This window comes from Sus scrofa, chromosome 10, assembly GCF_054392235.1.
Source record: "Sus scrofa isolate SSC_HxYL_T2T_F1_AM1 chromosome 10, Sscrofa_HxYL_maternal_Yorkshire_Landrace_v2.0, whole genome shotgun sequence".
Taxonomy (NCBI): Eukaryota; Metazoa; Chordata; class Mammalia; order Artiodactyla; family Suidae; genus Sus; species Sus scrofa.
The window spans coordinates 51344196-51416284 of NC_139392.1; the positions used below are offsets into that span (position 1 = coordinate 51344196).

At 40.0% G+C, this 72089-nt stretch overlaps 1 non-coding gene and 5 pseudogenes across 1 annotated transcript; 2 read left to right on the forward strand and 4 right to left on the reverse strand.

Moving 5' to 3' along the window:
* Positions 1-1726: 1726 nt before the first annotated feature.
* Positions 1727-2571, forward strand: LOC146399419 (olfactory receptor 4D9-like; annotated as a pseudogene).
* A 17488-nt stretch (positions 2572-20059) lies between these two features.
* Positions 20060-31109, reverse strand: LOC146399420 (putative E3 ubiquitin-protein ligase MID2; annotated as a pseudogene).
* A 31725-nt stretch (positions 31110-62834) lies between these two features.
* LOC110258533 (olfactory receptor 4A47-like) lies at positions 62835-63749 on the forward strand (annotated as a pseudogene).
* A 353-nt stretch (positions 63750-64102) lies between these two features.
* LOC110258532 (dual specificity tyrosine-phosphorylation-regulated kinase 2 pseudogene) lies at positions 64103-66329 on the reverse strand (annotated as a pseudogene).
* A 3406-nt stretch (positions 66330-69735) lies between these two features.
* Positions 69736-69837, reverse strand: LOC146399421 (U6 spliceosomal RNA). The gene has a single exon (XR_014818481.1). It is a non-coding gene; the product is annotated as a U6 spliceosomal RNA (small nuclear RNA).
* Positions 69838-70888: 1051 nt separating this feature from the next.
* Positions 70889-71656, reverse strand: LOC110258527 (olfactory receptor 4A47-like; annotated as a pseudogene).
* Positions 71657-72089: the final 433 nt, after the last annotated feature.

Consider the following 72089-nt stretch of genomic DNA (forward strand, 5'->3'; position numbering starts at 1 on the left):
CTTATCCTTCCAATAGCAAAAGAAAAATTTTAGAGTAAGATGCTGTCATCCATTGAAATATTTTTATATTCTGAATCAACCAAAGACTCCTTTGGGCATGATTTCTCCACTGTCTAGATATGGTAAGTCGTTAGCCTGGGGAATTTTAATTCAGGGATTCTGAAATCTTTGATCACTATTCGGAACATTTATTCTTATCATTCCATGTTGTTGCATGAAATGTCAAAAATTAATGGAATGAAAAAGGAGGTTCTTATTCTTATTGAGTAGAAAGGAGAGTGCTGCTTGGGGAACTGTGAGCTTGAAAGGATTTTTTCCTAAGTCTAGAAGAGCAGGAGTTCCCGCTGTTGCCACTGGGGATCAGCAGTGTCTCCGCAGCCCTGGGATGCAAGTTCAATCCCCTACCCGCCACAGTGGATTAAGGATCTGGTGTTGCTACAGCTGTAGGCATAGGTCGAAAATGTGGTCAATTTGATCCCTGGTCTGGAAACTCCATGTGCCGCAGGGTATAATGGAGGAAAACATACAGTAATTAAAATCAGATCAGAGAAAGGACAATAGGTGGACAGCAGAGCCACTGTGTAAGACAAGAATAAGTGAGACAAGAATGAGAAGGTAACTCTCAAGTTGTAGCAGCTCTAACTTTTTTTATTATAAAACAACCATTATGAAAGCGAGTGGTCAATTAAATTTTACTTTGTGAAGTTTATTCTTTACAAGAGATTAAAATGTTTGAAGCCATGTTGATTTTGTTAACATTTTACTGAAGAACATATACAAAAACACACATAAGTCTCTACAGGTCAATGGATTTTCACACAAGCTGAATATATCTTTGCCATAAGCACCCAGATTTAAAAAACAAAACATTATCAGCACCTCAAAAGCTTCCCTCATATTCCCTTAGTTTTGTATATTTTGGTTTTTGTATGAACAAATAAAAGCATATGTACTCTTTTGTGCTTGGATTATTTCATCTAACATCATGTCTCAGATTCATATATATTTTTACACATAAAGTAGATCATCCCCATTGCTGTGTAGTAGTATGTGATTTTAACACAGTTTATCTTCTCCACTGTTAATTGACATCTGTGTCATTCTCCAGTTTGAGGCAATTACAAACTGCTACAAATATTCTAGGATACATATTTGGTGAACATAACATATGTACATACTTCCTAGAAATGGAATAGATTTTTTTTCATAGATAAGGTTGCATTTTCTTTTGAAGCATAGTTGATGTACAATATCATATAAGTTGCAGTTGTAGCTTAGAAGTCTGAGCTGCTGTTGTGGCTCAGTGTGGTAAGAATCAGACTAGTATCCATGAGGATGAGGGTCATTCCTGGCCTTACTCAGTGGGTTAAGGATCTGGCATTGCCATAACCTATGGCATAGGTCACAGATATGGCTCGGATCTGGCACCGTTGGGGCCATGCTATAGTCCTGCAGCTGCAACTCAGATTCAACCCCTGGCCCCAGGAACTTCCATATGCCACAGGTGCAGCCACAAAAAAGAAAAAGAAAAAAAAAAACTCATGACAGAAAAGACAATAGTAGATTTCATAATACATTCTTTAATATGCTGTTATTTCTTCCAGAGATATACTTGAAAAAAGAAATCTGTGATCCAATAGATCAGGGAAATTATACCCGAGTGAAAGAATTTATTTTCCTGGGAATTACTTAGTCTCAAGAGCTGAGCTGGGTCTTATTTGTCTTTTTGCTTTTGGTGTACATGACAACTCTGGTGGGAAACCTTCTCATCATGGTGACAGTTACCTGGGAATCTCATCTGCACACACCCATGTACTTTCTGCTCTTCAATCTCTTCATTCTTGACATCTGCTTCTCCTTCATCACAGCTCCTAAGGTCCTAGTTGATCTTCTGTCAGAGAGAAAGACCATCTCCTTCAATGGCTGTGTCACCCAAATGTTCTTCTTCCATCTTCTGGGGGGAGCAGATGTTTTCTCTCTATATATGACGGCCTTTGATTGCTATGTGGCCATCTCAAGACCCTTCCACTATCTGACTATCATGAGTAAGGAACAATGCACTAGCCTCATGGTGGCCTCTTGGGTGGGGGGCTTTGTCCATTCCACTGCACAGATCTCCCTGCTGCTCCCACTCCCCTTCTGTGGACCCAATGTTCCTGACACTTTCTACTGTGATGTCCCCCAGGTCCTCAAACTTGCCTGCACTGATACCTTCACCCAGAGCTCCTGATGATTTCCAACAATGGACTGGTCAGCTGGTTTATATTCTTCTTTCTCCTCATCTCTTATACAGTCATCCTCAGGATTCTGAGGTCTCACCAGGGGGAGGCCAGGAGGAAAGCCATCTCCATCTGCACCTCCCACATCACCATGGTGACCCTGCACTTCGTGCCCTGCATCTACGTCTATGCCCAGCCCTTCACCACCCTCCCCACAGATACTGCTATCTCCATGACCTTCACTGTCATCTCTCTGCTGCTCAATCCTATGATCTATACCTTGAGGAACCACGAAATGAAATCATCCATGAGGAGACTAAAGAAATGACTGGAGCATTCAGAAAGGATTTAAATTCTGTGAGGACAATGATAAGCAATGAGGTCCCACATGATGGAAGATAGTATGAGAAAGGGATTGTGTGTGCGTGTGTGTGTGTGTGTATGACTGGGTCACTTTGCTGTATAGCAAAAAATTGGCACAACATTGTAAATCAACTTTAATTTTTAAAAAAGAAATTTTTAAATATGAAAATAATTCTATGAATATGAGCCAATACCAACATGTAAAGACAAATACCAAATTTCATTTTCTCAAAAATGGGAAGAAGGCTCAGCTTTAAAGAACTCAACTAGTATCCATGAGGATGCACGTTCCATCTCTGGCCTCACTCAGTGTGTTCAGGATCCGGTGTTGCCATGAGCTGTGGTGTAGGTTGTAAATCAACTGTACCCCAATAAAAAATTTTTAATTTAAATGTTTAAAATATTTCTTTATAGGCGTTCCCACTGTGGCTCAGTGGAAACAAATCTTACTGGCGTCCATAAGGACCCAGGTTCAATCCCTGGCCTTGCTCAGTGGGTTAAGAATACAGCATTGCCATGAGATGTGGTGTAGGTTGCAGACATGGCACTGATCTGGTGTAGCTGTAGGCTGGCAGCTACACCTCGGATTCTACCCCTAGCCCGGGAACCTCATATGACAAGGGTGCACCCCTAAAAAGACAAAAAGACAAAAATTAAATTAAATTAAATTAAATTTTTAAAATTTTCTTTACAAAAGGCAGATAGTAAGCTCAGATCTGGCAGCTTGGATATGGCATTGCTGTGGCTATGGCTTAGCTGCAGCTCCAAATCAACCCCTAGCCTGGGAACTTCCATATGCCACAGGTGTGGCCCTAAAAGGCAAAATGAATAGAATAGAATAGAATAGAATAGAATAGAATAAGAACTTTTTTTAATATGAAAAACAATTCTATGAGAACAAGATAATACAAAATGTTAAGATAAATATCAAATTTCACTTTCTTAAAATGGGAAGAGATCACCATAATGCCAAAAGCAATTAGTATCTATGGATACCATAGGGTCTTAATGAGGTTGGTCCTATAGTATGTGCTGGGAACCTATATGTGATACCATTTTAAAGTGAGTCCCATTCACACCTTCCACTACCTGATTTCAATTATTCATCCCACAGGTATTTACAGAGCACTAATTATGTGCCTGACAGTGTTAGGAGTCAAACTGCTGCAGAAGGATTCAATAGAGTCACTGTCTTAGAAGCCTACCTCAAGTTGCTTTCAAGAAGACAAGAACAAAGTGTAGTGGAAATATTGCAGGCACTTTTCCTGAGAGTTTCAAAAGATGTTTGACAATACACCCCTTACTATTGCCAAGGGTAGCAAGACAGAGAAGGACAATCCAAGCAAATAAATCAGTATGTGCAGAGGGAGAGGCTGGTGCAGAGTAGGTCACACTTGTGCAATGGTGAGCTCACTGTAGCCACAAAGCCAGACACCCATGGAGTGAAGACCAGTATTTGACATTTAAAAGGAAATCAGGAAAAGAGAACTCTAGCTGTGGTCCCCCAAACAATGCAAATCCACGCTTTTGCCTGGGGAGAGAGGATCCCCAAATGGCTCCAAGATTTCTTCCTGGGCAGAAATAGGTAATATTCTATGTGGGAGTATTCATACAGAAATAACACTGACAGGCAGAGCCTGTAGACAGTGCACCTGAATTTCTGAAAGGCTTAAGCAAAGACAGGTGCTAAGCAGGGCGGGGGGAGAAAAAATTGGGAGTTTGAGGTTGACATATACACATTACCACCTACAGAATATAACTAGCAAGGACCTAGTGTATAGCACAGGGAACTCAGCTCCATATTCTTCACATAATCAAAGACATTTATGAAGAAACCCACAGCAAATATAATACTCGATGGAGGAAAAGCTGAAAGCCTTCCCATTAAAATCTGGAACAAGACAAGGATGCCCACTCTCACCACTGTTATTCATCAGAGGACTGGAAGTCCTAGCCCCAGCAATCAGACAAGCAAAAGAAATGAAAGTTACCCAAATTGGAAGAGAAGAGGTAAAATTGTCACTGTATGCAGGTGACATGATACTACACATAGAAAACCCCAAGGACTCCCCACAAAAACTACTTGAACTGATCAACAAATTCAGCAAAGTATCAGGGCACAAGATGAACATTCAGAAATCAGTTCCATTTCTGGATACTAACAATGACATATTAGAAAAGGCTATATGCTGAGAACTATTAAATATTAATCAAGGACACTAAAGAGGACTCATAGAAATGGAGAGATATTCCATGCTCCTTGGTTGGAAGAATTAATATCATAAAAATGTCCATACTACCCAAAGCACTCTACAGATTCAGTGTAATCTCTATCAAATGATCGATGACATTCTTCATATATCTGTAACAAACAATCCAAAAATGTATATGGAAACATAAGAGACCCCAAACTGCCTAGGCAATCCTGAGGAAAAACAAAAACCAAAAAACAAACAAACAAAAAACAAGCAGGAGGCATAACATTCCCAGACTTCAGGCAATACTACAAAGTGAAAGTAATGAAGACAGGGTGGTGCTGGTACCAAAACTGACACACAGACGAAAGGAACAGAAGAGAGAAACCAGAAAGAAACCCAGACGCCTTGGGTCAATTAAACGTCAATCAATGAGGCAGGAATATAAAATGGGAAAAAGATCGTCTTTTCATTAAGGGGTGCTGGGAAAACCAGACAGATGCGTGTAAAACAATGCAACTGGAACACACCCTCACACCATGGACAAAAAATAAGCTCAAAATGCAGTAGAGACTTGAAAGGCAAGACAAGACACCGTCAAACACCTAGAAGGGAACATATACTATATTAATTCTCTGTACCAATCTGGTGCTGGCCATAACCAAACTTGGCCCTAGAGGGAGGGCCAGACTGTTCCTCAGAGGAGCATCCCTAGATTAGCGAGGGGCACTTGCTGGTCTCCTACCTTGCGGTTGGCTGCTGAAACTGCAGGAAGATCTCTGACCCAAGGCAGGGGGACCTACCCCAACCGCGCAGCTGGCTGTGAATCCTGCTTCTAAGGAAAGTCAGGTCGAATTGCCACGCTGGAGAAAGAGAATGGGCATTTGTGGGCGTGGCAATGGGCGGAGCGATAGGCCCCCCCCTTTCTGTGCGTGCTGGGCTTCTGAAACGCGGGAGACTAGCAGGTGGCCTAGGAGCTGGGCAGATGGAGAACAAAGGCGGACCACTGGGCCCTACATGCCTGCACCGCGCCAGGCGGACCTGGCCAGCTGGAGAGCAAAGGGGGGTCGCGGAGGTCTGCGAGCCTGCGCAGGACCTGCCAAGACCATGAGGACCTGCCGGCCAGGCAACGCCCCTTGCCCCCGTGGCCCCCCTAGAGGGCGCGCTGAAAGGAAGAGGACAACCCTGGAGAGCTCCGCCTCAGCTTGAGGCCAACTTGAAGGTAAGTGCTTGCAAAACCAAATTGGGGCCAGCGTGTGGTGGGCGAGGGGGAGTAAGCGGCGCTCTCATTGGGAATGCATATCAAGATCAATTCACACAAAGATCAAGTCTCAGGACAATTTCTTAGACAGGTAGGGGAAAAGCCACACAACACCGTCCCCTGCACACATTAGGGCAAGCTGGGTAGTGATCATTTCTGCAGTTACCACAACCCTTCGGTTAGCCTGTCACTTAGGCTCTTTTCCCACTAGGTGGCAGTCAAGTCAAATAGCAGGCAAAGTCCAACTCCTTCATATTTCACCCAGAAATGGAGATTTGCTTGTCTTCAGAAAATTGACAACCCTCTGGCTGGACTCACCAAGAAGATTTGAGAAAAACAGCAACAACAACAACAACAACAAACTAATAAACAAAATTTCAACAGATAATGCAGAAATAAAAAAATAACCATAGAAGACGTCTATGAACAATTATATGCCAACGAATTTGACAACCTAGAAGAAATGCACAACTTTCTGGAGACTCACAGCCTGCAAAAACTAAATAAAGAAGAAATATATCAAGTGAACAGACCAATCACTAGAAATGCAAGTGAATATATAATAATAAAAAAAAAACATTCTCTACAAACCAAAGTCCAGGACCAGATGGCTTCAAAGGAGAATTCTCCCAAACATACAAAGAAAAACTTATACTCATCCTCCTTAAACTTTTCCAATAGGTTGAAGAAGGAACATTCCCAAAGACATTCTAGGAAGCCACGATCACCCTAATACCAAAACCAGACAGAGATACTACCAAGAAAGGAAAATTATAGGCTAATAACGTTGATGTATATAGATGCTAAAATGCTCAACGAATTCTAGCCAACTGAATCCAACAACATATAAAAAAGGTCACACACCACGACCAGGTGGGATTCATCCCAGGTTCACAAGGATGGGTTCAACATACACAAATCATCCAACATCATACACCACATGAACAGAAGTCAATCCACATGATCATTTCCACAGAGGCAGAAAAAGCATTTGACAAAGTCCAACATCCCTTCCTGCTAAAGCCTCTTACCAAAGCGGGAACATACCTTAACAAAATCAAAGCCATTTGTGAATAAGCCCACAGCAAATATACTACTCAATGGAGCAAAGCTGAAAGCCTTCCCATTAAAATCTGGAACAAGACAAGATGCCCACTCTCACCACTGCTATTCAACATAGTTCTGGAAGTCCTAGCCACAGCCATCAGACAAGCCAAAAAATAAAAGTTATCCAAATTGGAAGAGAAGAGGTAAAATTGTCACTGCATGCAGACAACATGATACTTCATATAGAAAACCTTAAGGACTCCACACAAAACCTATCTGAACTGATCAACAAATTCAGCCAAGTAGCAGGGCACAAGATGAACATTCAGAAATCAGGTACATTTCTGTACACTAACAATGACATATTAGAAAAGCGACACAAAATTGCAATACCTTTTAAAATTGCACCCAAAAAATCAGCTGCCTAGAAATAAACCTGACCTAGGAGATGAAAGACTGATATGCTGAGAACTATTAAATATTAATCAAGGAAATTAAAGAGGATTCAAAGCAATGGAGAGATATTCCATGCTCCTCAATTGGAGGAATTAATATCATAAAAATGTCCATACTACCCAAAGCACTCTACAGACTCAGTGTAATCTCTATCAAATGATCGATGACATTCTTCATAGAACTGTAATGAACAATCCAAAAATGTATGTGGACCCATAAAAGACCCAGAATTGCCTAGGAATCCCGAGGATCAAAACAAAACAAAAGAAGCAGGTGGCACAACTCTCCCAGACTTCAGGCAATATTACAAAGCTCAAGTAATGAAGACAGGGTGGTGCTGGTACCAAAACCGACACACAGACAAAAGGAACAGAACAGAGGAACCAGAATAAACCCAGTTGCCTTTGCCCGCTTAATCTTCAATCAATGAAGCAGGAATCTAAAATGGGAAACAGACCGTCTTTTCATTAAGTGGTGCTGGGAAAACCAGACAGATGCATGTAAATCAATGCAACTGGAACACACCCTCACACCAGGGACAAAAAGAAACTCAAAAGGCAGTAAAGACTTAAAAGGTAAGACAAGATACCGTCAAACAGAAGAGAACACATTCCCTATTAATTCTCTGCACCAATCTGGTGCTGGCCATAACCAAACTTGGCCCTAGAGGGAGGGTCAGACAGCGTCAGATCATAAACCCCCTGAGTGAGCCCAGAGATTGAACCTCATGGATACTAGTCAGATTCCTTTCCAGTGAGCCATGACAGGGACTTCAAGGGAAAGGATTCTAAAAGAGGTGAGATAACTTGCCCAAGATCACACCAAAAGTGGTAGAGCAGAGTGGGGTTGGGATCTGAACGTGGGTTGTCCAACATCAAGGCGTGTGCTCTGAACCAGTCAGTAACTCTGTCACTCAGAGGAAGTAAGGGAGAATGAAACAGGAGGGAAGCAGGCAAGTGTGAAGACTTGGAGACCCGGGCAGCAATACAGCTGGGAGCTAATGGTGAACTAAGCCCTGTCTCTCAGAACATCACTAAAAACTTAAACTAAAGGGCCACTTACTTCAGGCATGTGACTTCACAAGATGGACCTGGTGGGCTTTGGCTGAAGATGGCAAAACTAGGTGTGCCTAGAAGAGGCCAAAAAGAAATCAGCAGTTTAATACAGTCTTTCTTCATACAATTTGTACTTTATCAGGAAATAATATATATTGGTACATCCAGGCACGCTGCCATGTACTAAATGCTTCCACGTGCCAGGAACCTATTCGTCTCAGTCACACTTCCAACTATGCTGTGAGCTATTCTCCCATTTTATAAATGAGGAAAGTCAGGCACAGGAAGCTCAGGGAAATTGCTTCACATCCCAGTTAGTTAATGGCAAAGTGGGGATCAGAACCCCAATCCACTGATCTCATAGTCACCCAACCGGGGGTAAGGGTCACACGCCTCCCCTCCAGGCTGTGGAGCCCCTAGGACAGGGGGTGGGGGGGATTAGACCTGAGTGCACCTCTAAGCCCCATGCTTCGACTTTAGCCAGAGCAGCACTGACCAGCATGTCTGAGGCCAGTGCCCAGATCTGCGCTGACCAGCGGGAGGCTCATGGGGCCTGGTGGTGAGGCCCCTTCCCCATCACTGCAGGCTGGCTGGCTGAGGCCATGGGCCCCCGTACCGCCCTACCCTGGAGAACAACCCCTTGGTAGAATTCGCCCCCTCTCTGAAGGCGCCAAGTCCCAGAAGGCAGATGACCCGGCCTCCAAGCCACCCCAAGCCCAGAAGGGGCCCACAGAGAGAGGAGGCGAAAGTGCAGTCACCTGTTCTGTCCCCCTGTCGCAGAGTCCCCAAACCCAGGAGCGAATACTAAAGTCATCCATTTGGCTTTGCTCTGCTCTTTCAGCTCTTGCCGGGGGTCTACAGATGGCCATCCAGGGGCCCAGGAACCACCAGGTGTTTTGCTTTCTGTTGTGTTTTGTGTTTTTTTGTTTTGTTTTGTTTTGAGGAGGTCAATAGCTTCCCTTAGATTTTCCAACAGAGAAACCCTCTCCCCCATCTCAAATAATAAATTAACCTGAAGCTGTTAGCTGGAGCTCTGCTGACATCCTTACCTCAGTCCCACAGGCTTGCGGTGTCCCCCAGCATTCCCTTCGGCTCTCCCTGCGCCTCCAAGCACGCCTCCAAGCATGCAACCCCAATGCACGCGGGGCATGCAAGCTGATCCCTGCCTCCCTCGCCCCTCCCCGCCCCCGCGGGTCTCCCCCCCCCCCCCCCCCCCCCGCCCCAGTGCTGTGTGCCTGCAGCTCAGAAGCCCCTGCACACAGGATAATCCTCCAGAGCCCCGCCCCTCTCCCCTTTCCTGGGCTCAATCCCTGGCCTCTTCAGTGGCTTGGGGAGTCCAGCTATGGTGCTTACCTTACCTCAGTCCCCCACTCTCCCAGTGTCTGCCCCTAGCCTGGGCGTTCCTCAGCATTCCCTTCCGCTCTCTCCTCTCCACCACATAGGTCTACACGCACGCACTGCCTACACACGTCCCCTGCCTGGACCCTCTCTGCACGCACGCGGGTCTTCCCATACCCCCCACCCCCCGCGCCCCTGTGCTCAATCATGCGTTCCCCCCCATCCTGTGTGCACACTTGGGGCGTGGGCCGGGTTTGAGCACAACCTCGGGAGCCCCGCCCCTCTCCCCTTTCCTGGGCGTGCCCCGTCCCCCTCTGCTCTGCTGCCCTGCCGGGCTCCCTAGCTGCTTTTGCAGCGGGGTCCTCCCCCGGGGGCGCGCTGATCTCACCCCATCCAGACTGGGCCATCACTTCCCTCTTTACATCCCAGGAGACACCAGGCGGTGTGCATGCAGCACCTCCCAGGCTTGACCACCGGGGCCTTCCGACGACAGGGAAGTTGGAGGGAAACTCCCTGGATCTCCTGCCGCTCCTAATGGAGTGGGGTGCCGGGTGGGGGAAGTGCGGTGATTGGCGGTTCTTGTGCTCACTGGGGAAAGCGCTCACCTGGTACCCAAAGCCCATTTGCCCTTCCTCTCCTTTCTGCCAGAGGTAAGAGAGAGCCAATGTTTTGGGGGCTGAAAAGGGGAAATGACTCAAAGAGGAGGCAGCTCAGGGGAAGGGGCTGGCCTGGAAAGGGGGAGTATTGGGAGCTGGAGGGAAAGGGGAGGAAAAAAGATGATGGGTAAACTGGGGCGGGGGCGGTTTTGAAGGTGTCTAGCCAGGTCTTGGGTATCCTGCCGGGTCATCCCTGGATTCCAGGAGCCACTAGGCTGGGTATTTTTCCTGGATGCTGGCCCTGACAACTCCTTTAGCCCACGCCAAAGGCATCCAGAGCCCAAACCCTTGCTAGAGGCTTCCAGGCACCACCAGGGAACCTGCTGGTCTGGGCAAGGGCATAGGGATTAACTATTCATGTCCTTTGGAGCCAGTACTGGTCTTTACCTCCTAGCATTGCTGGGAAAATTAAATTAGTTACTACATCTGAAGTGTTTAGAATAGTATCAGGGACAACTGTAGGCAAACATTCGGTGATAGCTTCTGTTATTACGTAAGTGTCCATTTATTGGTGGTCTGTCTCGCCTCTAGGTTGTGCATCTTATGAGGGAGGGCAGAGACTGCATTTTATTCATCTCTGAATTCCAGCTCCTGATGCAAGGAAGTTATCAATAAATTATTTGGTGAATGAATGAATAAACGAGTGATTGAACGAATAAGTGAGTGATCGAATGAAAACTTGGACTAGTGGCAATCCCAAGACCCTCTCCTCTGCCGCATAAGGGGTGCATTAGTGGAAGTTTTAGGAAGAAGAGCTTTGATTGGGAAAGGTGGCACATTGAACCCTTATTGGTTGCTATATCAAGTGATCTGCTCTGCCCTTGGAAAATGGAATGTCTTTGTCAGTTTCCCACATGGCCATATGGAAGACATCAGACAGCTGACCTAAAATTTAAAACTGATCCATGTCTAGCTAGAGCAGTATTTGCATCTTAGTAAAGAAGGAAGGAGAGAGCTAAAGTGGAAAGCTAAAAAGTAAGTGGCAAATGTAAGTGGGGGAGATTGGCAGGGGAGCCCTGAATGAAACTAAGTGTGTATGGAGGAGTACAGTTGTCTCCAAATGGAATCTGATGGAAATTGCCAAGAGACATTTCTCTGTTTTAGTTATAAAGTTCCTGATGATCTGCCCTCATGTCACAACATTCTTGGAGTAGGTATGCAGATTAGGCTCCTACCACCACATTCACTAAACTTGTGCTTATGGAAATTAATACTTTTAGAGCTAGAAGGGGCCTCAGAAATTACTCATGCATTTCCTTTCATAGTTGAAAAACTAAGAACCAGAGATAGATAGCAAAGGATTTGGGCTTTTGGGATTCACTGGCATTGGTACTGAAGCTTGCAGGGCCTGAATTTGTAGTGTGTGCCATTATCCCTTTAATCCCTGGCCCATCCCTCCCCAGAACCTGGAGGGACTGAATGAAAGGACACCAATAGAAGGTCAGCAGAAAGGAGGGACAGGAAGTTCCTCAACAGACTCTAACTTCACTTCCTTTTGTTCCTCTCCATGGAAGGTACCTGGGCCATCGGCTGCTGTACAACAGCACCACTGTGGTACTGTGGAAACTTTATGCTATCCACATAAATTCCACAGACAAAGGCTTGAACCACAGCTCATCTGAGTCTTGGCAAAACACCTGTGATCCTCCCAGAGCACAAGAAGATGGGCGGTTTCCAAGAAGCTGTTTCAAGGCCATCTCCCGCTCACCTCTTTCTCTCTCTTCTCCCTTGGGAGACTGTAAAGAAGCAGTTTTTCATTGCCTCCCACCTGCTGAGATTTTTTTTTTTTTTGCTTTTTAGAGCCACACCTGCAGCATATGGAGGTTCCCAGGCTAGGGGTTGAATTGGAGCTGTGGCCACCAGCCTACACCGCAGCCACAGCAACACCAAATACTTAACCCACTGAGTGAGGCCAGAGATCAAACCTACATCCTCATGGATACAAGTCAGATTAATTTCCACCACCACTGGAGCACCCCACCTGCTGAGATCTGATGAGATAAGGGTCTTCCTGACTCATCCCCCCTTCAAAGAGAGCTACAGACTCTAAACTCACTTAGTTGCAGTCTAGAGCTGTCTTCATACCACCATTGCCATTCTCTGATCCCTTTTGCTGCAGTGTCATCCTTTTTGCTGCTTGAGACAAGGATCACAAGGACCAGGAAACTTTGACTACTTTTTTCTTTCACAGATGTAAATAATAAACTGAATCTAAAAGTAATTCATTGTCTCTTTACCTTCTAAATGAGTCAGGCCTTGGACTTGCCTTTCATTGTGTACTGGCTGCTTGCTGTTGAATTTCACATTGCTGGTGTTTCACAGCACCCTCCCTTATCACTGAGGGAGTTGAGCTGGATAAAAGATAGGCCCAGCATAATGACTTTTTCCTGTCACTGTACATTAGAGAAAATAAGCCCAAATTCCATTTTTTCTGGGACTTCCATTCTATCTGGAAGAGTAGCAGATCCTCTTTGCATTCTGTATGCATAAGGGTAGCCTAACAGAAAGTAGAGTGGGCATCTATTTTCTTTTACTTGAAAGACTCCTCTTGTCTCAAAGTATGTTTCCAACAGGCTTGCCAGAGCATCACTGGCTGATCTTTCCAAAGCTAAAAATCTGGGACGACTACCCACCTCAGTCATCCCCAGCTCAGACAACAAAAACATTGCCTCTAGAAGGTTCTTGTTACCATTTTCTTGTTTTTTGAGAAGGAAGGAAGAGGTAGAGTGAGAGGTTGGTAGGGATGTGAATTTTGCACACACCCTTCAGTTAGCACTTTATTGCTGGCTAATACAGGTAACTCTAATTGTTCCCTTTGAAGATGACTGGTTATAAAAAACAATAGCCTATTAACCAAGAGGCAGTTGTGGGAATGCTGGACCGGAGACAAATGCCTGGGAGAAATTATATGAATGATGGTGTGGAGTTCTCCTAAAACAAACCTCACAAAGTATGAGGTGGTCCATTTGTCATTTGTCATTTTGGTTATCAGGTTCTTTTTTTTTTTTTTTTTTTTTTTTTGGTCTTTTTAGGGCCACACCCAAGACATATGGAGGTTCCCAGGTTAGGGGTCAAATCAGAGCTACAGCGGCCGGCCTACAGCACAGCCACAGCAACACCAGATCCAGTTGTCACATCTGTGACCTACACCACAGCTCTTGGCAACACCAGATCATTAGCCCACTGAGCGAGGCCAGGGATTGAACCTGTGTCCTCATAGATATTAGTCAGATTCATTTCCACTGAGCCATGACGGGAACTCCATCAGGTTCTATTTCTATTCAACCAGCACTTACTAAGAATCTCCCATGTACAAATTTGGTAAGAAATTCCACTCTCACACCTGCGTCTCCAGTATAGGCCTCCTTTTTTCAGCTACCACTAGTAACTCTAGTTCATAGATCAAAGACTATTTAGCAAGAATTATCAGTTGAGTACCCCACCAGATTAAAAAAATGTTAGGAATACTTTTTCATTTTAATATGCTTCCATAGAAATAAGTAGAGTCCTTGGGACATAAATAAGCATGTCATGAATGACCAAGCCAGACCAGTCACAACTGCAATTTGTGTATTTATGCCCAACAAGACTCCCTAATCCTCCACTTCTAGAGATTCACAATGAGGGAGAGTCATTGTCATTTGCTGTCATGCTGTATACATTTCTAAAATTCATGCACCAGCCTACTTGGCCTCCATTACTCCTAATCTTTCTTGCCACATTTTTTTTTTTATTAAGGCAGAGTTGATTTACAATATGGTGCCAATTTCTGCTCAGCATAGTGACCTAATCTCTCTCTCTCTCTCTCTCTCTCTCTCTCTCTCTCTCTCTCTCTCTCTCTCTCTCACACACACACACACACACACACACACACACACATTCTTTTTCTCTTATTATCTTCCATCATGGTCTACCCTAGAGACTGGATATAGTTTCCTGTGCTGGACAGCAGGATTTCATTGCTTATCCATTCTAAATGTGATAGTTTGCATCTACTAACCCCAAATTCCCAGTCCATCACACTCCCTCTCCCCTCCCCCTTGGCAACCACAAGTCTGTTCTCTTGGCATTACTCCTAATCTTTGTAAAAACCACCTCACCCCCACCTTCAAGCTCAGCTTCACTGAGACTCTAGAACCAACCCTATTTCTAGGTAGAGGAGTAAAAAGAACCCCATGTGTGCTCTGGCTTGTCGCATTAACATGGGTCCAGCCTTTCTAAACATCACATTCCCCCAAATGTATAAACTCTTATCTGTGGGTAATAGCCTCATATTCAGCTTTTGCTTGGGTGTTTTCCAGTTAGACAACTAACCCCTGACATTCCAAATTTTTACCTTTTAATCCTCTTGCCTTTGGGCTATAGTGCCTATAGGCCCTTGGTCTGACAACCAGTTTCAAGTTAGTTCTCTAGCTGCCACCCTTTTCAGGCCTTCATTCACAATGCATGCCTCCTTTAGTAACTCTGATTAAAGTATGTCCAATTTCAGCTCTGGGGTGGCAGTGGGGGGTGGGGAATCTCCTAACTGCCCCCCATGTTCCTCCTACATGCTAGATGTTTAACAGCAAGTAAGCTCACATCTTCCAGATCTCCCCTGACTTTAACTAATAGGTTTCAGCACTGGGATTTTCTTCATTCATCCTTAATGCCCACCTTTTTTCCCAGCACTGAAACCAAATGTGTTATGTTTCCTTGGGCCTTATACCTTCATTCTTTGGTCTTCCTAACTATATCTTGCTCCTGAAACCAAACTCTTCATGATTGGATCACAATTTTCAGATGTTATGGATCTTTCCTGCCCAAATCTCTATCTATTATATAGTAATTAATTTCCCCCAAGTCATTTAGACAATTGCAGCAACTCATGACCTCCTTCCTTTTAATCCCCCCCCCAACTTAAACTCCAGCGAGAGTCAATAAAGAACTCGTGAATACATATATATATTTATTTAATTCATAATATAGCATTTTTGGATGGGCTGGGATGTTTTAGAGGGATGAGGCTGTGTAATCCACAGATGCTCAGATTTTTGTCACTAAGAGAGACACTACTGTCCAGAGTTCCCAGTACAAATAAACCTGGGATAAAATATTTGATAAAAAAGAGTCCAACAATAGCCTAATAAATATTCTAGCCAAGAACTCCTCAGTATATATCTGAAGCTGGCAGACCAGATTGTAAAAGGCAGCTTCACCTTACCTGATGGCAGTCCACCTGGCCAACCTGTAATACACAGCCAAGTACAGTGCAGTGACTCTGAGGCTGCAATTTGCTTCAAGAATTGAAATAACTGTGGGAGTGGTTCTTATCTGTCAGCCTCACATTCTCCATTCTGTAGGAGAAAGGGTATCAAATATTTGCAATTATCAAAAAATCCTTCTGTGGATCATTCCATCCAGGAGTCATATATAAATGTGTAAACCATGGAAGCTTAGAAAAGTCACCTAGTGTGTCTTAGCTTAAAAGGACACAGATGTGATTTTGCTGCAATGTAAAATCTGCTGCATCCAAAGTTACACAGTGGAATTACATGATAAAAAACATAGACAGATGCAGTTACTCTTACTTACAAGTAGCCAGAACTCCAATGTGGCATTTAAATTTCTTACATATTCTCAAAAAAGTTTATTGTTGATTTTTTTGTGCTTTCTTCAGTAAGATGATATAAAAAGTGGAAATAAGCATACATTACAGAGAGAAAGAATAATCTGCTAGCAGAAAGGATCGTAGGAGAACAAACTGAGGACAGCAACAATTAAAACTTATGTAGTCACCTTCCTTGAAGATGTTAAATACAGGTCCTGTTCCCTTTGTCAACTGGGTTTAGCTAGAGATAGGTCAATGACTTCTTTCAAGGTACCAGGTATTGCCAGTATTCTATGCAACTATGAAGTTTACTGGAGTATTTGAGACTCACCACACCCCCACTGATTACTGTGCCACCATGGTTTTTCTTGGAAAGCACTTTTCATTTACTTGGCTTGGAAACATCATTGCTTACCCCAAACCCAGTTTAATTTCCTACTTTATTCAATAGGCTTAGCTCTAAGTGATTTTTGGCTAAAACCACAACTTAAATCCACATGTGATGAACAAAGTTTGAAAAGACCAAAAAGTTATTGAAAAGAATGGGGCCACATGCTCCAGACAATTCCCCAAGTCAACTTCCAAAGAGATTTTGAGGAGGACAATACTCACTTACAAGTATGAGTCCTGGGACATTTGCAAAATAATATCAATACACCCCAAATGGGGAAGTAGCCAAGCTTTTCTGCCCCAGAAACAACAAACACCAACATGGATATCAGAGTACAACAGGGAAACTTTGATTTTACATTTATTCCTTCATACATTCATGCAATTACCATTAGCCAGGCAACTACTCTGTTCCACACACTTTGCCAGGTGTTAAAAATACAACAACAAAAACAAAAGACACAGCCCCTGCTCTCATGGTATTCACAGTCTAGTGAAGAAGAAGATTCTTATGTGTTAAACTTTTGTGTGCATCAGAATTACTTGGGGAGCTTGTTAAAATGTAAAATTCCACCTATGTGCCCAGACATTCTAATGAAATAGATCAAGGGTGAGGCCTAGGAATCAATTGTTTCAACACACACCAAAAATGATTCTAAAAGGTGGTCTGAGGACCACACTTTGAAAAACACTGCTGTGGAAAATGATCATTGCTGAGCAGGGGACATGCTCAGGGTGCCACAGATGCTCCAAAGAGAACATAAGCCAGTCTAGGGCTTCAGAAGTTAATCCTGTAGCGCAGGGCGGAGGTGGGGAAATGTAGTCCAAGCTAGAGTCAAAAGTAGGGTGGGGAAACTGTGGCCTCATCTTGGGGCACTAAAATCTAAAAAGGCACCACAAATGGAGAGCATGGGAGACTCAAGGCCAACCAATGTAAGGAAAATTGGATTGGGCAGAGGAGGAGAATTCTGCACTTCTTGCATTTTCACACTATTCCCTTAATTTAAGAATAATTCCTACTGTTTACTCTGGCATCAAAATTATTAACAGTATCTCCATTCCAGGACCAGAGAACAACTTCTGCAGTCAAGCTTGATTTGAGTCATCAGTGTGAGGGGGAAAGTGTTACAAGATAAAGCTGGGAAAGCAAATAGGGACTTAAAGAGCCAAACCCTAAGTAACTGGGACTTTCTCCTGAATGCTATGGGAGCCAGTGAAGGGTTTTATGAAGAGCTTAAAATCATCTGAAATAGATCAGGAACTTGGGGATAGGCCCTGGAGGAGAGATTTAGGGGTAACTTAGAAATGAAATACATACATTTCAAAGCACTGCTATACAGTGTTGGAGCTGGAGCTGAGCAGAAGAGATTAATATTTGTTGCATATTTAACTAAAGGCCATGCTTACAAGTTAAGTATGCCACACTAATGCCATACTTAAACTAAATGCCAGGTGCTGTGCTAAGCAGTTTATGTGTGCTATCCTTTTGAATCTTTGCAACAGCCTTGTGAGGTAGGTACAGAAGAAGAAACAAGGGCTCAGAGAAGTGAAGTGAAACTTGCCCCAGATCACACAGCTAGTAAGTGGCAGAGGAAATAGATGACTTTAGTCCCAAGGTTATGATGAGATGTCCATCACAGCAAGCTACTTCCCAGCAGTGCTGAATCTTACTGAGGTTGCTCATTTCCTGATTAGCAGTGAAGTATATATGGTTTTTAAAGCCAAAAATCTGACTTGACCACCAGATAGTTAAATTGGAAGCTGCCATCTGTATCTACATCAGTCGTGCTTCCCATGTTAGGCATACAAGCAATACAAAACTGTTCTTTAGGGGATGTATAGATGTAGCTCTCCTACAGAAGAGTAAACTAGTTGATGGCAGGGACCATGGATTATCAACATGTCAGCTGCTGTGTGATACCTGGCATCTAGAAGTTTGTTGAATGAATTAATGAATGAACGTCCACCAAGGTGGTGGAAAGGAATGGGGGGGGGATGTTCTGACAATGTTTCAAGGCTCCGATGTGGGGGCTTGTTACAACTACCATGTTGTACAAGAATAGTATTTTCACACATCCCAAGAAGTAGACTCCTTGAAGCGGACGGAGCTCCTAAGAGGGAAAAGCTCTGGGACTGACATTCCTAATCCCAGCAGTGGAACTGACAAAACCATAGACTATAAAGCTCAATTCCCTTCAATGATAACAATAAGGCCTGTGATGAAATTTACATCTGCATTTGCCATGAAGGGTTCACCAAGCAAATGAATAGTGTAAACAAGATCGCAGAGAGGAATGATTATTGGACCTGTTTAAGAAAACAATCTATTCTCAGGCATTCTTAAGCTCTTCAGAAGTGTTTTATCTGAAAATATATGTATATTTATATGCAAACAGTTGTTGCATTTACAATGCTCCATTCTTACTGATTAAGTAAATAAGGCAGGCTCCTAGAGAACCTCCATTATGCAAATCCTTTTTTTCAGCCTAATTCTAGTAACTGTATGTACTTGAGAGTAATAAAACTGTATTACTTTGAAATATTCTGTGATGGAATTTTGAAGAATTCAGACAAACCTGCTCCATTAGGTAGCATCAATGAAACTGTGCTGCATGTAACAATCTACCTGAATCAATTTCCTATCCAGCAGTAGCATCTCTTGTGCAATTTTGTCTCCTAATCTCTCCTAATCCAACCTGGAGCCCTTCCCGCCATCTGTGTCATTACTGCATGTGCATGAGTGTGTGACAGGAGGGAGGAAGGAAGGCATGAATGGAAGGAGGGGAGAAATGCTGACTAACTTTGAGGTTCCCTTTAGGGAACAGTAATGGATGGTATAATTTATTTTCCCTGCCAATAAAATTCACACTCAAATGAGTGAATTAAAAACTTTATTATATAATTGTAAAATAAAAACTTTATTTATATAATTATAAAATGAATATGTATGTTATTTATTTTATATATTTATGTATTATATATACACATACATGTTTCCTTTATAATAAATCCTTGATTGTAGGTTTTCATAAAAAGCTACACATAACATGGGATCATTTGATACTTCAAAATTCTACTTGGCTCAATTGGCCAGTACTAAAAAGTCTGACACACCCCCACTTTCTGGCTGGCTAGCCCCTTGTTCAGAGCATCTTTATACATTATTTACCTCATACTACCCTAATTCCTTCCAATAGCAGTTACACTAAATCATTGGGAATTTTTAATTCTCTAATGACAAGAGAAGCATTCTTCAAATTTCTTCTCCAATGGCTTGAGCCCAGGCTACTCAATATAATTTATTCTGAGAAAGTTGAACATGAATTCATATACAAGCTTCAATGCACAAAAATTAAATCTATATCCAGTTATTTTGGAGGCTTCAAATGAACTTTATTTTTGTCTCTGGTATATTATTTGACATTAACTGAGGTTTAGGAGAGGAAGAACTGCTGAACTGGAGAGCCAGTGAATTATATGCTCTCTTGAAACTTAATGGCAAGCTTTCATCCCATAAACATAAGGGGATTCTTGAGGCCTCCAGTTGCATTCCTGCTGCTCAGGGTAATTAATAAACTCTGGGGCAGGCAAGCCAGACAAGATCATTAGGGATTTGTTCCAGATCGTGAATGTTGGACAAACTGGAAGAATGAAGTATGAAGATGGAGAGAGTTAGCCGTGTCATAGAAAGATAGCATGTTGTTGTCATAATCCAGAAGGATACCCAGACACTTCAATTGTGAGTGTACACCCATCAGCACTTGCTTATTGTTATGTCTCACTACAAAATTACTATTGAATTGGGAGAAGACCCATGAGGAGGCATTCTTGCCAATCCATTAATTCTTGGGAGCTGCTATGTAGGCAATGCCAATTGCATACATGTGAGACAGTGAACAAAAGAAAGGAATAAACATTTATTAGTGATCTGAGTTGTGCTAGACACCATTTATCTAAGAAATAGAATACATGTTTCTTCCTTAAGTAGTTTACATTTAGATTCGTGATACTGACAACACTAGAGATTTTAAATAAGTTAGCAACTAGAGTGTTGTAATTTTCAAGTCCTAGCTCAGTATATTTTCCAAGATTTTACTTTTAAAAAGATGTCAAATTTTTCTAGGAGTGGTTTCCACCACATACCTTTTAACCCTGACTTACTGATATTATGTTTGTGCTATAGAACTGAATTGCCCAAGACACTGACAACAGGAGAGAGAAAAGAAAAGTGGGATCTACTCACCATGTGGAGGAACCCATGACCACCTCCCAATAGTGGCAGCCACTGTCAATGAATATATTTCCTGCTGCCCCACAGCACCCTGTGCCACTAAACCTCTCTGAGGTATGGCTTTTCTTCAGAGAGCTTTCATCTTTCTCCATCTGCAATCCATCTTTGGAGATCTTCAACTTCTTGTGAGTCATTCTGGGATCCAGTTTAAAGGGTTGGCCTGAAGAAAGTAGAAACAAGATAAATGCATGAGGGGAGTTCCAGTCATGGCTCGGTGATAACAAACCCAACTCGCATCCATGAGGATGTGGGTTCAATCCCTGGTCTCACTCAATGGGTTAAGGATACAGCATTTCAGTGAGCTGTGGTGTAGGTCAAGGACATGGTTCATATCTGGCATTGCTGTGGATGTTGGGTAGGCTGGCGGCTACAGTTCCAATTTGACCCCTAGCCTGGGAACTCCATATGCTGCAGGTGTGGCTTAAAAAGACTAAAAAGAAAAAAGAAAGAAAGAGAGAGCAAGAGAGAGAGAGAAAGAAAGAAAGAAAGAAAGAAAGAAAGAAAGAAAGAAAGAAAGAAAGAAAGAAAGAAAGAAAGAAAGAAAGATGCATGAGGAAGTAGTTAAGAATTCTTCTTTGTCTTCCAGAATCATCACTACCAGAGGAGCCTCTATATGATGATCATTCCTGAGTTAGTGAAAGTTGACTGGTGTTTGGATTATATTAAGAAAGCAGGCCAGAAACCACAGTTTTCAATAAAATAAAAATAAGTTTCCCTCCCCTTCATAGACTATCAAATTAAAAGGGGGCTCTCAGGGTCTCATGTTCTCAAATCAATTTTGTGCTTTGCTTTATTTCAGTGGATTATTTGGGATGAGCAGTTTTTATGGGAAGGAGATTTGAGGTGAGACAAAGTGAGGGAATAGATGAGATCACTGCTGCTTGGTGGCAGAATAGAAAAAACCCTGAGAATAACTCAACTACAGGATAATTTTTTTGCTCTCTAACTACTGGGAGGTAAGTAACATATAATTAGTTAACTTTGTTAGAATGACTGTTGCATCATCAATAATTAAAGAAAATATTTGAGTAGTCTATTTTCCAAGCCCATGATTTCTTTTCTGTGGAGATGTTCATTTGTGCTGGATATTAGATTCCAGTTATAAGTGATATCATATCCTTGGAAAATAGACTTGTGGCTGCCGGATGGGAGAGGGAGAGAGTGAGAGGGATCGGGAGCTTGGGCTTATCAGACACAACTTAGAATAGATTTACAAGGAGATCCTGCTGGGTAGCATTGAGAAGTATGTCTAGATACTCATGTTACAACAGAACAAAGGGTGGGGGAAAATGTATACATGTAAGGATAACTTGATCCCCTTGCTGTACAGTGGGAAAAAAATAAATAATACATAAATAAATAAATAAACAAATTTATGAAAAAAAAGAAAATATTTCAGTAGGATCATTCACAACAAAGAATTCCTTATAGTCATATAACACAACCAGTGAGTTACTAAGAACCAATAGCTGGGTATGGCAAGAGCTGTATTACACAAACATGTCAGGGGAATGTGGCCCTGCTGGCCTAGTGGTTAACACTCTGGTGTCACAGATCACTGCTGTGGTACAGGTGTTTTTTTTTTTTTAACTTTTTTTTTTGTCTTTTTGCCTTTTCTAGGTCCACTCCTGTGGCATATGGAGTTCCCAGGCTAGGGGTCTAATCAGAGTTGTAGCCACCAGCCTACACCAGAGCCACAGCAATGCAGGATCCAAGCCATGTCTGCAACCTACAACACAACTCACGGCAACACCGGATCGTTAACCCACTGAGCAAGGCCAGGGATTGGACCCGCAGCCTCATGGTTCCTAGTCAGATTCGTTAACCACTGCACCACGACGGGAACTCTGGTACAGGTTTTTTGGGTTTTTTTTTAATTTATTATAGTTGATTTACAATGTCCTATCAACTTCTGCTGTACAGCAAAGTGACCCAGTCATACATATATGTACATTCTTTTTCTCACATTATCCTCCGTAGTATTCCATTGCAAGTGATGAGATATAGTCCCCTGTGTGATACAGCAGGATCTCATTGCTTATCCACTCCAAATGCAATAGTTTGCATCTACTAACCCCAAACTCCCAGTCCACCCACTCCCTTCTCTTCCCCCTTGGCAACCACAAGTTTGTTCTCCATGTCCATGAGTTTGTTTCTTTTCTGTAGATGAGTTCATTTGTGCCATATATTAGACCCCAGATGTAAGTGATATCATATAGTATTTGTCTGTCTCTTTCTGACTTACTTCACGTAGAGTGAGAATCTCTAGTTCCATCCATGTTGCTGCAAGTGACATTAGTTTGTTCTTTCTGATGGCTGAGTAGTATTCCATTTTGTGTGGTGCAGGTTTGATCCCTGGCCTGGGAAGTCCCACATGCTATAGGCATGGCCAAAACAAACAAACAAAAAACCACATCTGACAGATACCACTGGTGAATATAATATAATACCCATCCCCTACTTTTTGTCTCTTACCCACCTTCACTATAGAGGCCAGCAAAGTTAACTGCTCAAGGGCCTAGCCTCCCTTGATGCTAGAGGTGACTAAAAAGATCAAAGCAGAAGTCAGATAGGGCGAGGGAAACTTCTTGGAAAATGCCTGCTTTCCTGATAAAAAGGGATAGCCATCACATGTATGAACTCTTTGCCCCAAACTTTCTATCTTGAAAGGAAATATGACATCTAGAGGTGGTAGTGTCCACATGGTGGCCAGGTTGCAATGAGCCATCACACAAAGGGAGAAGACACCTGGGTCTTTTATGGCATCACACAACTGCTGCACCTGCCCTGAACTGCCTACCTTCAAACTTCTTGCTATGTGAGAGAGAGTGGAAGAAATACTATTTGTTTAATCTGCTAACAAATACTATTTGTCAAGCTACATTAGTTGGATTTTTCTGTCACTTTCAGCTGAAAACATTCTGAACAGTTATAGCTCCTCTGTAGTTGGATTTTACCAGATTAACACAAACAGTACTTTTATTCCATTGTCCCCCCCAAGCATGGAGGTGGAGTGCAGAGAAAAATTCTTCACCAACAGTCTTACAAGCCACCAGATATTTTATATACTTCTCTGTGCCTTCGAACCTCCCAGGGGCACAAGCAAACCCTTTTCCCAAAGCCCAAACACCAACAGTAAAGATCCTCTCTCTAATGAGTACCTCTGCCCTCTTACACTGCCCTGGAGGACAGCATCAGGCTCAGTGTACTTGCTGGCATGGAGGGCAAAACTGACCTCTCCTTTGTTTTTTGTTTTTGTTTTTGTCTTTTGTCTTTATAGAGCCAAATATGTGGCATATGGAGGTACCCAAGTGAGGGATCTAATTAGAACTGTAGCTGCCTGCCTACACCACAGCCACAGCAACACCAGATCCAAGCCATGCCTGCAACCTACACCACAGCTCATGGCAATGCTGGATCCGTAACCCACTGAGTGAAGGATTGAACCCACAACCTCATGATTCCTAGTCAGATTTGCTTCCACTGCACCACAACAGGAACTCCCTGACCTCCCCTTTTGTTTGTCTGTTTTATGGCTGCTCCAGTGGCACAGGGAAGTTCCCAGACCAGGGATTGAATTCACACCACAGTTGCAAACTACACCACAGCTGTGGCCACAGTGGATCCTTTAACCCACTGTGCCAGGCCAGGGATGGAACCCACACCTCCAGAGTGACCCAAGCCATTGCAGCTGATTCTTTACCCACTGCACCACAGCAGGAACTCCTGAACTCTCCTTTTGGAATTGGCACAAAGTACTAATTGTTTTGAGTCAGGTAGGTTCACTTTTCTGACTACCTGCTTGGTTTATGGCTTTAACACTGAAAATGTAGCATGTCCCGCTCTGCAGCCTGTGAACTGTGTAATGGTTCTGTTTGATGTTGGGCACAATCATCCAGCTATCCATGGAGTTACACAGGCCTGTAATGTGGGCAAAAACAAGGATGTTAAGGTAATAGTGAGAGGATAAGAAAGCACACTGAGAATTCATCCTAAGTCCCCCTGAAAGTAAATTTCATTTTGTTTTCTTTTGAATCCTGGAAGACATAGTGAGATGAACCTCCTCTGCTTCTTTTCTCCCTTGGAGCTAAGTTTATGCCAGGCTCCTTGCTTCTGGTAGTTGGCAGTAACCACTAGTGAAAGTTAGGTTACTTCAATTTACTGCCAAATAATATAGGAAAAGCTTCTATACAAAAATCACAGAATCATCTTTTCTATGGAGTCTCTAGATCTTTACCCCAAAGGTCCAGTCTTCTGCAATCTGAGTTTGACCTTGAATGGGTGGGTTCTGTGCAGAGCACTGTAACATGGAATCTCAGAGCCAAAAGGACACTTAGTCACTATATTCCCTTCATTTTACAAAAGGAATCTAAGATGTATAGAAGAAAAGTGATTTTTTCCCAAGGCCTCAGACAGCTGAGGATGGTGTGAGCAGAACCCTAGTCTCTTTAATACTAGTCCAGTGTTTTATCCACTACATCAAAATTCATGAAACAAGCTACAGTGCTCCTTGGTCTCTGCAAGATAGTGTAGCTTTCAGGCTCATGATTCAACTCTCCCACACCATCCTCACCCTTATTTCCAAAACCAGCTGGGCTCCAAGGTGTCATAGGGAAGTCCAGGAGATGATATAATAATCAATATGAAATATCATCTCTTTACCTGGCACTACTCAGTTTTACTCCTTCCTGGTTATGACTCTAATATTCATTTGAGGTTGGGTGGTCCAAGAACACATTGTTCTCTGGAACCTTCTTCCCTCTCAAGTAGGGAAAGGGATCAGAGATCTAGGTTTCTGCTTTTGAAACTCTTTAGACTATAAACGTTGACTTAGAGAAAAGTGTACATAATTAAAAACATGTATTCAGCTAACTTTTAGTAAAGGCAGGATCAACATTCTTGTCTGTGAATTATCTAGATGTCTCTCTTATGTTACCTGGTTTTTAGTCAGGTTACCAATTTTTAACCATAATTCTACCGGAGTATGGAAAAGAAAGGGCAGGAAGAAAAGAGTGGTGAATTTGATCATTTCTATGCAGCTTAAGCAAAAGGTTTACTGGAGTTGAAAGATGGAAATAATAATAAATGATTTGAAAGAGATATGATCAGGAAGGTTTTATAATTAACTTGGGGGGAAGTAGGAAAAGTCTAAATTAAAACTAGAAAAAGAAGCATAATGGAGTGTAAACAGATGTGCTATAGAAAGAAGAAAAATTGGTGGAGATATTTAGTGACTCTCATGGAAAGACAATAAGGATTAAGAGCCAGGAACAATGTTTGAGAGCTTGGTTGCCTATTTGCAAATGCAAAGTATTAATCATAAGCTGCATATTAAATTTGAAAACAAAGAGAGAAACATATGATCACCCAGGTATACTTCTAACAATACAAAACAAACCAAAAAACCCCAAAGACAAAAGAAACTTCAAAATGAAGTACTATACACCTATGAAAAAGGAAGATGATCTCTGTGAACTGATATGGGATGATTTCCAAGATATACGGTTAATTTAAAAAATAAAATTACAAAAGAGTATTTGTAGTATGCTACCTTTTTTGCAAGAAAAAGGGGGCAAAATAAAACATACATTTGCTTTGATTTATGAAACAGTAGTAACAACAGGAAGGAAAAACAAGAAAATAATCAATTTGGTTAACTACATTGGACTGGGGTTGGGGAAGAGAATTAAAAGGATACAGGAGAGAATGATACTTCTCTGAGCATATCTTTTTTGTATAGTTTTCCTTTTCAGAAACATACCATTGTTTTACAAATTCAAAAAATTTAAATCAATATGAATGGAAAGAGTGGGGTCTAAAACTAAATGGAGACAAATGAAGCCACTTGCATTTTAAGCAGAAGAAACCACAGCAAAGGGATGGGGGCAAGAGAAGAATTGCAAACAAATCCCCAACTATTGCTTGTTTTTGTAGTGCTATTGTATTTTGAAACAATTTCAAATATACTATGCGATGGAGCAAATGAGCATCTGTGTTGGTATTGTTGGGAGCCAGGGTTCTCATTGTGGAAGTAGGAACATATAAATATGAAATGGAGGATGGCAAGTAGGAACCTGTGGGGATGGACTGGAAGTGGAAGTATTGACATGAACTCATGATTTCTAAAATATGTATATGCATGTGTATACATATGCACATATATGTGAAGTATGTGTATATTATATGTGTATATGTATATGTATGTGAGGTGTTGTGTGTGTGTTTCTAGTATCCAGGTTTTGGATTCTAATACATTCTGCCATTCAAAGGGACCAAAGTGCAGTACTCTTGTGGCTCAACAGGTTAAGGATCTGGTGTTGTTGATCCATTGCTGCTGTGGCATAGGTTCAACCCCTGGTCTAGAAACTTCCACATGCCATGAGCATGGACAAAAAAAATTAAAAGTACCAGGGTTTCTCAGGAAAATGGCTGATTTCAAGGCTGGGGCAGGATATGATCAAAATGAGCCTAGAACATTTTGCTATGCTGGAAAGAAAGGAACTGCTTAAGAAAATGATAGAACATAAGGACCCAGGAGTCATCTTAAAGGGCTCCCACCATGTGAATCTGGGCAATCTGAGCACCACAACAACTAAGGGCAGTAAAGAAGTATAAACCACTGAATGAAGAGAATTCATGAGTCCACACTGAGTAGAAAAATGAGCCGATGGAGGATGAGATTTTGCCTACAGTAGAATGCAGAATAGCAACTTGTAAGAGTGGGAGGGAATGCTCAGTTGGAAAATGATCATTTTGCCATTATCAGAGTAAAGGCTGAACCAGGTAAGAATTATTGATGCTAAAAGAGGGGTGGGAGTGAGATGCACTTGATGAGGAAGGGAGGATATTTTCACAGTCTTAAAGTATCACTGCACAGATTGTTTATTAGTTGCAAAAGGAAAAATAGTAAATATGCAGAGAAGAAGTTAGGCAACACCTTTGACCAGGCTATCAAAATTAGCATCATCAGTGAAGGGCAAGTAGATACCATGTGTCTCCAAATGTGATGCCCTAAAGAGAACACATCTCTTATGTGATTCTCCAGCCATGAATGCATAACCTGAATATAATCATGAGGAGACATTAGATTAAACCCAAAATAAGGAACAGTGCAATAAATAAAAGTCACCTTTAAAAATATCAATGTCATTAATATATTGAAATTAATGTATTAAAGACAAAGAAAGGCTGAGAAACATTGTCATCACAGAGACAATGTTGAGTACTTAACCCACTGAGCCACAACAGGAACTCCTCCATTCACTTTTTTTTTTTGTCTTTTGTATTTTTAGGGCCACACTCATGGTATATGGAGGTTCCCAGGCCAGGGGTTGAATTGGAGCTGTAGCTGCTGGCCTACCCCACAGCCATAGACACATGGGATCTGAGCCAGGTCTGCAACCTATACCACAGCTCATGGCAACACCAGACCCTTAACCCACTGAGCAAGGCCAGGGATCGAACTCCTGTCCTCATGGATAAAAATCAGGTTCATCAACCACTAAACCACGATGGGAACTCCCATTCATTTGTTGATGGATGGTTGTTTGTATGTCAATTATACTTCCATAAAGTGGTTTTGAAGAGAAAATGTGGGGAAACCTCAAGGGAATGTAGCTCTCAGAACCAGGGTTCAGTCAATAGTGGCAGGCCAGACCAGCATATAGGACTAGAATCTTCATGAATGTTGTTGCAAGTAAAATTGTTTCAATTTTTTTGCCAATCACCACCCCAAATTTTGCTTCAGGGCTCTGCCCTTGTCCCTATCTCCACTTTCTTATCAATGATCAGAGGAAGAAGATATGGAAGGCAGGCTTGGTGCCAGGGTCGGGGGGAGTAAATATGTTGAAAGGCACAATGTAGATACAAAAGGATTTTGGCAGGCTGGAATGAGGAGTCAGAACTAACCAGATAAAATGCCACTGAGAATAAATTCAAAGTGTTGTATTTCAGTTTAGACACTCAACTGTATAGGATTCAGATGTGGAATACCTGGAGATTTCAGCCTTCTCTATGCTCAGTCACCACAGTAGTCAATGTGGCTGCTGGAAAAAAAGGTATGGAACAAAGGGACATCAGGTAATGCACAGAGCAATAATTCAGCTCTCCTCTGTGGTAGTCAGACCACTTTCAAAGTCCTGCTATCACTTTTTTAACAGCACATTTATAAAGCACTTTGACAAACAGGAGTGTGTCCCAGAAAAGTATGTCACAGTGGTTAAAGGGTCTGAAACCATGTCACATGAGGATGCTTAGCCTGGAAAAGAGAAGATTTTGAAGGGATGTTAGAGCTACCTAAAATTATCAGAATTGTCATGTTGCTAGCGAGGCATAAAGGGGAAGCTGTGATTTAATTCATTAAGCTTGGAGTCTGATGGACGTGGGTTCAAATCATGACCCCATCACTTTGTAGCTCTGTGACTTTTGGGCAATTCATGTAACTTGAGCTTCAGTTTATTCTATATAAAATAGAATTCATATCATCCATTTCATAGGGCTAAGTAAGAAGTCAGGAGGTCCAAATTAGATAAGGGAGTATTTGTAAATGGAAAAGCATAATACATATATGTTATCATTGTTGGTATTCTTCATTAGGAGGAAGGGTTAGGCTTATCATGAGGAAGTACTGACAATTGTTTATAGCTGCACAACAACTGACTGGGCTGTTTTGCTACATCTCAGCTACAGTTCAGTTTGAGCAGGAACAGGTCAAGCACCTACAAGGTGTCTGGTAGAAAGGAAGAGGATTTGACTAGAGGAATTCTAAGGTCCCTTCCAATTACAAGATGCTATGATCTTATCACTATTAAGAATTATCCTTTAAGTTTGTCTTTACAAAGGACAATATGGTCTTGAAAATAGAGGTGACTTCTGACAGACTTTTGATCTTTCTCACTTCTTGGGCTTATTCTCAACACCAGGAGACAACTGTTCTCCCCCATATCAGGAAAGAGAAGCAGTTACTGGCTTTAAGACTTTCCAGAGAAGGAGAGACAAGTGCAAACAAGCATACTGGGGAGGCCTTAGCAGTTTGTGACTTCACAACCTGAAGAAACACCCAGTAAGACAGCTACCAGGGCCAATGGTTTAGTTTGGAGCTGCATGAGGCAAGTGTTTTTTAGAGTTTGACCCTAAATGTTCGCTTACCTCCCCACCCCACTATGTGGACCTAAACTGTCACAAAATGGGAAAAGGAAACCTATCAATCAGGAGAGTTTTGTTGGAAAAACTCCTCTTATATGGGTCTGTAAGGTCAGACACAGAAGCACAAATGCAAGGTAAAGAGAAAAATACTAATTTGCAATTACACAGATGTAGAACTTAGGACGTGAATCAGTTCTAGTCTTGAATCCAGTTATAATTCTGCTTTCATTTCCATATTCCCCAGTACATTGAGCAGAACCTGAGGTTGGAGTTAAGGTCCCACTCTGCCTTGCCTTACTCCAGTTCATCAGAAGATGAAAGCATAACACATGACCTAAATGACTGCTTTAGAGATGTCTTTCATTTGGTGGCTCACTGATGCATTTTTATATTTGGTGTGACTCTTGGAGGACATGGAGAAGGGTCAGCGGGAAAAGCGACAGAGGCAGGAGGCTTGTCACTTTTTCATTGATCCAAATAGATATGGAAGGAAGTGGTAGTCTTTGAATGTCATGTATTTTACCATGATAATGAAGTGGGAGAGAATCAAGGAGAGAGATGTTCACACACATAGAATCAGCAATGATGGTGGCTCAGATACTCAGGAATGAATTTTGTGCTGTGTTCTGATTTAGGAGAGTGGAGTGACATGGATTAACTAAGGAAAAGCTGAGAATTACATAAACAAATGGGAGTGGCCCCAGTGACTACCCAGCAAGGAAATATGCAACTTGCTTGTTACCCATCAGTAAGGTCTTTGCAATGCCCTGAGGGGGAACTTGCACTGTCTATCAGACGCTATACTGAACAACCTAACATGTCTTACAAACACTTGCCTCATGGCACCCCAGCCAATCTTGAGCAGCTTACTGCTTCCTTACATTTCCTTATTTCTGGCCACAGGGCCCAACTACACCATGACTTACTGATGAAGTTAGCCTGGCCAGTAAATATGGTGTACTGAAACTCATAGGAGCTGATGCTGAACTCATCAACTGAGATCCAGTGGACTGTAATGGTGTCATGGGAGGCAGTACAGAGTTCCTCTAAGATAGATGGTGGGTTTGGGGCTATAAGGAAGGGTTGAAAAGAAGGTAAGGAAAGCATGCTCTCTGTTCTGGAATTTGACAATCATTACTTTTGCTGCCCAACCCAACATCTCATGGAAAGGAGGTTTTCTTAATAAGAGGCTTTAGATTGAATGTACCATACAACCTGAAGCCAAGTGCTGAGACCTCAAGTTCCCCAAAACTACTTTTGCTTTAATGATAAAGGTATTCAGGCAAAGATCTAAGCCTTGGTTATGGAGATGATTGCTCATCAATGTTTTTGCCCATTATCTACTCTGCCTACACAAACTCATAGATATTAGAGCAAAGCAGTCATGTGGTTTTCTTATTACATGACCTTCAACCTACTTGTTTTTATTTCTTTCTTTTTTTTTTTTTTTTTTTTTGTCTTTTCTAGGGCTGCACCTATGTCATATGGAGGTTCCTAGGCTAAGGATCCAATCAGAGCTGCAGCCGCCAGCCTACATCACAGCCACAGAAATGCCAGATATGAGCCTCATCTGTGACCTACACCACAACTCACAGCAATGCCAGATACTCAATCCATTGAGCATGGCCAGGGATCAAACCCGCAACCTCACAGTTCCTAGTAGGATTTGCTAACCACCGAGCCCTGATGGAAACTCAGGTTTGGTTTGTTTTTTAATTTCAAAATTTTGTATTATATACTTTGGCAGTATTAATATGGGTTAATTGTGCAAATTAACATGCGTTTCCCCATCTGTTAAATGGGGGTGATAATTACTCATAGTTTCATTGTAAGGATCATGATATAAAATTACTATACAGCATCTGGCATAGAGTAGATATTCAACAAACGATAGTTGTTTTAATATAGTAACAAAGATAACTACAAACACAAAGTTGTCATGTGTGTATATCTGTCTCATGAAATGATCATTAAACAATCATGAAGGTAGCCAGTGCTTTTTAAACAGATTGGTTGACTCCTTCATTTTCTAAAATTTTCTGTGTCAGATTCTTTTTTTTACATTTTTATTCCTAACTTGCTAATTCATAAATTTCCTTAAAACCTTTTGGATAGCATCTGTACCCATGTGAGACCTCTCTAATATTCTTCCATTACCAGTGAGTTTTACCCTGTAACAAGTGACATTACATTACTGATGGGCTCATAAGGAGAAAACCATCAGAAACATCTTGTTTTTCACTTTTAAGTAGGGATGGTATGTACACCCATTCTGTCCTCAGAAATATCTGACAAACCACCTTCCTTTTCTGTTACATGAACTAAAATATATTCTATCTAAAAATATACATGTTACTGTATAAAAGTTATAAAAGCATTTACATTATCGATATTGTCCTTTTCAGATTATTTCAATGCTAATCATAGCCAGGGGCTTGGTTAAAACCTTCCCCTAAATACCATACTTTGATCTTTCATAACATTGACATTTAATTTCATTATTTTCTAATTGTATAATGCTAGGCTAGTCTTATCTCCCCAACTAACTTGAAGTGTCTCAAGAGCAGGGTCCATAATTTGTATCTCTTATAATCTTCCATGGTCCCTAACACAGCATTGGACACACAGAAAATAAACAATTGTTGAATGACTAACTGAATAACTAACAACAACACGAATGCTAACCTTTATTGAGCATTTAGTATATATAAGACATCATGCATGTACTTTGCATACATTACTTAAGTTACTCTCTACCATAACCCTGTGTAGCAATTGTTATTTCCATTTTGTAAATGAGACTCAGAAAGGTTAAGTAACTTGCTCAAGGTCACACAAGGGTCAGAAAAAAAGAAATAGAGCTGATCCCAAGTTCATTGGGTTCTAAACTCTATATCCTTAACTACCTAGACAGTTACTTTTATTTTTCTAAAAGGTATATTTTTACATACTTTAGCAATTCTAAACTACCATGTTCTACATCAGAATTATCTCTGAGCTTTGATCAAAACATACATGTCTAGGCCCTGTGCCAGACTTGAATTGGAGCCAATAAAGATCCTTGAGCACTCAAGTAACGGAAAGGAAAGAGCATTAACTTGGCAATAATATGCATGCTAGAGCAGAGGTAGGAGGCACTGTATATAGGAAGAACAGAGAGGAAACTTGTATGTAAACTAGCTGTAAGGGGATGAAGAGTTAAATAAATACATATCCCCTGATACACATCTACCAACAATAGCTTTGGGCCACTTCTGAAAATAGAGGTATTTCAAGAATTAATTTTATTATTTCTGTAGTATCTGTTGTGACTTATCCTTTTTCATGTCTTATTTTAATTGGGTTTTTTCTCTCCTCTTCTTGGTGAGTCCAGCCAGAGGTTTGTCCATTTTGTTTACATTTTCAAAGAACTAGCTCTTGGTTTTATTGATTTTTTTCTATTGTTTTTTTGAATCTCTATTTTATTGATTTCCTCTGGGAACTATGTTCAGTCACTTATGATGGAGCATGATAATGTGAGAAAAAAGGATGTATACATGTATGTGTAACTGGGTCATCATGATGTACAGTAGAAAAAAAATAATGTATTGGGGAAATTTAAAAAAGTATTAATTTTAGGTCAGGATAAAGAAACGAATGACTAATACAATGAGAGCCACTGAATAATTTTGGGCAGAGGACTGATGTGCTCAAATTTATGTTTCAAGACCAATACTCTGGCAGCAGTGGACAGACTGCAAGGGGTCACAACTGGAGGCAGATCAGATTTTAAGGTGTCTGTGAATGAGCAGAAGGTAAAGGTGTGACAGGTGTGTAGACAAATAAAACAGAAAGTTAATTCACAAAACATGAAAACAAATAGCCAATAAATATTAAAAAGTCCAACTACATAAGAAATCAAAGAAACATAAATTAAAATGAGGTAGTATTTAAGAATATATATAATGACTTTGTAGGAGCTTTTATACCTGTGTTAAATAATGTCTACATATTTTTTATTATGACTGAAAATGAATCAAATTTTGGAGGTCAAATTTAACATTAAATGTCAAAAAATGAGTTCCATGGTGGCACAGTGGGTTAAGGATCTGGCATTGTCGCTGCTGTGGTACAGGTTTGATCTCTGGAACTTTCACATGCCTCAGGCACATCCAAAAAGAAAAAAGTAATAAAACAGCTTAAAATGTAAATATTCTTTGACATCACATTTCTACAGCAAGAATTTTTTGATCCATGATTTTGTTCATTCTTAAGCCTAATGATGCCATAATTTACAAAATTTGTGCTGATGGCTTATCTCCTCCACTTTAGCACTTCTAACTATGTGGTAAAAGCACCATTACCAATCACACACCTACAGTAGTTCTATAGTTGTATGTGTTTTTGCATAGCTATTTAAAAGACAATCCAGAATTATAACTTGGTCTGACTTAGTAAAAAATTCACAAGCAAAGTTTGCTGCTTTATCTTATCATGCTGAATTTCAAAAACAGCTGACATTATAGATTATGAAATGTGAGAATTTTTAAATATTTTTATTTGGCATTATATATAAACAATACTAAAATGCCTTTCATTAAGTAAAAGGCAACATTTTAAATACAGAGAATTTTAATTAAATAAGCATGTTTAAGACCAAAAAGAGAAAGTAGACATTGTCAGCTTATCTTCAGTCTTTGCCTTAACAGAACACAACTGGAAGCACACATGAATCTTGCTCTATTCTATGAGACAGTAAAGGGATCTCCTCAGTAGTTTTATATATATATATATTAAAATATATTAATATATCCAGTTATATAAACCTAAATATAAACTCAATCTCCTATAGATTTTAAGAGATAATCACCATCTCTCTGAAAAACTGAATGTTATTATTTTTTTACTTTTTGTGGGGTATAGTTGATTTACAATGTGTTATTTTCAGATACACAGCAGAGTGAATCCGTCATACATACACATATATGCATTCAAAGGGTGAACACCATTAATCAAGTCCAATCGTATCTTTAGAGGGGAAAACAATGATTGTACTTGCAGAAATGGAACTACTCAAAATTCATAAAGCTGATCATATTCATTGAGCTACAAGCTTATCTTATGTAAGCCATCCCTGTCCAACAGAAATATTCTATCAGCTACTCATGAACTTAATTCTGGTGTATGAGATCAACTTAAATATGGTACACATAAAAAAGTCATGAGCCATGAGCTACTTCTGTTTTGTATTAAATAAGGCAGTGGAGTAGCTTTTTTGAGTTAAGCTATCAAGTCTGCCTTTTCTCCCTTCTTAATGCCAACAAAGAGCATTTCTGTCCCAGGGATGTACTTCCTGGGATTCTCCAAACACCCCATCAGCATCTCCTCTCCCCAGATGATGGCTTTTGTTCTTGTTGGCATCTGTGTAAGAGAATCTAGGGGTCTGACCTGTATTTTACCCAAACAGACCACAAAGATGTGGCCCAGTCTCATGTTTGCCTCTCTATTTCATGGTAAGTCTCTGGGAAACTTTTAGAACAAAAATATTCTAGTCCTTTTTAGCATCCCTCATTTTAAAATAATTCCTTCATTACACACTACACAGAGGCTCCCACTTGTAAATCAGATTTCCTGCTAAGTACTTCACAATTTTTTTTACTAAAGAAATAACCAAGATGGATGCGAAGACACAACTACAAAGGCACTCAACACACCATATGTAAACCAATTGTCTAACAATGGGGACTGAGCTAAGTAATGCATTGTACATCAAAAGATTAAACAATATAAGACCATTGGAAATCAAGTTGTAAAAAATTATCTAATGACAGAGGAAAGTTTATGATATATTGCTATGTTTCAAACATAGGGTAAAATGTACTATATACAGCATGACTTTATTTTGTGATAGATCTATATCTATATATCTATATCTGTATCTATGTCTACTCTGTGATAGATCTACATCTATATATCTAAAATACTATATATACAGCATGGCCTTATTCTGTGATAAATCTATATCTATATGTCTATATCCTCCCAAATTGGTAATAGTGGCTAGAAGGTTAAGGATGAAATTAAAATGACATTGAGGTATATGTAAGTATTTGTGTGTGTGTGTGTGTGTAGAAATATTTAAGCTAAACACAACATCAGCTATCTCTCAAGGCTTTGATCTCTATTAGGGATAATATAATAAATGTCATTTGTAAGGTGGCAGTAACAACCCTTCCAGTTAAAATTTCATTTTAACTCAAGTCTTGGTTCTTGATGAATGAATAATGGTGGGGAAGAATTTCAGACCCTCTGAGAAATGAGTAAGAAAAATATTTAAGTTGGGTAGATGATTCTTAAGCAATACTATGTAATTAGCCATCTATTGCACCAACTCCATAGGCCATAAACTGAACCCATTAAAAGAAGATTTAGATATAGAGAGTTGGGAATCATCAACAGCTAGATAGCTTTTTTTTTGTTTTAAATAGAACCCCAGCTACATGGTAACTTAAGCCCTAGGAACTTTAAGTTTGCAACAGGGAGAAAGTGTAATGAGAAAAGAGAATAGCTTAAGACAGAATCACAGGGAACAATATCATTAAAGGAATAGGTCAAGGAAGAGTTGCTGCTAAAGGCAAATGAAACCAGATAGGTAGGAAGAAAAGAAGGAGTGTTCTCAAACTAAAGGCAGAGAAATTTCAAGTTAAATTGGTCAGTAGGGACAAATGCTACTGAGAGACCACGTAAGATGGGACAGTGTGATAAAACAAAGGATTCTCTCTTATATTTAGCAACAAGGTATTCATTTGGTGACCTTTGAAATAACACCTTCAAAGTTTCTTATTTCATAGTTCCTAGTGTGGCTCAGCAGATTAAAGACTCAACATAGTCTCTGTGAGGATGCATGTTCAATCCTGGGCCTCACTCAGTGGGTTAAGGATCTGGTGTTGCTGCAAGCTGCAGTGTAGGTCACAGGTGTGGCTCAGATGTGGTGTTGCTGTGATGTAGGCCTCAGTTGCAGCTCTGATTCAACCCGTAGCCCAGGAATTTCCAGCTGTAAAAAGGAAAAAAAAGTGCTTTAGATTTTTTTCCTTTTTCTTTTTTTTTGCCCCACCCATGGCATATGCAAGTTCCCGGGGTCAAATCCAAACCACAGCTCTGACCTATGCTGTGGCAACACCAGATCCTTAAGCCACTACACCAGGCCAGGGATTGAACATGCACCATCACAGAGGCAACTTTGGATACTTAACCTGTTGCCCCACAGTGGGAACTCCAAAGCCTCAGATTTTTAAAATACAGGTCACATTCAAAAGACCAGGAGTCAAAATAGCATCAGTACATGGAAGTTAGGAGACAAGAAAGCCATGCCTTCAAAGTTATAATGAAAATTTATTTCCAACCTATCAAATTAGAAAATAAATTTTAAATATTCTTTAAACAAAAAATTCTCAAAAATGTATGTCCCTTGTACTTTTTCTTAGGAAGCTAATCGGAAAATTTGTTCCAGCAAAATTAAGGGACTAAAATGATACATGAAGGGAAAAATTAGGTGGAACCCAATAGAGTTCCTAATTAAGAACAAAGGGCTGAAAATCAAAGAAACTAAGTAGATTGGAGATCACAAGGCAGAGTACTGCAGAGGAGGAAGCTGCACAGAGAGGATTCTAAAGACCTTCAGAGGGTTCACCTTTAGTATCCAACAAACTACTGATCAACACATGCATGTGAGGAAACTGTCCAATGCCAGAGAAAGAGATACCCAAAAAGATTAGAGGGAACAAATCCTAATGCTCACATGAGACTAGGAATGGTGTCTGTTCCCACCAGCTAAACCATAAAATCTCATGATTCATGGGGCACTCAGTAGAGCACTAAGATGGGTCTTGCCACAGAAGTGAGCAAAAATTTCCCTTGGACTAAACACTGCTCTGATTCCACCTAACAAATCTTATAAGCAAGACCTGAAAGAAACAAGCTACTTTCAAGTAACTTAACTGTGTCTCAGAACAAAGTTTAGAAATATCTATAGGAATACAAAATATACAGCACCCAATAAGACAGAATTCACAATGTCTGGCATCAAATACTGGACATGCAAAGAAGAAAGAAAATAAAACCCATAATGAGGAGAAAAAAGCAACTAGTGAAACTGACCCAGAACTGATACAGGTATTAGAATTAGACATTAAAGAAATTATTATAACAGTATCCCATAAGTTCAAAAAGCTAGAGAAAAGCTAAGTGTGTTAAGTATATATATGGAAGATATGAAAAGACCTAAATTGAATTTCTAGAGGTGAAAACTACAATAACTGAGATGAAACTAGAGCAGTTAGTGGAAGATTGGGCATTATAAAAGAAAAGCTTAGTATGCTTGAAGACATATCATTTGAAACTATCAGAATGAAACACACAGAAAAAAAGCTAAAAAAAAATGAACAGAGCATTGGTGAGCTCAGGACAACTTCAAGCAGCCTAATATACATATAATTGGAGTCCTTGTAAGAGCAGAAGGAGGTGGCATAAAAATATTTGAATAAATAATGGATAAAATTTTACCAAATTCACAGAAGCTAACTGTTAATATCTAAAATTGAAAAAGTAGCAACATAAGGATATTATTTAGAAACATAAAATTCTTGCCAATAGAAGCACCTAATAGAACTGAAATTGCTTGTCTTGGTTGTAAACATGCACACTATAGTGCTAGGTCCATAGATCTGAATCCTGTCTCTGCCCCTAAACTAGTTGGTTGGCCCTAGAGGAGTCACATACCTCTATGAGCCTCATTCTCTCTTTCACAAAATGGGAATAATAATAGTGTCTATCCTAAAGTTTTGTGCAGGTTAAGTGAGTTAATACTTATAAAGGCTTCAAATAATGCCCAACACAATGTAAATTCCCAGTATTTTTATTATTATTAGAGAGCAGAAATTGGGGATGAGAAGAGATTGCTATTTCTTCCTGTATTACTATCAACAACATTTGATGAGGTACAAGTATTACATAAATAAATTTTAAATATTTAAGAAGAGTAAATTAGAGGTAAAGATATGAAAATTCTTTCAGGAAGTTTGCTGTGAATGGAAGGAGAGATGGCAGTAGCTAGAGTATAAAGTAGAGGAAAGTTGTTTTTGTTTGTTTGTTTGTTTGTTTGTTTGTTTTTAGATAGGAGAAACAAAAGTGGATGCGAGGTCAACCTGTGATGGGGCAAAATTGAAGCTATGGAAAAAAGAAAGTACATAGCCAAAGTGCAAATGAGGGGATATCTCTTCCATTTAACCAGAAGGAAGAGGGAAGTAATGGATGTCAGTATTGCAGCAGTTTGGTATGAGAAATTGAGGAATTTATCATATCATATCTACCACTTTCTCCATAAGATAGGATTTAAGTCACTTGCTGAATATGAACAGAGAGATAGCAGGGTTGGAACTTTTAGTTGAGTACAGAAAATTTTTTTCTTGTCTTTTCAGGGCTGCACCTGTGGCATAAGGAGGTTCCCAGGCTAGGGGGCAAATCAGAGCTGTAGCTGCCATCCTACACCACAGCCACAGCAATGCCAGATCTGAGACTCATCTGTGACCTACACCACAGTTCATGGCAACACCAGATCCTTAAGCCACTGATCAAGGCCTGAATTGAACCTATGTCCTCATGGATGCTAGTAAGATTCATATCCACTGAGCCACAATGGGAACTCTGAGCACAGAAAATTTGAAATAGACTTTATTGAGACCAAGAAAAACTAAAGCTGACCAAAGAAATTTCTGGTCTGTACTGAGGGCCCAGCTGAAATTAGAAAACATAAATTTGTAGTGCAATAGTACCAACATCTTTGGTTACATGATGTTCTCCAGAAAGGTTCTGCAACTCAACTATAGGCATGGAAAAGATTGGAACAGATGGGCTGATTCGGGGTTGGGATCTTATTAGGTTGGTGTGATCTAAAGACAGTGGGACAAAGGAACTGTGGATACTAAAGATAAAGTAGCTGAAGTGATAAATTGCAGACCCTAAATAGGCCAAAGAGAGAAATGAAGACAGTATATAGCTGGCAGGTAGGAGTCAGGACTTAGGGGTTCCAAAGAAGTTGAAGAATAAATGCACTGGAGAAAAACCAACAACTGTAAATATAGAGGTTTCAGTTAGAAAGCAGGATGTTTTAACTTATGACTTAAGTGTAATTTGGAGTGATGCTGAGGTTCAACATGTAGGGCATGGAAGTGAGTGGATGAAGTGTAGCAGAGGTGAGGGTCAGTAGAGGAGGGGACAGCAAGGAGCCAGGAGACAGACGGCTAGAGGACCAGATGGGTCAGCCATGTGGATGCTGCTGACATGACCCAGAATGATGGCTGAAGCAATAGAAGGGACTACTGTGAACCTGGAGCCAAAAAGTCTTCAGTGAATGAGAGGGCACTATAAGAAAGTCCAATCTGGTCTAATGAGCCCCTGCAGCCCCTCAAAACCTTGGTGACTATACTGAACAGTGATTCACTTTAGGTCTCAGATTCTTCACAAATGTTGTATAGATGGGCTTCTAAGGATCCATGAGTCCTCTGAAGTTGTATGCAAAATTCTGTATGTATATCTACATCTAATATGCATTTTTCCTCCTTGTGAATCAGGTTCATGACTTCCATTAAATTTTTGAAGGAGTGGCTGATTAAATAAAAGCCTAAGAGTTATTGCTCTCAAAGATTTATGTGAGAAAGTGAAATGAAAATGAGAGAAACTTCACGTGGACTTAGGAAGGGTACACACCTATCTATGTGGCTGAAAGTTTCTCTGTCCCTCTACCAATGCCAGCATAGAAAGCTCCAGCCTTAAGTGGGCAGTGCAGAGCTACAGCATGGCTAGGGCACAGGGTTGGCTGGGCATTGGAAGAACTGGGAGACCACAGGAACAGAAAGAAGAACATTTTCCACACTGAGGCTTAGTAACTAGCCAGCTGGTAAAATCTTCAGGTGGTTGATGCCTGAATAGAATTGAGTGACTTTAAGTGGGCCTCTTTTCATAAGAGCAGGCATGTTGAAAGAACATAAGGAACTCACCTCTTGGTAATATTTTTTGCAGACTGGAGTAACTGTGCCTGGTCATTTTCTTTCGGGATATATTCAGCTTGGTTGATGAAGACTGTTGACCATTCAAGACACTGGCAGCAATTAGAAACCTGCTGTGCCAACTTTCTTAGTTTCATAACCTTAAAGAATTAGCAAAAAATGCAATAACATATCCAGTGCTTAATTAAAAATGATAAAACAACATGAAGGTGATATATTGTAGTGATTCTAAAAATAAGAGCTATTCATATCCCATGGTTCCTGTACTAGCCACTTGCCTTCTCACCTCCCCTCCATGTCTGCTTTACTAACTCCCCTCCCACCTATGGCCCACTTACTTACCATGCAACACACTCAGTCATATACTTTAGGTTGCCTACCCCCTCATTTTATTGATCACATTAATTTTTTGATTATAAAAACAATGAATGGCCATTATAGAAAATATAGAAAATAAAAAGTATGAAAAGAAACCCTACAAGATTTCTTATAGCACAATGACTGGCAGTGGCAGTGTGGTGACTAGGCCACTGCTGTGGCCCAGGTCCCATCCCTGGCCTGGGAACTTCTGTATAGTACAGGTATGGTAAAAAAAAAAAAGAAAAAGAAAAAAAAAGGAAAGAGGAGTTCCCTTCATGGCTCAGTGGTTAATGAACCCAACTAGGATCCATGAGGATGTGGGTTCAACCCCTGGCTTTGTTCAGTGGATTAAGGATCCAGTGTTGCTGTGAGCTGTGGTGTAGATTCAGACAGATTCAGACATGGCTTGGATCCTGCATTGCTGTGGCTATGGTGTAGGCTGGTAGCTGTAGCTCTGATTCGACCCCTAGTCTGGGAACTTCCAGATGTTGCAGGTACGGCCCTAAAAAGCAAAAAAAGAAAAGAAAAGCAAAAAAACAAATCCTACCACCCAGAGATCACCACTGTTGACATTTTATTGTCAATATACTGTTATACACATTTAATATAAAGGACCTTCTTTTTCTTTATGAGTATCTACATTTCTATGTATATATATATCTATAAGCATCTTTATGCACACCTGTGCATTCACATGCCTGCGTTCTTGGAAACATCATTTCCTGTTAGTTGGAACCACAGAGCATGGCACAGAGTAATGGTTATCACTCCAAGCTCTCATAATTTCCCACACTGTACACACAGCATGAGCTCATAATTGCCACCCTGATCAGCAGGCAAATAAGCATAAAAACATATAGAGGCATGGAGGCTCACACTTGACCTTCTTGACCATGATTCTTCAGATCCCATGCTAAAAGCCTGGAAGTCTTCTCTCTCTCTTTCATCTTTTATACCTAATCTTTCTACAATTCCCATCATTTCCTTGGTAGTGATGCCTGTTATGTTCTTCTCTTTCATTTGTGCTGCCACATCCCTGGTTTAGGCCTTCATCAATTCATGCCAAGAATCATTCCTCATAACTTGCTTTCCTGACTTCAGTACCATCCCATTTTGACCTACCCTGTACACCTCTGCCATATCCATGAGTCTTCTCCCGTCCTAAGAAACTACAATGCTTTCCTAGTACTTTTCAGAATAAGACCAAAGACCTTATAACAGAATTCATGATACTTCCATAATTCTGGCCCATATTTCTACCATTACTTTTTTTTTCCTTTGTGTATACCAACATACAGTAAAGCATCCAAATCTGAAGTGTACAACTCAGTTTTTTTGCATATACATACACCCATGTAACTACCAACCAGGTCAAGATATAGAGCAGTTCCAACATCCTAGAACTGCTATCACTTTTATTGGATTCATTGAACCAGGCCAAATATTGCTTCTTCTTTGCCTCCCTCCCTCAAACCTCATTTCTTCTTGCACTCATGATCCAAGTTCTAACTGGAATCATTGGAATAAAACTCTGACATTTGTTAAGTCGACTCAGCCTTGGCCTCACTGAAGTGCTGTGCTTTAACTTTGTCTCTTTGATTTTGACAGCAATCATTTGCTTCCTCTGCTGGATGATCTCTACCAATCTGTCATATTCTTCCATAAGTTTTGCCTTATGCATAGCAGTATTCCCATGCTAAGAAAGTCCAAAGTATTATACAGTGATTTCTGCCTTTGTTCCCTGCTGTCTCTCAAAGGTTCAGACTGACAGCTAAGCATGCATGACTTCTTCCATACCCCCCTCATAAGATCACACTCCTAGAAGAAGTGTAGAGATGATGATACTAATGATGCAAGGGCACCAAGGCACCAAAGATAGGAGGCTGTCCGGTCTCTGGTAGATCATGATAGTTAATGGAAGGCTGGGCAGAAGGACAGATGAGATGGGGCCATGTTATTTCCACTGTACAACTCCCTTTACTCCAGCACCCTGACCTCCTGCTGTTCTTTTGGAAAGAGGGTAAGGAGACTGAAGTACATCAGGAAGAGGCCACAGGCACAAGAATATTAAGATAACATTACAACAACATATTTCTAACATCCTAACAAAACTGTTTTGCTTTCCTTTTTCCCTTCAAAATTTAAAACATATGAATGTATAGATATAACATCACATTAAATATATGACTGTGTAAATATATTTTCACATAGTTGTCATCATGTCTTAGTAGATATTTCTTACCTTGGGCTGTTCAGTATCTGAATACATTTCCTATTTGGGGATATTGGCTACCTCAAAATAACTTTACTACAAAGTCAGGGTTGGCATGGGGAAAAAGCCACCATTCCTCATTGCCTTTCCATGTACTGACTTCTTTTGCCCATCTCTACCACTATTGATATTAGAGGATATGAAGCCCCCAGATGGGCTAAAATGAGAGCAGAGGATCTTTGGGCTGCCTAAGTGTAAAGGGAAAATGAACTTACATCTTTTAAGCACTTAATGTGCCCACCACTTTATAGATAAATTACTTCGTATAATTACCATAACCACTTTACAACATAGGAGCTATTTTTATTTCATTTCACAGTTGGGGAAACTGAGACTAAGAGAATTTCAGTGGCTTGCTTAAGATGCCCCATCTGGAAAGGGGTAAAGCCAGAATTTAAACCAATATGTTATAAAGTGAAACCCCTGGGCTGGATAGGTGAGCAGGTAAGATTCAGTCTCATTTCAGCAGCAAACAGAACAGTCACACATGGAGGTACAATCATTCCAAGAGTCTATTCAAGGATCACTTGAGCAGAGGTCTAAAAAGCGGAGGAACAAACAGTGGGTTCCTTGAGAGCATCACAACTCACATGGTCAGATGTGCTTCATTAGAAAGATAGGGCTGCATTTCCAATTGCTAGCCCTCTTCACAGGGCTGTTTTACATACTCCAAGCCCAGCAAAGGACCTGTCACTGGACCCTGCTGCTTCTGTGGTCTCTGCTGGCAAACTCTGCAATTGCTGAAATAAAATATGCTTGCTGAATTTCAGCCTTGTTCTGTTTTATTTCCACTTGCCAGGAGGGAAATGTCACAATGAGAGCTTCCACTTTTCCTGAATGAAAAATCCCACTCTGGCCATTCTCATTATTTTCCCAGACTCCTTGCCCTCTCCCTACATTGGATCTACCTTTCTAAGACAGGTAGTATCACCCTCCTCAGGAACTCCCACTCATGTGAGAATAAGAGATGTATCTGGTGCTCCCTGGATCCAGGCTTAGAGTATTTGGTAACTTAAGATAGTTCTCATTTACAGCTTCTGTAAATGAGACTGGTGATGGTGGAGTACACAATGATGTAGTGCCTTGTTTCTTATAATTCAGCCCTTGGACTAACCTTAATATCACACTCACTATATGCCAGGCACTACCCTAATCACTTTACATAATAGCTCTTTCAGTCATTAAAATAACCCCATGAAGGAGGTACCATTAGCCCCACTTTACAGATGAGGCAACCTGAGCACACAGAGACTAAGTGACTTGCTCAAGGCCACACCTTAGGAAGTGGCAGAGGTGGGATTTGAACCCAGGGAGTCCAATGCTAAGTGTCCACACCTTCAACCATCACACTCTACCGCCTCTCTAGTCAAATGCAACAAAATCTTGTCTTTGGTCTGCAACAACCGTCACCTCTTTTGCACCATTCTTTTTTACTCTGTCAGCCCATTCTCTTTATTCATTTGAGACTACCTCTTGTTCCACTAGCATGCCATATATATCCATGTCTTGTGCCTTTGATCAAGACTCTCTTTTCACTTGGAAACTCATTTCATCCTTTGTTTATTAAGCAAAGGCCTACTTGTCTTTCTAAGCCCTGCTCAAGGATTGTCACTTCTGAAACTTTTTTATAACCTGCTTGGGTACAATTGATTCTGTATTTATAATCTCATAGCACTTTATATACAATTCAATTATACCCTTTACTACCTTATAGGAATTTATTAGTTTTTCTTCCCTGATCAAACATGAAGTCTGGAGGCCAGGGGATGTGTCTTATTTGACTATAGCTCTAGCACAGTGACTGGCATATGGTCAGTGTTCAGTAAGTATTTGTTGCTTTGAATTGAAAGGGGAGAAGTATCTCACTGCTTGCTAGACATGTCCACTTGTTTATTCAAGTTACCTTAAGCTCAGTATGTCTAAAAAGTACTCCTGTTTCCATCATGGTTCAGTGGCTAATGAAGCCGACTAGGAACCATGAGGTTGCAGGTTCGATCCCTGGCCTTGCTCAGTGGGTTAAGGATCCGGCATTGCTGTGAGCTGTGGTGTAGGTCACAGATGCAGTGTGGATCTGGCATTGCAGTGGCTCTGGCACAGGCTGGCAGCTACAGCTCCAATTAGACCTCTAGCCAGGGAACCTACATGTGCTGCAGTTGCGGTCCTAAAAGACCAAAAAAAAAAAAAAAAAAAAAAACACACTCCTCATCTTCCTTCTAAATCCAGCTTCCATCCCTGATTTCCCCTATCTTTACTGTACTTGCTTAGTTCACTTGCCTACTTCTACATCATCCCCCAACCCCACATAAATTCATTGCAGTCCCAAAGTCTTGCCCTCCTTTTCTTTCCAATCTTACTAAAATTCTTCTGGTAAGACAATGAGGCTCTGAGCAGGGAAATGCTAAGTTGAAGCCCTATCACCCTCTTGGACTATTACTCTAAATGTTTCATTAATTCATCCCCCTACTGCCAGGGTTTTTCCTTTGCTACCCACCCTCATAATCCATCCTATACCCTGAAACCAGGAAAAAGCATCACCATCCTCATCATCAACCAGGACTTGATCATCCCTTAGGGCAATGCATTAGGCTCAGGCCCTAGCCTCAATAAATGTCCAGACCTGAAGGGTGATAAGGGCTTCAATTTATTAGTTCCTTGGTCAATTTTATGGGGGAAACCCACATACATATAAAACAAACAAGTCAAGGTAGGATTAGTGAAATACCAGTGAGTGATGTAGACTATAATCTATAGATATTGAAGGGAGGAAGAGGAGACAAGATGGCAGAAGAGTAGGGGGACATGCTCGCCCTCTCCCACAAACACAACAAAAAAAGCACATCTACAGGATAAATGACTCACACAGAACAGCAACCAATCGCTGGCAGAAGAACCTAAACTCCAATAATGGCAAGAATTTCATGACATTACTAGGTAATACAAGAGAAAAGAGGAGAGTGAGAGAAGGTGAATCCGAGCTGGATGGGCGCTCCTGAAAGGGAACGGTGGAGGAGAAAGGGATCCTGCACCCTGGAAAGTCACCTACTTGGGGGAAAGATCAACCAAAACGGGGGAATCTCCAGATGCAGAGAAGAGTGTAGTAGTAAGTCAGAGTTCTGAAAAGCAGATCAAGAACTGAACGGATCATCTGAACTATGGGCACAGTCCCCAAAAATTGAGATGCCTGGGTGGGGGCTGGGCACTGAGACCTCAGCTCCAAAGATTAGTCCCTGGGAAAGGGCTGGGGGTGGGGTGGAGCAGAGACTGCTTGGGAGGTCTAGAAAGCAGAGTGATGCAGCGGGAGGGAGCAATACTCTAGGGGCAGGGAAGTGGAAAGCCACATCAGAGGGAACCTGGGAGAAGAGCCTGGTCTGTGCCCATGCTGAGGAGGGGAGAGAAGAAGGGGTGGGTCCCTATAGAATACTCCCCATGCCACAGCAAGCTTACTGGCCCGCTAGCTATCAGAAAGCTGTGCTTCCCAGTGCATCCCCTCCCCCCACCCCTGACACTCCCTACACACACACCTGACCTGGGGCTGCCTGCCATCTGGGAGGGCTGGCCTCAATAATTGCTGGAAGCCTACCACCACAGGGGCTGTCCCTGCACAGGACTGCTTGCCCTTTGGAGGGGCTACACCCCCGCAGAGCAGCACCAAACACCACCAGCCCCGAAAAAAGGCCTGCAGTCCAGAAAAGCTAGAACAAGCCTAGCCAGGCCATGAAAACATCTGCCTAATTCTCAGACAGTCCTTCTGAGTTGGGCTGCCATGGGGAAGAGCCTCTTGGGTTTGCAGTGGCCCAGCTAGCTGCTCAAGGCCTTGGGGGGTGCTGCACTCTTGCAGAACAGCTGCACAGGACTGTCAGCTCTCTGCAGGACCCCATGCAGCCCAGAAAAGCTATAACAAGCTTGGCTGGGCCGTGAAAAGATCTGCCTACATTCTCATAGACCTTTTGAGTTGGGATGCCATGGGGAAGAGCCTCCTGGGTTCTCAGTGACCCAGATAGCTGCTCCAGCCCACGGGGGGTGCTGCACTCCTGAGGAACAGCTTCCCAACACCGCCAACCCCCTGCAAGAACACCACAGCCTAAAAACGCCAGAACAAGCTCTGCCTGACTAAGTGAAATCTGCTACCATCGTGGTGTGGACCTCCCAGTCCTGTCTGCCCTCAGGAAGTCCTCCTTTGCTTCAAAGAGACCCTGTTAGCCCCATCAACACTCCAGAAAAGCCACACTGTCTCAAAAAAGACTGAGCAACAACACCAGCCCTCAGGAAACATTCCACAGCAGTGACAAGGCAAACACTGCCCGGTCACAGAGAGTACAACTCCCTCTGGAAAAAGAAAACAACAAGCAAGATGAAGAAGCTGGGAAACCACCCCCAGTCAAACCAACAGGAGAACTCACCTAAAACTGTCAACGATGAAACAGATCTCTGCAGTCTGACAGACCTGGAGTTCAAAAGAGAAATAGTGAAAATACTGAAGGAATTAAGAGAAGATATGAACAGTAATGCAGATACCCTCAGAAAGGAACTAGAAAATATAAGGAGGAGCCAAGAAAAACTAGAACATTCATTTGCAGAGATACAAACTGAACTAAGGGCAGTAAAAACCAGAATGAATAATGCAGAAGAACGAATCAGTGATGTAGAAGATAGAATAATGGAAATCACCCCATCAGGTCAGCAGACAGAAAATGAAATAAAAAAAAACATAAAAGCAATATAAGAGACCTATGGGATAGCATAAAGCGGGTCAATCTTCGCATAATAGGATTCCAGAAGGAGTAGAAAAAGATAAGGGAATGGAAAATATATTTGAGGAAATTATTGCTGGAAACTTCCCAAATCTAAAGGATACTGAGTTCAAGATACAGGAAGCACAGAGCGCCCCAAATACATTGAACCCAAATAGACCCACACCAAGACACATTAGAATAAAAATGACAAAAGTTAGTGATAAAGAGAGGATCCTAAAGGCAGCACGACAAAAGCAGAATGTTACCTACAAGGGAACCCCCATAAGAATATCAGCTGATTTCTCTACAGAAACACTACAGGCCAGGAGGGAATGGCAAGAGATATTTAAAGTGCTAAAAGGAAAAAAAATGTGCAACCTAGAATACTCTATCCAGCAAGAATATCATTTAAAATAGAAGGAGAAAGAAAAATTTTTTCGAACAAACAAAAGCTAAAAGAATACAGCAATACAAAACCCAGGCAAAAAGAAATACTGAAAGGGCTTCTCTAAACCAAAATGAAAGGAAGGAAAGAAAGGGAAGAAAAAAGAAAAAAAAAAAGTAGAGGAAGAACTAGGACTGAGGAAACCGCAATCAGAGAGCAGTCACTCAAATAAGCCAGCATACAGATTTAATCATGAACATGTTTCAAACAAAATAAAATTAAAAAGTAAAACAAAGAGACATCAAGATAAAAAAATGTGGGCAAGGGATGTTAGGAAATAAATAGACCCTTTTTGTTTGTTTGTTTGTATGTTTCTCTTCTTAATTTTAATATAGTAATGAAGTGTTTGAACCTCCAGGACCATCAGGCTAAAAACACACAATTATAGGAAGGGGTTAGCATACTTAAAAAACACGGAAACCACAAGCCAAAACCTAACATTGCATTCGCAAAAAAAATGAAAAAAATAAAAACGCTCAAGCAGATAATAACCGGAGAACATCCAACCAAAAAAAAAAAAAAAAAGAAAGAAAAAAAAAGAAAGGAAGGAAGAATGGAGAACCATAAAATCAACTGGAACACGAGGTTCAAAATGGCAATAAATACTCATCTATCAATTATCACCTTAAATGTCAATGGACTGAATGCTCCAATCAAAAGACACGGAGTGCCTGAGTGGACAAAAAGGAAAAAACCTTCAATATGCTGCCTACAAGAAACTCACCTTAGGACAAAGGATACATATAGATTGAAAGTGAAAGGGTGGGGAAAAATATTTCATGCCAGTAGACATGACAGAAAAGCAGGAGTCGCAACGCTCATATCAGACAAAATAGACTTTAAAACAAAAGACATAAAGAAAGACAAAGAAGGAAACTACTTAATGATTAAGCGATCCATCCATGGAGAGGATGTTACTATCATCAACATATATGCCCCAAATACAGGAGCACCCAGATACATACAGCAAATATTAACAGACATAAAGGGAGATATTGATGGGAATACAATCATAGTAGGAGACATTAATACCCCCCTCACATCAATAGACAGATCCTCTAGACAGAAAACCAATAAAGCAACAGAGATCCTAAAGGAAACAATAGAAAAGTTAGACTTCATTGATATCTTCAGGACACTACATCCAAAAAAAGCAGAATACACATTCTTCTCAAATGCTCATGGAACATTCTCAAGAATCGACCACATATTGGGACACAAAGCTAACCTCAATAAATTTAGAAGCATAGAAATTATCTCAAGTATCTTCTCTGACCACAATGCCATGAAATTAGAAATCAACCACGGGAAAAGGAAAGAGAAAAAACCTACTCCATGGAGACTAAACAACATGCTACTAAAAAACCAATGGGTCAATGAAGAAATCAAGAAGGAAATTAAAAACTACCTTGAAACAAATGACAATGAAGACACAACCTCTCAAAATCTATGGGATGCTGCGAAAGCAGTGCTCAGAGGGAAATTTATACTAATACAGGCCTTTCTCAAAAAAGAAGAAAAATCCCAAATTGACAACTTAAGCCTCCACCTAAAAGAACTAGAAAAAGAACAAAAAAGACACAAAGCCAGCAGAAGGAAGGAAATTATAAAGATCAAAGAAGAAATCAATAAAATAGAGATTCAAAAAACAATAGAGAAAATTAATAAAACCAAGAGCTGGTTCTTTGAAAAGGTCGACAAAATTGACAAACCCCTGGTCAGACTTACTATAAAGAGGAGAGAAAGAACCCAAATAAACAAAATTAGAGATGAAAAAGGAGAAATCACAACGGACACAGCAGAAATACAAAAAACCATAAGAGAATACTATGAACAACTATATGGCAACAAATTTGACAATCTGGAAGAAATGGACAACTTATAGACTCTTACAGCCTGCCAAAACTGAATCAAGAATAATCAGACCAAATGAAAAGACCCATCACTAGAAATGAAATTGAATATGCTATAAAAACACTCCCTACAAATAAAAGTCCAGGACCAGATGGCTTCACAGGTGAATTCTATCAAACATATAAAGAGGAACTGGTGCCCATTCTCCTTAAACTCTTTCCAAAGGTTGAAGAAGAAGGAGTACTCCCAAAGACATTCTATGATGCCACCATCACCCTAATTCCAAAGCCAGACAGAGATACTACCAAAAAAGAAAACTATCGCCCAATATCTTTGATGAATATGGATGCAAAAATTCTCAACAAAATCTTAGCCAACCGAATCCAAGAACATATCAAAAAAATTATACACCATGACCAGGTAGGGTTCGTCCCAGGTTCACAAGGATGGTTCAACATACGCAAATCAATCAACGTCATACACCACATTAACAGAAGAAAAGTCAAAAATCATATGATCATCTCAATAGATGCAGAAAAAGCATTTGACAAAGTCAAACACCCATTCATGATCAAAACTCTCGCCAAAGTGGGTATAGAGGGAACATTCCTGAACATAATCAAAGCCATTTATGATAAACCCACAGAAAATATAATCCTCAATGGGAAAAAACTTAAAGCCTTCTCTCTCAAATCTGGAACAAGACAGGGATGCCCACTCTCACCACTGCTCTTCAACATCGTTTTGGAAGTCCTAGCCACAGCAATTAGACAAACAAAAGAAAGAAAAGGCATCCATATAGGAAGAGAGGAGATCAAACTGTCACTGTATGCAGATGACATGATACTATACATAGAAAACCCAAAGGACTCAACCCAAAAACTACTTGAACTGATCAACAAATTCAGCAAAGTTGCAGGATATAAGATTAACATTCAGAAATCAGTCATATTTCTGTATACTAACAATGAAATATAAGAAAATGAATACGGAAATACAATACCTTTTAAAATTGCACCCCACAAAATCAAATACCTCGGAATACACCTGACCAAAGAGGTAAAGGACCTATATGCAAGAACTATAAAACCTTAATCAAAGAAACCAAAGAAGATGTAAAGAAATGGAAAGATATTCCATGTTCCTGGATTGGAAAAATCAATATTGTAAAAATGGCCATACGACCCAAAGCAATCTTCAGATTCAATGCAATCCCTATCAAAGTACCCATGACATTTTTCGCAGAACTAGAACAAACGATCCAAACATTTATATGGAACCACAAAAGACCCAGAATCACCAAAGCAATCCTGAGAAACAAAAACCAAGCAGAGGGCATAACTCTCCCAGACTTCAAGAAATACTACAAAGCCACAGTCATCAAAACAGCGTGGTACTGGTATCAACACAGACAGACAGACCAATGGAACAGAATAGAGAATCCGGAAATAAACCCTGACACCTATGGTCAATTAATCTTTGACAAGGGAGGCAAGAACATAAAATGGGAAAAGGAAAGCCTATTCAGCAAGCATTGCTGGGAAACCTGGACAGCTGCATGCAAAGCAATTAGACTAGACCAATCCCTCACACCATGCACAAAAACAAACTCCAAATGGCTGAAAGACTTAAATATACGACAGGACACCATCAAACTCCTAGAAGAGAACATAGGCAAACACTCTCTGACATCAACATAATGAATATTTTCTCAGGTCAGTCTCCCAATGCAACAGAAATCAGAGCAAAAATAAACCCATGGGACCTAATCAAACTGACAGTCTTTTGCACAGCAAAGGGAACCCAAAAGAAAACAAAAAGACAACTTACAGAATGGGAGAAAATGGTTTCAAACCATGCAATGGACAAGGGCTTAGTCTCTAGGATATACAAGCAACTTATACAATTCAACAGCAAAAAAAAAAAAAAAAAAAAGAAAGAAAGAAAACAACCACTCAATGGAAAAATGGGCAAAGGACCTCAAAACACATGAAAAATGCTCAACATCCCTGATTATTAGAGAAATGCAAATCAAAATTACCATGAGATACCACCTCACACCAGTCAGAATGGCCATCATTAATAAGTCCACAAATAACAAGTGCTGGAGGGGCTGAGGAGAAAAGGGAACCCTCCTGCACTGTTGGTGTGAATGTAAGCTGGTACAGCCACTATGGAGAACAGTTTGGAGATGCCTTAGAAGTCTATACATGTGGAGTTCCCATCGTGGTGCCGTGGTTAATGAATCTGACTAGGAACCATGAGGTTGCGGGTTTGGTCCCTGCCCTTGCTCAGTGGGTTAACGATCCGGCGTTGGGGTGAGCTGTGGTGTAGGTTGCAGACGTGGCTTGGATCCCATGTTGCTGTGGCTCTGGCATAGGCTGGTGGCTACAGCTCCAATTCAACCCCTAGCCTGGGAACCTCCATATGCTGCGGGAGCAGCCCAAGAAATAGCAAAGGACAAAAAAAAAAAAAAAAAAAAGAAATCTATATAGTATTCCATATGACCCCACAATCCCACTCTTGGGCATATATCCAGACAAAACTTTCCTTCAAAAGGACACATGCACCGCATGTTCATTGCAGCACTATTCACAATAGCCAGGACATGGAAACAACCCAAATGTCCATGACAGATGATTGGATTAGGAATATGTAGTATATATACATAATGTAATACAAAAAAGAGTAGCATAATGCTATTTGCAGCAACATGGATGGAACTAGAGACACTCATACTGAGTGAAATGAGCCAGAAAGACAAAGACAAATACCATATGATATCACTTATAACTGGAATCTAATATCCAGCACAAATGAACATTTCCACAGAAAAGAAAATCATAGACTTGGAAAATAGACTTGTGGCTGCCTGATGCGAGAGGGAGGGAGTGGGAGGGATTGGGAGCTTGGGGTTAATGGATGCAAACTCTTGCTCTTGGAATGGATTTACAAAGAGATCCTGCTGTGTAGCATTGAGAATTATGTCTACATAGCTATATCACAACACAACAGTGGGAGGAGAAATTGTGTGTACATGTATGTGTAACTTGTTCCCCATGCTGTACAGCAGAAAAAATGAAAAGAAAATGAAGAGTGATTATCTATATTAGTGCAAGAACTGTGTTACATATGTTCATATATTTTAGTCTACTAGATACAAAAACTCAGGGTTGTAATCTCATTTTACTAGTATGCAAATTATGACCCTGTGTGGTGACTGCCACTTATTTAAGGTATTACACCTAGATTTATGAATATATAATTTACTGGTTCTGAAATATCTTTTACTATAAAAGTGATATATTTTCTAAAAGAAGAATTTTATAGACATTTGAAGTAACATAGAACTGTTTCTGCATATACATTAATGATAAGGGTTATGTGAAACCCGGTGTCATAAACCTTTTTGGCTTTCATGATATATAAACTGAGGATATTAAGCAGGATGAGACATTTATAATCATCATGTTAGAGGTAAAAAGCCTCTCATGTCTGAAATTAACATCTGCAAAAGACCTGATGTATCTAAAGAGATGGAAAAGCACTTTCCATGTTTGAGGAATCAAACTGGCAGCAGAGACAATCTAAATCATTAACCCCCTGTGCCACAGCAGGAACTTCCAGAATTTCCCTATTTCAATGTTACCAAAATATTCTCCCATGTTTTTTCAACACTTAAAATTTAACTATTTTTGTTGTTTTATATTTAAATTTTTGAACCATCTACACTTTAATGTAAAGAGTTAAGTGGGGATTGAATTTTAATCATTTTTGAAGATGGCCATTTTTATAGATGAGTAATTATTTTTCCTCATTAGTTGATATCCCAACTTTGTATTCTAAAATATAGTCTATGTTTGGATAAAAATCATGTCTCTATTAACTCCCAGTGTTTTCTTTTTTACTCTTTTATTGTTTAATATGAAATATGATCAATTTTTATTTAAAATACATATTGAGGCATTCCCACTATGGCTCAGCAGTAAGGATCTGGCATTGCCATGAGCAGTGGTGTAAGTTGTAGTTATGGCTTGGATTCCATGTTGCTGTGTCTGTGGCATAGGCTGGCAATTTCAGTTCCTTTTTGACCCTTAGCCCAGGAACTTCCACAGGTGTGGCCCTAAAAATATATATATAATAGGCATTGATATCTCATAGGTCTAGGTCTCCTTTATTACTTTACATTATCAGAACTCTGTTTATTCTTGCACATTTATATTTAAAAATTAGTTTTCAATAAGCTAGTCTCGTAAAAAAATACACATACTATTTTTGATAAGATTGATTGAGAAAAAATTTGTATCTTTAGATAATTGTGAATTCTTATCCACAAACTGGGTAGCTATTTCCACTTAACACTTCTTCTTTTACATTCATAAAGAACTAGCATATTTCATCAAAATTTTAATTTTTTAATTTTTTTGGCTGATATTTTAAGTAGTTTCTTGTCTTCTATTAAATTTTCCAGTTGTCTGATATTTCAATGTAAGAGTTCTTTGTTTCTCTGTTTTACTCAAAACACAATCTTCACAGTATACTATTCATCATTTTTCATGAAAGTTCTGCAGGAATTGATAAATACATATATAGTGTAATCAACATGTTAATCAATATTCAAAATGTTTCACCACCAAAACTATTTCCTTATGCCTCCTTGTAGCATCTCCTGTCTATACCTTGGAAAACAGTGGTCTTGGAAAACACTGACTCATTTCCATTCCTACAGTTTTGTCTTTTCATCCTCCAGCTTTATTGAAGTATAATTGAGAAATTAGAACTGTATATATTTGGAGTTCCTTCTGTGGCATAACTGATTATGAATCTGACTGCAGTTGCTTGGATTGCTGTAGAGGCACAGATTCCATCCCAGGCCTGGCACAGTGGGTTAAAGAATCTGGCCTTGCCATAGCTGTGGCATAGGTCTCAGCTAGGGCTTGGATTCAGTAAATGGCTAGGGAACTTCCATATGATGTGGGTGTGGCCACTAAAATAATTTTATGTATATAAGTTGTATAATTTTACAGACATATATACTGTGAAATGATTACCACAACCAAGCTAAATCATACATCCCTCAACTCAGGTGAATACCTAGCATTTTATTCATTTTCTTCCATTGCAAATGGGATTATTTACAAACTTAACATGAAATTGCTTATAAATGGTTCATAGTTGATGTATATAAATGAAAATCATTTTTTGTTAATTTTCTGTCTCATAGCTTTGTTGAATTTGCTTATTGTTTCTAAGAATTTTTGGTGCTTTTTTTTTTGCATTTACTATATGTAAGATCACACCCAGTATTTTGTCTTTTAAATCTGGCTTCTTGTTCCTAGTATGATGCATTTGAAATTTATACATATTATTTATTTACCAGTAGTCCATTTCACTGCTGAGTAGTATTCTAAACTTTATCACATATTTATTTTTTCTCTATTAAGAGATATTTTGATTGTTTCTAGCTATTTGAAATTGTGAATAAAACTTCTATAAATATTCATGTATAGGTTTTTGTAAAACCAAGGAAACAAACAAATAATGTGAAATAATTATTTTCAAGACACTGGACTTCATAAGCAATTATCAGTGACCACTGAGCAATGGGAAAAAGTTGGGCTCTAGGATTTTTCCAGTTTATTACCTTCAAAATGTTTCTATGTTTTGGCACAGAGAGAGATACTCAGAAGATTCTGGTAGACTTCCTGAGTTGAGGAGATGATGTTGATTGAAGAGACCAGTGCACCAAGACAGCTAGAATTCTGATGTTATTTTAATTGCATATGATATACTTGGAGGACAGAAAGAGAGATTCAGAGATTGAGGGAGGGAATGTTGGGCATCTGGAGATGATCCCCATCAATTCATGGATTTGAGGAAACTACCAGAGGCTGGGGAAGATTTACCCAGATGGATTAGTTAGAAAGGTCCTTGGTGCTCACACTGGACCAGGAATAGTGCCTATTCTCACCAGGTAGAAAACTGTGTGGTTCACAGGGTCAGTGCAGTAGGCTAAATACTAGAAAGATTTTGCATCAGTAGTGGTACATAATTAGCCCCTCACCAAACACTGTTCCAGACTTGCCTCATATACCATAAGAAGAAAAAAAAAATCTAAAAATAAAACATCCAAAAAAAATCAAACTATTTTGTTTAGAATTTTGTGTTTATGTTGATGTGACATATCAATTTGATTATTTTTGTTTTGATGCCCTTATTTCATTCAGTATAAGGGTTATGATGCATACATAAAATGAGTCAGGGAGTATAATAATTTCCTCCTATCTCTAAAATTATTTAGGTAGGATTGGTACTATTTCTTGTTTAATTTTTGTATAGAATTCATTAGTAAAGCTATATGGGAATAGAATTCTGTTTGGGAAGGGAAGGATTCCCAATAATTAATTGTATTGTGTAGTAGATTATTCTAGTTTTACATTATTTTATTAGTGTGTTTATTTAGAAGGTTGGGTTTTTCAGAGAAGTGACAATTCATTTAGTTGGCAAGTATACTGTCATAAATTCATTTATCATAGCCTTTATTATATTTCTAAGATCTGTAGGATCTGCAGTGATGACATTCTCTTGATTCCTGATTCTGATAATTTATTTTTTCTCTATTTTTCTAAATCCATTTTGCTAGGAGCTTATAAATTTTCTTAAATTTTCATTGAACCAATTCCTGGATTCATATGTTTCCATATGATTCATATGTTGCTTTTAAAGCTGGATAATAAAACATATGAATCCAGGAATTGGTTCAATGAAAATTTAATATGTATATATAGTCTTTTTAGGTCCACACCTGTGGCATAAGGAAGTTCCTGGGTGGGAGACAAATTGGAGCTGTAGCTGCCACAGCTATAGCAATGCCAGATCCAGGCTGCGTCTGTGACTCACACTACAGCTCACAATGATGCTGGATCCTTAACTCACTGAGTGAGGCCAGAGATCAAACCCATGTCCTCATGGATACTAGTTTGGTTCATTACTGCTGAGCCACAATAGGAACTCCTCAATCAATATTTATTTCAGTGATTTCTTACTTCTATATCCTATTTCTATACTATAATGTTTTCTATCCTTATTTTACTTTTATTTTTCTTGCTTTTTGACATGAAAGCTTGGTCATTTCTTAAAATATTTCTTGTTTTCTAATACTTGCTCTTAAAGCTGGAAATGTCTCTCTAACCACTCCTTTAGCTGTACCTAGTTAATTTACAAATGAAACTATGTAGCACATTATATGTAGTTTATGTATATAATTCATAGATTTTTAAATATATATTACATGCATATACCATTATATTTCTCTTGAAAATTTATTTTTCAAAATGTTCATGGGTAAATTAGACTTGTGTTGCTTAATTTGTAAATAGTGAGAAAATATTAAAATTTTGTTATCAGTTTCTAGTTGAATAACGTTTTAATGTTATATATATAACATATTTCATATGTAAGCATATATATATATATATGTGTATATATATACACATCTCTCTATCCCGATAGATAGATATAGTCTGTATGATTAAAGCACTTTGAAATTTATTGCAACATCTTTTGTGACCTAGTGTGTTTTTTTTTTTTGGTGAATCCTCCATGAGCAGCACTTTGTGATAAATAGAACAGTCCCACAAATGTTTCTCTATTTCACTCTCACATAAACACAAATTCTATCAACTTGCCTGTTTCAAACTCTGTGATAAATTATATGACGAACTATGTACATTAGAAACAAGTTTTAAATGATTTCTTCTGAAATTAACATTCATCATCTTCTGGAAATCAGGTCAGATGTCATCTGCAAAGACAAATCTTTTTTTTTTTTTTCCCACTGTACAGCAAGGGGGTCAGGTTATCCTTACATGTATACATTGCAATTACAGTTTTTTCCCCCACCCTTTCTTCTGTTGCAACATGAGTATCTAGACAAAGTTCTCAATGCTATTCAGCAGGATCTCCTTGTAAATCTATTCTAGGTTGTGTCTGATAAGCCCAAGCTCCCGATCCCTCCCACTCCCTCCCCCTCCCATCAGGCAACCACAAGTCTCTTCTCCAAGTCCATGCTTTTCTTTTCTGAGGAGATGTTCATTTGTGCTGGATATTAGATTCCAGTTATAAGTGATATCATATGGTATTTGTCTTTGTCTTTCTGGCTCATTTCACTCAGGATGAGATTCTCTAGTTCCATCCATGTTGCTGCAAATGGCATGATGTCATCCTTTTTTATGGCTGAGTAGTATTCCATTGTGTATACATACCACCTCTTCCGAATCCGATCCTCTGTCAATGGACATTTGGGTGGTTTCCATGTCCTGGCTATTGTGAATAGTGCTGCAATGAACATGCGGCTGCATGTGTCTCTTTTAAGTAGAGCTTTGTCCGGATAGATGCCCAAGAGTGGGATTGCAGGGTCATATGGAAGTTCTATGTATAGATTTCTAAGGTATCTCCAAACTGTTCTCCATAGTGGCTGTACCAGTTTCCATTCCCACCAACAGGGCAGGAGGGTTCCCTTTTCTCCACAGCCCCTCTAGCACTTGTTATTTGTGGACTTATTAATGAGGGTCATTCTGACTGGTGTGAGGTGGTATCTCATGGTAGTTTTGATTTGCATTTCTCTTATAATCAGCGATGTTGAGCATTTTTTCATGTGTTTGCTGGCCATCTGTATATCTTCTTTGGAGAAATGTCTATTCAGGTCTTTTGCCCATTTTTCCATTGATTGATTGGCTTTTTTTGCTGTTGGGTTGTATAAGTTGTTTATATATTCTAGAGATTAAGCCCTTGTCAGTTGCATCATTTGAAACTATTTTCTCCCATTCTGAAAGTTGTCTTTTTGTTTTCTTTTTGGTTTCCTTTGCTGTGCAAAAGCTTTTCAGTTTGATGAGGTCCCATGGGTTTATTTTTGCTCTAATTTCTATTGCTTTGGGAGACTGACCTGAGAAAATATTCATTATGTTGATGTCAGAGAGTGTTTTGCCTATGTTTTCTTCTAGGAGTTTGATGGTGTCCTGTCGTATATTTAAGTCTTTCAGCCATTTGGAGTTTGTTTTTGTGCATGGTGTGAGGGATTGGTCTAGTCTAATTGCTTTGCATGCAGCTGTCCAGGTTTCCCAGCAATGCTTGCTGAATAGGCTTTCCTTTTCCCATTTTATGTTCTTGCCTCCCTTGTCAAAGATTAATTGACCATAGGTGTCAGGGTTTATTTCCGGATTCTCTATTCTGTTCCATTGGTCTGTCTGTCTGTGTTGATACCAGTACCACGCTGTTTTGATGACTGTGGCTTTGTAGTATTTCTTGAAGTCTGGGAGAGTTATGCCTCCTGCTTGATTTTTGTTTCTCAGGATTGCTTTGGCGATTCTGGGTCTTTTGTGGTTCCATATAAATGTTTGGATTGTTTGTTCTAGTTCTGTGAAAAATGTCATGGGTACTTTGATAGGGATTGCATTGAATCTGAAGATTGCTTTGGGTAGTATGGCCATTTTCACAATATTGATTTTTCCAATCCAGGAACATGGAATATCTTTCCATTTCTTTACATCTTCTTTGATTTCTTTGATTAAGGTTTTATAGTTCTCGGCATATAGGTCCTTTACCTCTTTGGTCAGGTGTATTCCGAGGTATTTGATTTTGTGAGGTACAATTTTAAAAGGTATCATATAGGAGCACCCAGATACATACAACAAATATTAACAGACATAAAGGGAGATATTGATGAGAATACAATCATAGTAGGAGACCTAAATACCCCCCTCACATCAATGGACACATCCTCTAGACAGAAAACCAATACAGCAACAGAGATCCTAAAGGAAACAATAGAAAAGTTAGACTTAATTGATATCTTCAGGACACTACATCCAAAAAAATCAGAGTACACATTCTTCTCAAATGCTCATGGAACATTCTCAAGAATCGACCACATATTGGGACACAAAGCGAATCTCAATAAATTTAGGAGCGTAGAAATTATCTCAAGTATCTTCTCTGACCACAATGCCATGAAATTAGAAACCAACCATGGGAAAAGCAAAGAGAAAAAACCTACTCCATGGAGACTAAACAACATGCTACTAAAAAACCAATGGGTCAATGAAGAAATCAAGAAGGAAATTAAAAACTACCTTGAAAAATGATATTGAAGACACAACCTCTCAAAATCTATGGGATGCTGCGAAAGCAGTGCTCAGAGGGAAATTTATAGCAATACAGGCCTTTCTCAAAAAAGAAGAAAGATCCCAAATTGAGAGTTTATCCTTTTAAATGTTCCTCTATCTGACCCTCATGATCAGCCAAGTTAGTTTGTGATTGCTAAGATATGTGGAAGTCAATTCTATGATGTAGTACTCTCTTTGAATATTTTCATATTTAAAGATCCAGAATAAGTTTACCTTCTCTAACATCAGGTACTTAGAAACTAATTTCAAGTGTAACCATTTGGGGATATTTTAACTGGCAGATGTTTCTAAATATCATGATATTTTCAATTGATATGTTCTCTAAGAATTTCTTGTTAATCTTTTAAAATCTAGAATGTGATGTGACATCTATAGCACTTGACCGACTGACTTTCTAATTCTGTAGTAACCAGGCCATTACTACAATTCTTATTTTAGGAGTTCCTTCGTGGCACAGTGGTTAACAAATCCGACTAGGAACCATGAGGTTGCAGGTTCAGTCCCTGCCCTTGCTCAGTGGGTTAACGATCTGGCGTTGCCGTGAGCTGTGGTGTAGGTTGCAGACGCGGCTCAGATCGTGCGTTGCTCTGGCTCTGGTGTAGGCCGGTGGCTACAGCTCCAATTGGACCCCTAGCCTGGGAATCTCCACATGCTGCAGGAGTGGCCCAAGAAATAGCAAAAAGACAAAAAACAAACAAAACAAAATAAAAACAAAACAAAACAAAAAAACCCCCAATTCTTATTTTTTTTTTGTTCACACCTGAGTTTCAGCATCCTATTATGTTTCTTGGCAATTTAGATGTTTTTTTCCTTTAATTGTTTTGTTTAAATGTTTTATATATTTATATATATATATAATTGGGGCCACAGCATGGGGTGAATTGGATTTACATCTGCCAGCCTAAACCACAACCACAGCAACGTGGAATCTAAGCCACCTCTGCAACCTACACCACTTAGGCCAGGGACCAAACCCAAATCCTCATGGATTCTAGTTGGGTTTGTTACCACTGAACCACAACAGGAACACCCTATATTTTATTTATATTTTTAATTTGTTATTTGCTTAGTGGTCTTCATCTACTTTAGATATTAACTCTATTTAAACACTCTACAGTGTAAATCTTTTCCCCAAACTACTTTTGTGTATTGACAATGTAGTATCTATTCCTAAATCCTTAAGAAGTTTTGAAATTCCAAAGATACCTATGTGGGATTTCATTGATTGATTAAGAAGACTCTTCTACCCCTCAAACGTAGCACATCCTCTCCTTTATTAACTGGGAAAGTAAGTATGAAGGAAATCCTGCTTTAATCTTTTTATTAAAGATTTAATGAATTTTTTGTATAAAGTATTAGCAATATGTACAATTTAATTAGCTTCCAGGTGGCAATCTAGTTGTGGAAACTCATTTATTTAATAATGTGTCCTTGGAGTTCCCGTCATGGCACAGTGGAAATGAATCTGACTAGGAACCATGAAGTTGTGGGTTTGATCCCTGGCCTAGCTCAGAGGATAAAGGATCCAACATTGCTGTGAGCTGTGGTGTAGGTTGCATATGCGGCTTGGATCTGGTGTTGCTGTGGCTGTGGCATAGGCCAGCAGTTACAGCTCTGATTAGACTCCTAGCCTGGGAACCTCCATATGTCATGGGTGCAGCCCTTAAAAAAAAAAAGACAAAAAGACTAATAATGTGTCCTTTTCCCACATATGTATCTAATTACTTGACTTTCCATTAAAGTGTAAGATTTTTGAGGTTGGGATCATGTTTTGAGCAGCTTTGTATTATAATATCTGAATGTACTGGAATGTGATAAACCACAATTCCTATTGCTTGAATGACTAAACAAATCAACCTAAGCTTTCAGGAAGTCACTGGCAATGATTACATTTATACATAATTTTGTACTGATCTCTGAAATAAAACATAGAGAAGAAACTATGGAACAAAGGAACAATGTAAATGAGTTTGTCCTCTTGGGGCCCACCCAGAGCACCCAGGGTCAGAAAATATTGTTTGTCCTGTTCTTGCTCATCTACATTGTGACAATGATGGGCAACATACTCATTGTCATGACTGTGAGGATCAGCCCAACTCTGGATGCTCCTATGTACTACTTTCTTGGATACTTATCTTTTATGGGTGCTGTTTTTCTACTACAGTCACACCAAATGTGATTATAGACTTACTCTATGAGAAGAGAACCATTTCCTTCCGAGCTTGCATGACCCAGCTTTTTATAGGACACTTATTTGGTGGTGCTGAGGCAATACTTCTGGTGGTCATGGCCTATGATCACTATGTGGCCATCTGCAAACCCTTGCATTATTTGACAATCATGAATCAGTGGGTGTGTGTTCTGCTGCTGCTGTTGGCCTGGGTTGGTGGGTTTCTACATGCTGTAGTCCAGCTTCTCTTTGTTTACAACCTTCCCTTCTGTGGTCCCAATGGCACTGACCACTTCATCGGTAACACGTACCCTTTGTTAGAACTTGCCTGCACTGACACCTACATCATTGGCCTCACTGAGGTTGTCAATGATGGGGCAATCTGTGTAGTCAACTTTGTGCTCTTATTCATCTCTTATAGGTTCATTTCTGCACTCCCTGAAGAATCTCAGTCAAAAAAGGAGGCACAAGGCTTTATCCACCTGTGGCTCTCACATTATTGTTGTGGTCCTGTACTTTGTGCCCTGTATTTTTATGTATGTGAAATCTCCTTCTACCTTGCCCAGTGATAAATCCTTGACTGTGTTTTACACTATTGTCACTCCTATGTTGAACCCTTTAATTTATACTCTGAGAAATGGAGAGATGAAAAATGCCATGAAGCAGCTCTGGACCAGCAAAAGATAATGAAGCAGTAGGGACATACATCACCTATTTTCAAAGAAGAATTGCTATTTCCAGGAAGGCTATGCGTGATTATTTAACTGCAGTAAATTTCTTCTCATGTTTAATAAGGTGAACATAATGAAGACATTTATTGTGTGAATACTTCCAATGATCAAAACATACTTTTAAGATGTTCATAATTTCCTAGTTCAAAGTATGTATTTTATTTGAAAAAAATTTTAAGGTTTTCACAATTTCTTATGAAAATATGTACAGTTTTGTGTGTAAATGTCTATGTTGAGGTACTAATTTTGTTTCATGTGATAAGGCATGTTATGGAGTTATTACTGTAAATTTTTTAGTGGAAGTTTTTCTCATGTTTCTCTCTTAAATAATGTAATAGTTTCAGAATTAATAGGTTTATTACAGATATTAGAAAAATAAAATAAGAAATAAGACATAAAATCTTGGTTTACACCTCCCTGCACTGAGAGCCCACCCATACTAATATGTGAAACATAGATGTTATTTTTGTACCTGGAGGCATCCAGCATTTTCTGGGAGGGCATGCCCAGAAGTTCAATCATACAGGGAAGCTGGTCCACTTCATCCTCCCCAGGCAAGAGGGGATAACAAGTCAGGAGCTCCACTAGGATACAGCCCAGGCTCTACATAGATGGACATGCTATACCTGGCATCGAGGATCACTTGAGGGCCTGGTAAAAATGGGACTGGATGTACATGTTGACCTGCTGATGTTGGTAACAACTGGAGCCAAAATCAACCACTTTGATCTTACTTCAACCCTGCTGCTTTAATAAAATGTTCTCAGGCTTCAGATCACAGTGAATTATCCTGTTTTTGTGCAGAGTGTCCAGGCACTGCAGGATGAAGTAGGCAAACTTGCCAACCAAAGGCAGGCTGAAGCCCTGAAACTTTTTCTTCTTAATGAGCACCTAGAGGTTCATGATCAGCAGCTCTACTGTCATGCAGATGTGGCTGTGGAAGGTGAAGGTCTCTAGCATGTGTATGATGTTCATGGTATTGTCCTTGTCCTGCTTCTGCCGGTAATCCAGGATGTGGAACTCCTCAGCTGCCTCCTGGTGGAAGTGCTTCTAGTTCCACACCATCTTCAGGGCCACATGCTGGTGGACTTTGTGGTGGTAAGAGTGACCACCTGCCCAAAGCTCCCCTTCCCAATGACCTTGAGCACCTCATACCTGTAAGCCGTAGGATTGTGGGGCACCTGCACATAACATCCCTGGTCATCATCATAGCTACTGTTGTTGGGCCTGCCTTGGTGCTTCTTTGCCTTGGACCAAAGAAATATATTTCAGGGTAGCTGAAAATCTCATGGTGTTCAAAGCTGATTAGTTTTTGCATATACTGCTTTGTTGCTTGCTTGGGTGCCACAGGGGTGGCTTTCATCTTCCCTATGCATTCCAGAGACTTCAGAGAGGTAGAGTTCCCCTGCCATCTGCAGATGTCTCCAGCTGCCACTCTGACACCACCAACAGCCTTGTTTTGCTTACTGTTGTAAGCCCATTTTGTTGTGTCCTGAGCACCATCTGCCTTCTGCTCTTAGCCTCAAACAGCTGCTGAACATGGATCTGTCTGTGGCTGTGGCTGCCCAAGTATAGGTGATCATTCATTGTGTGTTTACTGTGGGCCAGCCGTGGGCTGTGTCAGCAGTGTTGCTGGCCAGGAGAGGTGGCAGGGCAATGGGGGAGGGTGGGCTGTTCCCCACTCCATGTGGCCCCTGCGCCAAGCCCTTGGGAAGCCTGAAACTGATGCACTGTCCCCTCTTCTGCCTGGCAGCTGTGCAAGAGATGAAACAAAAGAGGGTCAAGGGGAAGAAAGTCACCCAGACCTATGGCCTTGCCCCACCCCTCTGGGCTGTGGAGCCAGCTCTCCCCAGGGCAGAGCCAGGATGGTAAACTCTGGCTTCCAGGGAGCAGTGGGTAGGTGGACCCACAGACAGGGCTCTGGAAGCTTCAAAGTTAAGTGGGGCCCCTAGTGCAGGTAAGTTCATGACCCCACAGGGAAGCTGGGCAGGATCTAGGCCAGGCCAGTGGCACACTTTGCTGACCTCTGCAGGCCAGGAGGGGCAGCTGGATTGCCAGCCTGGGCACCACCACCTAGCCCAGCCTGGGGTGGAGGAGGCCTGGGAGGGCTCCCACCAGGAAAGCTCAGAGGAGCCCCTGCCCACATGCAAAAATAAGCAGAGCCCAGGCGAGGGCGAGCAATCCTCCCCAGGGTCCCTGCAGCTGCCCCACTGGTGGTGCAGACTTTGTTCAAGGTTCTGTGGGCAGCATGGTCCTGTGCCACAGGGACTGGCCTGGGGCTGGTATGGGTCTCTGGGGTGGGCTCCCATGGGGGGTTAGGGTCCAGGCTTCCTTACTGATCAGATATGCACCCAGAGCAGCAGTGGAAAGTTTCCTGGTTAACATGGCCACTGGAGAGGAAAATGCATCTCAGGGGCATCATCTCTGCTGCTGCTGCTGCTGCTACTTCTCTGGTGCCACCATGGCCACCCCCAGGTGGCTCCTCTAGAAGATCTCCAGCACCCTGACACCCAGCATTAGCTACAGCCAGCCACATACAGTCATCTCCATCCCCTCAACCCAACCTCAGCTGGGGGCCCTACATTCTCCTTGCCACTGCATGTTCTTCTTCTTGCTCAGGTGGCACCACCTGGCCCATTCACATGCCTCACCCTCCCTGGCATGCTGTAGGCCTTGCTCACATAGTGCATGAGGGAGTGGGCTGCACTGCCTTGCTGACTTGCTCAAGAGCCTCCTCCCAGGCCACACCTGATTTCATTTTCTTAAACTTACTGAGACTAGATTTGTAGCCCAGAATGTGATCTATCATAGAGGAGGTTCCATATGCTCTTGAGAACAATGCCCATTCTTCCGCTTTTAGATGGAATGTTTTATAAATGTCTGCTAAGCCCATCTGGTCTAATGCATTATATAATGTCCATGGGTCCTTATTGATTTTCTCTCTTCATGACCTGTGCATTGCTTTAAGTGTGATGTGAAAATCCCACATTATTTTTGTATAATTGATGATTTCTTCTTTTAGAGCTGATAACATTTGCCTTATACATTGTGGTCCTATGTTGAGTGCTTATTATTTACAATTGTTATATCTTCTTGGATTGATCCTTTAATCATTATATAATTACCTATTTTGTCTCTTGTAGCCACCTTTGTTTTAAAGTCTACATGATCAGAGCATTGCTACCGCAGCTTTTCTTTTGCATGGAATGTCATTCTTCGCCACCTGACTTTCACTTAATGCTCCTTTAAATTAGAGTGAGTAATGCAAAACAAGCATTTTTTTTCTTTTTTTCTTTTTTAGTTAAGGATAGCATCTGTCTGATACCTTACAATTAAGGTAAAAGAGCTCCTTGAGAAGTGCTTCCAAATCTTTTTCTGAACTCTGGTAGTGCCAGAAGACGAAGAACTGTTCTATTTTTATTTCTACTTTATCACTAGCCACAATTATTAAGCAGTATGTATTCCATAAAAAAACTGTAAATATATGAATAACTCTCTTTTGTATCCATGACTTCACTCTAGCCAGAAGCCTCCTGGTCTTTTGTTTCTCCTTCTCTTCCTGCTTGCAAGGTAGAAACATGGACATTCTAAAATTCTGTAGGAATAAACAACTCTCTATGAGATAAATTAAACCCATATTATAAGATTCTAATCCCAACTCTAGTGAACATTGGGAGTGTGTGACTAGGCAAAATACTCATAAATATAATATGCCTATGCCATGAGTTTCCAAAATGTGAATCCATTTTTTGCAATTTAAAGGCCAAAGTGCTACATTCCCCACCCCCTTAAGTAATTGGATGGAGACATATTTATATGGGTTCCAGCAACCAGGAGGATTTGTGCAAATTTTTGCATGAATATTAGTTATTGGAAGCAAGTAGTTCTGAGACTCTGAGTGCTTCTGGGATTAGGAATGTGGTGACACCTTTGCAGTTTAGCCAGTGGTGACATGATTGGCATCAACAGAACAGCATCCCCTTAAGCAAAACTGACCTGTCAGGTGTGCTTCTGCAACTTGTTAATTGTAGCTCAAATTAGAATCTGTGACCCCAAATCTCCAAAGATTCTTCAAGCCAGTTAATTGAATACACTAAGTCCTTCCTACTTTAACTGGATAGACATGATTCAATATCTTCAGATGAGAATCTTCACATGTATCAGACATAAAATCCTGCTTTTCAATTTATAACCAAGAATGCAATGCCAACCATGTCAGAAGCATTATGGTTAACAAGGGCCTTTTTTTTTTTTTTTTTTTTTTTTTACAAAAGCAATTACCACTAATAGGGTTAAGTAGAGATGATGGTTGTTCATTAAGTAAATACTGATGAAGCATTTATTCTGGGCCATGTTTTCTTCTACTGTCAGGATAATTGATGTTGAACAAAACACATACTCTATACTCCTTCTGAATAACTTCCTATATTTTGAGTCTTTACATGCACTTCTTGCATGCTGTAGAGAACCAGTGTTCACAGAAAAATGATTTTTGACCCCTGGGAGTGTTTTTGTCAGGGAATTTAGACTCACAGCTATAATACATCAAGTTTTTGGAAGTACAGAGATAATGTGGAGCAGAGAACAAAAAATAGAGATCCAAGTTTTGTCAAGAAGATAAGGAATTAGTCCAATAGCAATAATACTTAAGAGGCCAGTGAACTTCAGTGTTCTTCTCATCTGGCAAAGAGAAATTATACATAATTATACCTGGAGTTCCCATCATGGCTGAGCAGTAACAAAACTGACTAGTATCTATGAGGACTCAGGTTCAAGCCTTGGCCTCACTCTGTGGGTTAAGGATCTGGCATTGCTGTGGCTGTAGTGTGAGCTGGCAGCTGTAGCTCTGATTCAACCCCTAGACTGGGAACTTCTTTATTCTATAGGTGCAGCCCTAAAAAGACAAAAAAATAGTAATCCTTCCTAAAGATAGATAGATTAATTAATTAATTAATATATTTTATATTTACTTATATTTATACACACTAGTATCTATTTTAGATTAACACTGTTGGCCAGGTGAGTAGTTTTATTACATTTAAAAGAATCTAGTAATAAAATGTTCACAATAATTAATATTAATAAGCAATTTATTTGTCTAAGAGCTTATATAGACTATTTAATTGATCTTGCAAATATGTCCATCATTCTACATTTACCAAAATTTAAGGTTGTCATGTTTTGCCAGTTTACATTATTAGTAGCTTAGCTAAGATTTGATCTCAGAACTATCTTCCTTAAAAAGCAATGTTCTTTTCCATTATAGTATACTAAAACTTGCCGTCAATTTCTCAAAAATGTACATTGAAATATAAAATATATAAAATGCACACCAACAAAGGAAAACTGAGACAATGAAGTTTAAAATGAATGAAAATTTAAGATTAAAATAAAAACAACTTTTTTTTTGTTACTGAGTTCAAGTTCATATTGCTTGCCCCATCTCAGGCAGTAAACTGAAAGACAAGTTGTATCTAGAAATAGACACTTTATTTGGAAAGCCAGCAGACTGAGGATATGGTGTATCAGTGTCCCAGAGAAACAACTTGCCTGGGTTTGGATGCTAGTTTCTTTACAAGGGAAAAAAACGGGGGGAGAGGTGAGATAGTGAAGGAAAAGGAATAAGTTGTTGCAAATATTTTCTTGTTCTGGCCAGATTCCAGTGGGCATGTGTTAATTTCTTTTTTCCTGCAGCCATTCACAGCTGGCCTGGCAGGATGTTTCCTGGTGCTAAACTAAAGTATTTTAACTTAATACTCAGGCACCAGAGGCAGCATTCCTGGAGATGGGGCATGCGTTATGTTTATTTTAAGCTATAGACAACTTCCATTTAGTGATTAATTTGTAGAAAAGCAATAGCATACAAAATTGAAGAAACAGATCCAGTATGGAATTATGTTTGATCTTTCTTATTACAGTTATATCAGTTTTAGTGTATTTTTTAAAATATGGAATGCTTCATGAATTTGTGTCATCCTTGTACAGGGGCCATGCTAATCTCTGTATCATTCTAATTTTAGTATATGTGCTGCCAAAGTGGGCACAATTTAGTGTATCCTTATAAAGAAGTAAAGCAGTAGGAGGAAACTGAGAATTAATTAGGTATATATACACTAGTATGTAAAGATTTTCAGAAAGCTAAGCAGAGCAATGTACAATGTTTACACAGAGACATAAACACATGAACAAATGAAAACATGCTTGTACTTGCAAATTATGAGTTAATATCAGAAACATAGTGATTGAGTCTGGAAATCCCGGGAGATAATAGTTTGGGATATGTATGAGGTTTATTCTACTCTCTTTACTTCTGCTTGCATTCCAATTTTAAAATTTATTATTATCCATAATATTTTCAATCTTGAATTAAAAATTATATATCACACTAAAAATTTCATCTGTGAAGCAAATGAAATTGAATAAAGAGGATGGTCCAGATATCATTAACTATTTTATCTAGTACAATAAAAAAAAGAAGATAAAGGTTGAGATGCTGACCAAAAACTAAATTAAGAATGAGAAAGCAATGAAACTAACTTCAGACATTTATTAAAAATTAGCGTAACCAGGAGTTCCTGTGCTGGCACAGAGGAAACAAATCTGAGTAGGAACCATGAGGTTGGCCTCACTCAGTGGGTTAAGGATCTGGTGTTGCCATGAGCTGTGGTGTAGGCTGGCAGCTGTAGCCCAGATTAGACCTATATGCCTTGGAACCTCCATATGCCATGGGTGTGGCTCTAAAAAAAATCAAAATAAATAAATAAATGAATAAATTTTAAAAAATTAGTGTAACTGTATAAACATTTCATTGACTATTACATTATATGTTATTTATTGACTCCCTACTGTAAATGCATTCCACCTCTCCAGGTGAAGTGACAAACATTACAGAGTTTACATTCTAGCAGAAAAAAAAACTATAGTTGTTTATGAACATACAGTTTATTCCTTAATTTTATTATCATAAATCCTTCAAAGAAAGGAAAGTTTGCATCAGATTTATGAAGACTTTTACATTCCAAAGAAATATACCCTTATGTTAAATTAATTTCTTCATGAGAGAAAATGCACTTACTTTTAATACCTGATCTGCCTTTATTTTCTCCAGAGGTTCTTCGTAGCATTAGTCATCTTAGAGTTTCTTAGACTATATAGATTAATGGGTTTAACATAGGGGTTATGACTGTAAAAAACACACTCAATGATTTGTCAATGAGAAAGGTCTTGGCAGGTCTTACATATATGAAAACATAGGGAACAAAGAAGCAGACACCCACAGTGAGGTGGGAACCACAGGTCTGGAGGGCTTTATGCCTCCCTTTGTGACTCAGGTTCTTTAGAGAGTGCAAGATGACTCCATCGGAGATGAGTAAGTACAGAAAAACAATAGAGCAGATCAGTCCCCCATTGGCCACCACTGTAAGGCCAATGAAATAAGTGTCAGTGCCAATGAGTTCCAATAAGGGATACATATCACACACAAAATGATCAGTGACATTGGGGCCACAGAATGGGAGTCCATAAATAGTGTTTAATTGAAATACTGAGTGCAGAAAACCTCCAACACAGGACAGCAACAGTAGTGCAACATGCACCTTTTGCCTCATGATAACCAAAAATTGCAAGGGCTTACAGATGGCCACGTAGTGGTCATAGCCCATTACCAACAGAAGGAAGACTTTTGATCCACTGAAAAGAGTGTTCTATAAAGTGCTGAGTCATGCAAGTTTCAAAGGATATCGTATTTTCCCCAAAGAGCAAGTCTGAAATTAATCTCGGGCTAGATGAAGAGGAATAAGTGACATCCATAAATGAAAAAGTAGCAAGAAAAAAGTACATTGGTGATTTCATGGTCTTGCTGAGAGTTATAGTCATAATAATGAGCAGGTTTCCCACCACAGTAACAATATAGAAGAACAAGCACATAATGAAAAGACATTTTGTTTTTTTGGATTCTGTGTGAACCCCAAGAGGATGAAACAAGTTATATTCCTCTTTTGCTTCATCTAGTCTGTAAAGAGGATGACTTCACATATTACATGCAGTTTATCTATAAAACAAGGGAGGGGAGCTTTAAAATGAATTATAAGTTTTATCTTTTATCAATTTAATTAAAACAATGAATATGAAGAATTTGTTTGAATCCAATGTGTCATAGTCATTGTGATTATGAAGTTGATGAGGCTCAGTTCTCTCCCCTTTGTAACATGACATATATTGAGGGATCACATAATTCCAGGCCAGTGTAATAAGTGCATTACAAGAATAATGACACAAGGCTAAGGATAACAGTGTA